Raw genomic sequence first — 72,089 nt, 5'->3', positions numbered from 1 at the left:
TTATGTCAGCATGGCCATTAGTAACTGGCACACACCGTCTATTAATGATGTAGGAGAAATGGACAAATAGAAAATTAATGACTTTAGGAAGAGGACGCTGTACATATATAAAATTAACATTTCATACTCACCAAAACTTTCTGTATTTGCAGGTGACAGTTGTAGCAGGGCAGCTCCATTTTGCAAATATACTATGGTGCTTCTATGCAAATAATACATCAACATGACCTGACCACTCAACATTGCCCCGTGCTACATTCTATTACATAAACGTCAAAGTATTCATCCTCCATTACATTAATAAGGTCCTGCCAAACACCTGAGGCTATCATCCCTATCCAGTAACATAGAAAAGCTGACAATTCATGACTCAATGGTAAGTAATGAACAAGTCATTAGCAGCAGCACCATCAATGGTTGTAGAAGTGATTTTGATGCCAGGGCACTGGACACACAAGAAGCTGTTCAGTAACGCTGCTTCCTGAGGAGTTTTGGGAGGCTTAGGCTGGTTTCACATTAGCGTATCTGTGCGCAGCATATGATCTGCATACGTCATGCGTACATATCTTTAACATGGCGTACACGGGGGCATGCGTTCGCATGCGGATGCGTACACATGCATGATTTCGCGGTGTGCGGCGAACTCAACATGTTGCATTTTTTGAGGCTTCAGATTTTGCACAATGATGCGCATGTGGATGATTGCGGATGAATGCGTCAAAACAACGCATTACTGTCTATGGGAATGCATTAGTATGCAAGGACATGCGTACGCATGAGTTCGATACGCATGCTTACTTCAAGATGAGCAGGTCCTGCTGTGCTGATGGACTACTGTCTGTAACGTAGGTATTGGTGTCCATTGTGTTTTTAATTAAAAAAAAAAAAAATTTGTTTGGCTCTTAAACAAGTTTAAATGTTTTTCTCTGTTCTTTTCTGTAGTGTTTCACTTGACTACTGCCTGCTATTCCAACATGTCCTCCAGTGAAGCTTCCCAGAGTGGACATGACACTGATTATGTTATTTATGTTAAATTAAACATTTTTTTATTTTTGTTAATAAAAATTATTTTTTCCACAATCCCTGTTTCCCTGTGTTTTCTTTATCTCTTTATTTAAACATGTGTGTATTGTTGAGTGAAGTATTAATGGGTGTTGCAGTCAAGGTGTTTAGTAATTAAAGTCAGCAAACATTTCAGGTACATTTTACTTATTAGGGCTCATCTCCACTTGTGTGAGAAAAAAACGGTCCGATTTACGGACCGAAAAAACTGATGTAACGTCTGCGAGTGCCATGCGAGTGCCATGCGAGTGTCATGCGATTTTTTTATCGCAACATCCGTATGACATCCGTATTGCTGTCCGATTTTTACGCACGGGTCTCCTTTGAAAAGCCAGTAATTCAGCGCAGAGTACAGTAAAATCACAGTGACAGGTTAGATTAGAGTAGATATATACACATAGAATAGGTATATATACATATATATATATGTCAGGGAGACACCTATATATATATATTTATATTTAATGCAGCGCTAGATAGCTTTAAAGCTGGTAATTCAATTACCGGCTTTTGCTTTCTCCTTCACAAACCCGACATGATATGAGACCTGGTTTACATACAGTAAACCATCTCATATCACCATATTTATTGCATATTTCAAGGAAAGTTCCCACGATCTATGAACAGCCAGCAGAGGGCGCCTCACCGCAAATGAAGCTAAATATAGCTCATTGATCTATATTTAGACTCATTCCCCGGGGTTTTGCAGCGAGGAGTAGCATTGCATTAGCAAAGCTCCTGGCTGCAAAATGTTTTAACCCCTTCAGAAGGATTTACATCGTTGGACTTTACAGATCTGTGGAAGGTAAGTATATTGTTGGTTTATTATTTTTTTTTTGTCACAGAACGAGGGTCTTCACTGAGTGGATTGGGCGTTAAATAAAAAATTACAACAACCTTTGTTTTTATTTCATTAAAATAATTTTTAATAAGGTGTGTGTGTATTTTTTTAACCCTTTCTTTCAATTGGATTAATAATGGATAGGTGTCATAATTGACGCCTCTCCATTATTAATTAGGCTTAATGTCACCTTACAATTGCAAGGTGGCATTAACCCTTCATTACCCCATATCCCACCGCTACACGGGAATGGGAAGAGAGTGGCCAAGTGCCAGAATAGGCGCATCTTCCAGATGTGCCTTTTCTGGGGTGGCTGGGGGCAGGTGTTTTTAGCCAGGGGGGGGCCAATAACCGTGGACCCTCTCCAGGCTATTAATATCTGCCCTCAGTCACTGGCTTTACTACTCTGGCGGAGAAAATTATGCGGGAGCCCACGCCAATTTTTTCCGCCATTTAACCCTTAAATATAATAGCTAGAACGGCCAAATTTTGCATATACACACTACTAACATTAGTAGTGTGGAATATGCAAAAAAAATGGTGATATGAGATGGTTTACTGTATGTAAACCAGGTCTCATATCATGTCGGGTTTGTGAAGGAGAAAGCAAAAGCCGGTAATTGAATTACCAGCTTTAAAGCTATCTCGCGCTGCATTAAATATAAATATATATATATAGGTGTCTCCCTGACATATATATATGTATATATACCTATTCTATGTGTATATATCTACTCTCATCTAACCTGTCAGTGTGATTTTACTGTACTCTGCGCTGAATTGCCGGCTTTTCTAAGGACACGGGTGCGTAAAAATCGGACAGCACTCGCATGGTGCGAGTGCTGTGCGTTTTTTTTCTCGCACCCATTGACTTGCATTGGCGAGTCTCGTCCGAGAATCTCAGCAATACGCAGCATGCTGCAATTTTTTTCTCAGCCGACACAGATTTTTCTCAGTCCGATTTCGGCTGGGAAAAAAAATCGCAAATAGAGTGTCACATATTGATTAACATTGGTCCGAGTGCAATCCGATTTTTTTATCGGATTGCACTCGTCCGTTTTCCTCACAAGTGGAGATGAGCCCTTAGCGGCTTAAATCATTTTGTCTTGCCATGCCACACATCCAATATCTGAAACAAAGTAGGCAGCAAATTTATCCCTCATTTGGGCAACTTCCACTGTTGTCCTCAGAGGGTGATCTTGGTAATCCTGCAATGTGGTAGTAACAGGTTCCTCAAGTTCTAAGTGTTGGGTCACCAACAGACGTTCCTCAGCAGGAATTGCTCGACGTAGCTGTGTGTCCTTCCTGGTGATGGATCCTTGGACACATAACAGCAATTCATCGAAGCTCTGTTCCAACATTCTTGTGTACTTGAAAAACTTCTCAGGGTTTTTACGCAGCTATGTGTACAATGAGTGGTAGGCTCCATGGCTCTCTCAGACGTCAATAATAATAATAATAATTTTTATTTATATAGCGCCAACATATTCCGCAGCGCTTTACAAATTATAGACGGGAATTGTACAGACAATAGACATTACAGCATAACAGAAATATAGTTCAATACAGATACCAGGAGGAGTGAGGGCCCTGCTCGCAAGCTTACAAACTATGAGGAAAAGTGGAGACACGAGAGGTGGATGATAACAATTGCTTTAGTTATTCGGACCAGCCATAGTGTAAGGCTCAGGTGTTCATGTAAAGCTGCATGAACCAGTTATCTGCCTAAGTATGTAGCATGTTAAATGTAGATCTCAAGGCAGGGTATACATAATAAATAGATCAAAAAAATGAAACAGAATATCCAACTGTATGCACTATGTAATTGTGCCTGATCTGTATCCCATATGGACAAGAATTGTGGACAATTCGGAGATATATATACAAAAAGAAAAGAAGAAACAAACCGAACTCAAGCCCAAATCAATAGATAAATATTTATTTAAGGGGTAGAGTACACCATGTGGTAGGGGGGAAGAAACCAAATGAAAAGCACTAAAACCAGGAGACGAAACATATTTAGACAAAGAATGTATAATAATGGCTACACAAAATAAGAAAGTAGGTAAGTAATGGGATATTGCTACATGTATATAAATAAATAACTAAATAAATATATACATATATATATGTACATACACGCGGTACAAAAATTATTATATATGTAAAAAATGGCCTAATGAGTAAAAGTGCATGTGCAAAGATAGTATATACTACTGAAAAATACTAGAAGACCACTTATAAAATAAAGTGCATATAGTACTAATTGTTATAACATGGGCGTGTATGTATAAGTGCAATACAAAAAAGTGCAGGTGAGCAGCCACTAAGAGAAAAGAAATAACCAGATCTAGGTAGATGCGCTGAAGTATTGGTAAGTATACAAATCAATTCAGGAAATATTCCAACAGTGTGGTAATAACACAATAACCAGAGCTGCAACTACCTGAATAAATGAGGGATCGTCTCCTGGATGTGCCTATCCCCGACGCGCGTTTCGGCGTCAGCCTTCGTCAGGGGGTCTTCTTTTCTCTAAGTATGTAGCAGTACAGACACAGAGGGCTAATACTGCATAAAGTGTATGAGAACATGATGCGAGGAACCTTATTTTTTTTTTTATAAATAGGCCACACAGGGATCGTTAGGTTAGTGTATTGAGGCGGTAGACCAGTCTGAACAAATGAGTTTTTAGGGCACGCTTAAAACTGTGGGGATTGGGGATTAATCGTATTAACCTAGGTAGTGAATTCCAAAGAATCGGCGCAGCACGTGTAAAGTCTTGGAGACGGGAGTGGGAGGTTCTGATTATTGAGGATGCTAACCTGAGGTCATTAGCGGAGCGGAGGGCACGGGTAGGGTGGTAGACTGAGACCGGGGAGGAGGTGTAGGGTGGTGCTGAGCCATGGAGTGCTTTGTGGATAAGGGTAGTAGTTTTGTACTGGATTCTGGAGTGGATGGGTAGCCAGTGTAATGACTGGCACAGGGTAGAGGCATCGGTGTAACGGTTGGTGAGGAATATGATCCTGGCTGCAGCATTCAGGACAGATTGGAGCGGGGAGAGTTTTGCAAGAGGGAGGCCGATTAGTAGAGAGTTACAATAGTCCAGACGAGAATGAATAAGTGAAACAGTAAGAGTTTTTGCAGAGTCGAAAGTAAGAAAAGGGCGAATTCTAGAAATTTTTTTGAGATGCAGGTAAGAAGAGCGAGCCAAAGATCGGATGTAGGGGGTGAATGAAAGGTCAGAATCAAGGATGACCCCAAGGCAGCGGGCATGTTGCTTTGGAGTAATGGTGGAACCGCACACGGAGAAGGCAATGTCAGGCAAAGGTAGGTTAGTAGAGGGAGAGAACACGAGGAGTTCAGTTTTTGACAGGTTTAGTTTCAGATAGAGGGAGGACATGATGTTAGAGACAGCGGTAAGACAATCACTGGTGTTTTCTAAAAAGGTCGGTGTGATATCAGGAGAAGAAGTGTATAATTGGGTGTCGTCAGCATAGAGATGGTACTGGAAACCAAATCTACTGATTGTTTGTCCAATAGGGGCAGTATACAACGAGAAGAGGAGGGGGCCTAGGACTGATCCTTGAGGAACCCCAACAGTAAGGGGAAGGTGAGAGGAGGAGGAACCAGCAAAACATACAGTGAAGGATCGGTCAGAGAGATAGGAGGAGAACCAGGAGAGAACGGTGTCCTTGAGGCCGATGGAGCGGAGCATAGTGAGGAGGAGCTGATGATCCACAGTATCGAATGCTGCAGAGAGATCCAAGAGAATTACCATGGAGTAGTGACCATTAGATTTAGCTGTTAGTAGGTCATTAGAGACTTTAGTGAGGGCAGTTTCAGTAGAGTGTAAAGAGCGGAAGCCAGATTGAAGAGGGTCAAGAAGAGAGTTATCTGAGAGATAGCGGGTAAGACGGGAGTGGACCAGGCGTTCGAGGAGTTTAGAGATGAAGGGAAGATTAGAGACAGGTCTATAATTTGCGGCACAGTTTTGATCGAGGGATGGTTTTTTAAGTAATGGATGTATGATGGCATGCTTAAATGAGGAGGGAAAAATACAGGAAGTGAGGGAAAGGTTGAATATTTTTGTTAGGTGAGAGGTGACAGCCGGGGAAAGGGACTGGAGGAGATGTGACGGAATGGGGTCACTGATGTCAATGATGGGGTGTTGCCAATAGCGATGATGACGTCTTCTCCGTCTTGCTCTTCTTTCTTCTTCACAAGCCACAGCAAAGGCAACAGCCAATCTCAATGACAAATCAAGATTAAGAATGAAGCTCTCCATGATAAGATCCCTCTTGCAGCTGGATACAGCAACAAAAGACGATGATTTCATCAGTGCAGTGTATCTTTATGTAGAAATCACATGAGACACGCCTATTGGGTGTCTGGTGTCAAGGAAATTCTACTGGAAAAGCATTGGAAATATCGAACGCATGCGCATAAACAACGCAAACGCATGCAAAAACGCATGCACACGCAGCATTTTTTTGCATCATGCGCAATACAATGTGGATAAAAAACACTGCGTAAACATGCATTTGCATGCGTTTGTGCATGCAGATGATACGCTGCGCACAGAAGCGTTAATGTTAACCTAGCCTTAGGCATGCATCCAGTAGATTTGCCTACTCTTTTCAGGTGCGCATGTCATCAGTAAACATCTATGGGATCATTTCCTGTTATTCGGCACCCTAGATGTTTTGCAGGAGTGGACGTAGAGCCGGATCAAAAATCTTTTCATACAGTAGTTTTTTTTGTTGGGTACAGCTATGGGTGCCCTACCAATACGCAAAGTGTATAACTTGCATAACTTTAGCATTAGTTGTGTCCTTCTTTTTCGCTATATAAGAGTAACTTTACATAAGACACACAGTATATTAAGAAAAAGTTTGGTATTTGGTTTTAAAAAAGTCTGGGGCCTCGCAAATGTTTGTATGGTTACATTTAGGCTGGTGCAGCGCTTTATCCAAAACAAATGGTTGCCTTCAGCAGGCAGAGAACTCTATTGATGAAAGATTTTCCCTTGAATTTGCAAGTAGGACACATCTTGCAGAAAGAGAAGGATGCTATAACAAGTGCCGATAAATATGTACGGAGAAAACAACGTGTGAATGAAAACACATCGCAGTAGGGCAATAACTCTCCAAGACATTTTTTTTGTGTTGTGTGTAGAGAATGACACTGTTCTATAAGTACCATAAGATATAGGTAAACATGCCAGGTTATGGGAAAATCAGCATAACATGCATAGACCTGTAACACAAATACACCTGGGTAGTATTAGCTAATATGACACCTTCACATTGTATTAGCGGCAGGTTAACCCCTACAACTTTACAGCTTTTCTCTGTCTTACACAAAGATATACTTGCATAGATTTACCTACGTATCAGGAAACTATTTTTAGAAAATTCATATTATGCATATACTAAGCAGATTGCTCTCATAGAGATATGAGATGTTCAAATACCCCATGGCTGTACCCTTGAAGTCACCAGCAGAATGTATAAATGCTGATTACATTACTATGATAAGAAATGCAGTAAAGCATCCACCTCTACCTTCCTTAAAAAAATTCATTCACCAATTAAACCCATGTTGCATTTAGAAAAAAGAGAGAAAGCTCTCTATTAGTTAATTTTTCTCATATTTTTATAGGTGTTTGAGCTCTGTTTTTCCAATACAATGCCCCAAATCCTTCAGAAATAAGTGGTAAACTACTGGCCACCACTAGAGGGAGCTTAGATTCTTATTGCATACTGGCTGTACATTAAAGTCAGTAATTAAATAGTATGCAGTAAGCTTCCCCTGGTGGTGGATACTGGATATTAGATTTTATTTATGCAGCCAATTTAGGTGATGTGGAATTCTTAGTATCTCTGAGAAACTAGAAAGTGAATGAGCACAGACAGTTGGACATACTTCGAAAAACAATATTTTATGGTTGAAAATTCCTTTAAGAGAGAAGGGAGGTATATGTGCTTTTTTATAGCTTATGAAATTCTGTATAAAGTCAGTATATCTTATTTTGGGAAAACTGGGGACAGTCAAGTGGTTGTCATTACAGGGGTGGTCCATTACTTTTTTAGGGTCCAGAATAGCAAACCTTACAAGTTATACAGCAACGTGACCAGAGTTTATATATCACAAAAATATCATTAAAAAAAAGTTGGACGGGAACTTTAATGGCGTCCATAATGCTTTTCACTCAACTTTTCAAGAAAGAGAGATAATTTAAAGAAATTTTAGCAATTTGACAGAAGAGGACGACTCAAGGAATGAAGATTTTCTAACTTTAGGAGGAAATTTCTTCGAGCACCTGCTAAGGGAAGGTTCATTTACCTGGTTCACATGCATGCCCTTTGCATTTATAATCCAGGTGCTTGTCACAGAAGTGCACCTGCGGCTCTTTGTCCGTACAAGGGGCAAGACCTTGAGCCTTCACAAGCAAGAGGCTTATGGCAGGCGGGAAATCTCAGGCCTTGTCGGAGAGAATGGAGAGTGCAGGTAAGTGTGTTTGTTTTTACATGAATCAAAACACGTGTAAAAGGATTTCAGCACCTGTGTTCTCCCAGGGCTCTTGTTTGGGGCTGCTGCTTGTCAAACCTAAGATCCCTGTGTCCTGTTTAAGCAGATCTTCAGGGTGGGGTCACTTTGACTTATAATAACAAACCAGTGGAGATCGGCCAGGTACATGATGGGAGTTATGGAATGTTTGGGTTACAATCGCTTTGCAACAATGTAGACACTGGAGGAAATGCCTGCACCAATCATATGGGTCGGTATTGAGCAAATAATATTTTTAAGGCAAGAAGTTCTGATCTTTACCTCTGTTAACGGCATTAAAATGTTCACCAGTAAAAAAAAAAAAATGTTCGTCATTCACTCACATTGCAAATTCAGTTTCTTTCCAAATTCGACAAACTTTCTGCTATTTGTGATAAACCATAGAATCAAGAGCATTGCAAATATCTCAACACAACAAATATAACAAGTAGTTTCTCCAAACTCAGCGCAAAATGTCACTGACTCCTGCATTCTCAGAATTATCCAGCCTTCTTCATGACAAGCATCTTTAGTATTTAGAGCACCTCTGGCTGTTATAATATGCTGTAAGTGTAATGCACCAGCTTGTGACAGTGTTACTGGGGAATCTTAGCCCATTCGTCATGGTCCATAGCCTCCAGTCCACTAATAGTATTGGGTTGTCGAAAGTATGGTCCAAAAAGCTAGGAGAAGAGATAATTTTCTTGCGCAAACAATGGAAAGGATACAAAGTAATACAAAGGCATTGAATGTTCCTAGACATAAAGTTGGAAGAAAAGTTCACAAGGTCAAAGATAAAGGAACACTTGCTACATATAAATAAGCCACAGAAGTTTTGGCATTCTGTTCTGAGGAATGATGAAGAAAAAACTGGAACTTTCGGGACTGAGGTATGGTATGATATATCTGGAGGTGAAAAGTAAGCAGTTGTTGAAAACATCACGCTGCTGATAGTGAAGCATGGTGGTGGCTTTCTGATGCCTACAATGAAGCATGATGGTGATTTGGTGATGTCTACAGTAAAGCATGGGGGTGACTAAGTGATGCCTACCATGAAGCATGGCAGTACCTCGGTGATGCCTTCAGTAAAGCATGGCGGTGGCTTGGCTATGCCTACAGACAGAGTGAAGCATGGCAATGGATCGGCGATGCATACAGTGATCCATGAGGGTAGCTCAGTGATGCTTCCAGTAAAGCATGGCGGTGGCTTGGTGATAGCTACTGTGAATCATGGCAGTAACTCGGTGATGCCTACTGTGAATCATGGCAGTGGCTCGGTGATGCCTACTGTGAATCGTGGTAGTGTCTTGGTGATGCCTACTGTGAATTATGTCGGTGGCTCGGTGATGCTTCCAGTAAAGCATGGTGGTGGCTTGGTGATAGCTACTGTGAATCATGGCAGTGACTCGGTGATGCCTGTGAATCATGGCAGTGGCTCGGTGATGCCTACTGTGAATCGTGGTAGTGTCTTGGTGATGCCTACTGTGAATCGTGGTTGTGTCTTGGTGATGCCTACTGTGAATCATGTCGGTGGTTCGGTGATGCTTCCAGTAAAGCATGGCGGTGGCTTGGTGATAGCTACTGTGAATCATGGCAGTGGCTCGGTGATGCCTACTGTGAATCATGGCGGTGGCTCGGTGACGCCTACTGTGAATCATGGCAGTGGCTCGGTGATGCCTACTGTGAATCGTGGTAGTGTCTTGGTGATGCCTACTGTGAATCATGGCGGTGGCTCGGTGATGCCTACTGTGAAACATGGTGTAGGCTTGCTGATGCTCTGAGGAAGCTTTGCTTCTTCTTGCACTTGAAATCTGCAGCATGGGGGGGATATATTTAATGAACTATCAGAAAATCCTAGGAAATAAAAATGCCTTTTGTGAGGAAGATGAAGATTGAACGTCATTGCACCTTCTAACAGGACAATAATACCAAGCAAAGTCCATCAAGGCTTGGTGTAAAAAATACTGGAGGATTCTAAAATGGCGTTCACAGTCGCCTGACTTAAACCTCCTAGAAAATCTTTCGAGTGATGTGAAGAAGGTAGTTGCAGAACAAAAATCCAAGAATATTAGTGACTGGAAGCCGTAGCCCATGAGGAATGGGCTAAGATTCCACAAGAACACTGATGTCTGACTGTGCATCATGTCTGCCGCAGGTTATAACAACAATTTTTTTGCTTTATCATTTGGTTGATACATTTCAGCATTCCTCATGCTTTCCATCTTACCCAGTGTAGGACATATCTTTCAGAAAGTGACGGATGCTATAACAAGTGGCGATAAATATGTACGGAGAAAACAATGTAAGTGATATTTCAACATTCTGTAACCCGGACTAAGCATTTGACATTTTCTTTTTTCCTTTTTTTGTGTTTGTACTTTAAAACTATTAAAAACCAAATAAAAAGATTTTAGAAAAGAGAGAAAAAAAAAGTGACATTTTGTGTTGAAGTCGGAGAAACCACTTGATCAGTTAGTCGTCTGGAGCTACTTATATTGTTCTTGTATCATTAATTCATTATAACGATGAGCGTAAGGCTCCGTTCCCACAATGAGTTTTTGGTAAGTTTTTTTTATCCTGCTTATTTTTGAAGAATTGCAGGTAACCTATTTTACTGAATGGGTGCAGAAAATGCACAATATAAAAAACTCACCAAAACCTCATGGTGGGAACGTAGCTTTATGGCTTGAGGAACTGGAAAATCAAGAAAATGTGGCCAAACTGCAAAACCAGACACAGCTCCTGGGCAAAAAAAAAAATCAGACATCTTCCAATTTAGGAAGTATGTCAGTGGGATATCAGGAAGTCGTCCGGTGTCACATTATGTTACACATTTGTTACTTTGATTTTTATGATACACCAATGACCTCCATGGTGATCGAGTTAAAAGGAGTCTAATAAAATGAATGATCACGTAAGATGTGACTGGGGGGTTCTTTATCACCTGAGCCCTCGAGAGGTCCATAGACCCTGGTGAAAAAGTTCTAACCATGGCATGGGACCAAGAAAGTATCCATATAGCTGTAGCATTGGCTTACTGTGGGATTTAATGCAGCTTTCCACCTTTGAGGAAATGTTCCTTTAAATTGAATATAAATATTTTTGGCTAAAAATCATTTTTGCTATTTACTTACATTAAAAAAATGAGTCTTTTATAGCCTCCGTGTTGCACCGTCTATTTCTGTCTGCAGAAGGAGTTAACTGAAAATCTGTCAGCGAGCTTGTTTAGATTAGAACCTTTGCATGAGAACCAACTGCGAAAACGATTTTTAGTCTAAAAACAAACAAACATGGATTTAAGTAAAATACAAAAAAATCCCCACAGAGGTGACCCAAGTCATCAGACACCATCTCATAGTTCACTCCTAGTCTATATTAGTCGAGGGCTCACCCATCTCACAACACTGCCATCAATATTCATGCTCTTGTGTGTTGGCTATAGCTTACAGTTGGCAAATATTTAGGCTGTCACTATAGTCTTCGAAGATGTGAATAAATCTCTCAACAACTGAAATAAAAAAATAAAGAACAAGAATAAAGATGATGGGGGATGATTTTCATTTCTCATGGTCGGCGATGGCGGCACAATACGGAGCGTGTTTGCTCCATGAGGCCATTACTCATTTCTTGCACAATGCACTTTTCAGCGCGTCATAAAGGGACAAATAATAATATTGCTGATGACTTGGTCAGTGCATGTATCAAGCAAACATGAAACCGCCATGATGCCTTATTCCAAGTGCTTGTGAATAACTTACTGCCTTAAAAAATAGTAATAGTAAAAAAAAAAAACCTGGAAACCCCCTGTAAGGCCCCTTCACCTGTCACTGTCTCCAGTAGATGTGGTGACAGTTTTCACACGTACTTTAGACACTTGCACACATAGACCCATTAAAATGTATGGGTCTGTGCACATGTCCGTGTACGTAAGACCCAACTGTGGGCATGCCCGTTTTTTTCCATCAGGGCTGCCACTAGGAATTCAGGGCCCCATGCTGGCAAAAATTTTGGGCCCCCTTGAGACTCTGCCCAGGCTCCGCCTCCACCCCTCAAACCTTCCACAGTCCCACCACCCAAATGGAAAAACTCCGCTTCTGCACCACATCCTCACCAATCACACATTAACAGTTCCCATCGAACACTAGATCACATGCATGGTTATCAGCTTTTGTTTTGACCAAAAGATTTTTAAGCCGCCGCCACCACGACAAGGTAGACTCTTTTGGCTGGGCTTTACTCTACTGTAACTCATTAAACATTTGTTAAAATATCTGAAGCGCCCCAGAGTCCTGGTTGCTGCAGTGATGTCGCTCTCCCACCGGGGGGAGTGATGTTACGTCTGATGGCACCGAAGGAGTCCACCCTGCCAGGTATCACAAGACCCACAGCACACTTCACACTCCAGTCAACAGGGGGAGCTAAGGGTTCTATCTACTAGGCCACTCCTCACATTGGGGTAAAACTGGTGGGTTGGATAGGAAGTGAGTCAGAAGCTGGGAGCAGGAGGACGAGGCAGAAGCTGGGAGCAGGAGGGAGAGAGAGGAAGCGAGAAGGAGCGAGAGGGAAGGAGCTGCCTGGGCTCGGCCCAGGAGACACCTGTCAAGCAGACAGAGGAGAAGGAAAGGATATTGGAGGCTCAGCAAGATAGAAAGACACGGAGCTGCGCCTGCACTACATTGCGGCAGTATCCCTAGAAAGGACACGAAGCGAAGTGTGTTCGTAGGGAGTGAGACACGAAGTCACGGCAAAGGAGTAAAGAAAACCAGAAGGAGTTCTGTCCTGTGAGAGGCTGCCTCTTTCTGGAGCGCGGACCGGTAGCCGGAGCACCGAGGGAGTAATAGACTCTATGCTTTACTTCAGAGACCGGCAGGGCAGTCAATTCCAAGTTGGCTGTCCGACCTAAGAACCTAAGCAGACAAGGTGGCAACGTGGAGGAGGGGCGACACTAGGGTCCCTATAAAATAGCCTCAGGCCACCACCGTCATGCGGGTTTGTCCTATCCATCTGGGGGACAGAGAGAAGAGAAACATCTACAAAAGTTGTGAGGACCTCACCGAGTTGCTCAGCAGGGGGGTACTACAATGCCCGAGTGCTAGTAGGTAGGCTACTGACTTCCACCTGGACAAGGGGGGGACTCTGGAAGTGTCATTGGACCGGCTGGACCCTGCCTACCCTGTACTCTGGACTGCAGATGCAAAAGCCTTCAGTAAAGGTAAAGAGACTGCACCCTTTGTGTCCTTGTTATTAACTGTGCCTCACATCATCACCATCTACACTACTGGGAAGCCCTGGGGAAACACTTCACCTCTGGGAAGGTATTCCATCTAGCTGCCATAACATCACCCCAGTGGACCCCCAAGCAGCGTCGGTCACCCTGACCGAATACCACAGGTGGCGTCACGAACACTTGACAAACTTACATCACCTTTAATTGGGCGCCCCTTAGCAGGGCCACAGACCGGGTCGGGCCACCGTGACATCCCCAGAAGGAAGGGACTGAAGGACCCGGTACCGAGTACCCCATTGCCCTGCGCCTGGGGGCGATTCATAGCCAATACTATTTTTAGGTATATTTTTCTTTAAGGGAATGAGTCACATACAATTTTATAAATTACCAATAATACCACATACAAATGACAAATACCTGTCCACTGTGACAGACCACATATTCATATTAGCAAGACTTAGTGACTGAATAATACCACATACAAGGGAAATATTACCACCACATAGTGAACGAATACTACCATGTACAAGGAACAAATACCATCACACCATGTACAACCAACACATAGTTACCAAATAATACCACATACAAGGAACAAATATAGCCACACCATGGCCGGACCACATAGTACCATTACATAGTGACCGAATAATACCACATACAAGGCACAAATACCTCCACACCTTGATCAGACCTTACATTAAAATCACAGTGAACAAATAATACTACATACAAGGAACAAACACCCCCACACCATGAAAAAAACACATATTACCACCACATAGTGACTGAATAATAATACATACAAAAAACAAATACTGCCACACCATGAACAGATCATATATTACCATAACATAGTTACCTAATAATACCACATACAAGGAACAAATACCACCACACCATGACCAGGCCACATATTACCACCACATAGTGACTGAATAATACAATACTGACCATTGTGACAGTCACTGGCAAGGTGATAGAGGAGATATGTGTCACTGCGTTTAACGGCATCAGTGATATGAAACCAGAGCATTTTTCTCCAGCACACTATGTGTTGTGAGGGTTAAGTTGTGTAAAAAGGGCTGGTTTTATGTGGACCTTCATAGAGCGGGTGGGAGAAGGTCCACTTTATCTCCCCTGGCAGACCTGCCAGGGCCTGCGTGAGGTCATGATCATGTGATCAATCACATGATGGGAAAATCACAGGCTTGGGTTTAAATAACTGAGCTCTACAGGCAGTCTGGGTTTAGCTAGCCTGGAGAGAGGAGTCTCCAGAGGCTTTGTGGCTCGTCAAGCACAGACTGAACCTGTGCTGCTCCAGAGCGGGGTGCCGCCCGCAACATACAGTGTTGCAGCATGTTATTTTCCTTTTGTTGTTTTGTTCCTGTTTTAGGCAGAAATACTAAGTTTTTGTTTCCCCATTAATTGTTTTATACTGCCTGACAATAAATCAACAAGGATTTAAAGAGACCATGTTCCCATTTTTCCTACCTCTCTGTGCCGCTCCGTGAACTACTACACCATTAATAAAAAAAACAACACAATACTAAACATTATTATACACAGGAGCTCTGTATATAGTGTCAGTGTATAGGTAATACAGTGATCACCAGTAGTGATGAGCGAATATACTCATTACTCGAGATTTCTCGAGCATGCTCGGGTGTCCTCCGAGTATTTTTTAGTGCTCGGAGATTTAGTTTTTATTGCCGCAGTTGAATGATTTACATCTGTTAGCCAGCATAAGTACATGTGGGGATTCCCTAGCAACCAGGCAACCCCCACTAATCACCAGTGATATTATACACAGGAGCTTTGCATATAGTGTCAGTGTACAGGTAATACAGTGATCACCCGTGACATTATACACATGAGCTCTGTATATAGTGTCAGTGTACAGGTAATACAGGGTTCACCAGTGACATTATACAAAGGAGCTCTGTATATAGTGTCATTGTATAGGTAATACAGTGATCACCAGTGATATTATACACAGGAGCTCTGCATATAATGTTAGAGTACAGGTAATACAGTGATCACCAGTGACATTATACACAGGTGCTCTGTATATAGTATTAGTGTACTGGTAATACAGTGATCACCAGAGACATTATACAGAGGAGCTCTGTATATAGTGTCAGTGTACAGGTAATACAGTGATCACCAGTGACATTACACACAGGAGTTCAGTATATAGTGTCATTGTATAGGTAATACAGTGATCACCACTGACATTATACACAGGAGCTCTGTATATTATGTATAGTGCACAGGTAGTACATTGATCACCAATGACATTATACAAAGGAGCTCTGTATATAGTAAACAGTATATGTCAGTGTACAGGGAACACATTGGCTTGCTAGTGTAGTCTCTAATTGAAGCCCTTCATCTTTCTTCATCCAGCACAGACCGCCATCACTTCTTCCAGCCAGGACTCGTTTCTACATAAAATACCATAGTTATCTAGAGCCCCAATTCCAGAGTACATTCGCCACTTTTTCCCTTTCTTCTACACTACTCAGCTGAATACAGACTTGCATCCACAATTAATACATAATTAGTTATTATGCCACCCACCATTCCAAATATATATTGTAATCCACCACTGTGCCCCCAACAAGTATAGATAGCCACTTCCCCACCCAATAAATATATAAATTAATACGCCCCTGTACTCTTTCCCCCAATTCAATACCAGTCACTGCATCCTCAACGGCCCCCACTATCTACCTCCAGCTCCCCCGATTCATTATATTTACATTCATTATATCATGTCTTCTATCTCTCCCACCCTCTATGCATAATCAACTTCTCTTCTGCACATTCAATACATCATTTACTCTCCCCCACCCCAATTCATCATTTCTTGTCCACCACCCTCAATTCATCATTTACTGTCCCCATCCGCCAGTCTCAATAAATCATCGTTTACTCCCCACACTCTCAATATTCATCATTATTTGCTCTTCCCCAAGTCATCATTTGCTCTCCCGACTCCCCCACCCTCACTTCATCATTTGCAGTGTCCCCCCCCCACACTCACTTCATCATTTGAAGTCCCCTTCCCCTACTCTTGTCATCATTTGTAGACCCCTCCCATCACTTGCAGTCTCACTTCACCTCCCTCCTCACCCATTTAATTCATTAAAAAAAAACGTTTTTCATACTTACCTCACTGACGATCCCCTGCTGGCGCAGCTCTGCTTCTGGTGTACTCATAGAGGACGGCGTGTATGCGATGATGTCATCGTGTACGCGCCGTCACCTGACCGGGAGTCCAGGGGGCCAAGGAAATGGGAGCTGCGCAGCCGTTCAAATTAGATGACTGAGAAGCTGCAAGAAAAACTCCCACTGCCGAGGAGTGTGCCATGCACAGAATTTCATTGCATGATGAGGCCCAGTGAGCAGAAGCACAATGGGGGGCAGGTCCCCCTCTGTACTGCTGCTAACCAGGCCCCATACAGCAGTAAGGGCAGTAATGCCCTGATAGCACATCCCGCACACGGATGACAAAAAGTATGCCATCCATATGCCGCGTACAATAGAATGCAAAATAGAAATGACAGATATTTAGATATGCAGATAGATAATAGATAGATAATAGATGGATAGATAGAATCAGTGCTTTGCGTGTGTATCTTTCTGCACTCTTATTTAGCAAAAAAATTAACTCAATGGAAAAAATAGCGTGTAGTCCCCCTTATTTTTAATAACCAGCTAAAGGAAAGCAGACAGCTGTGAGCTGTTAATAACAACAGCTGTCTGCTTTCCTTTAGCTGGTTATTAAAAAATGCGGGGACTAAACGCCATTTTTTCCATTGAGTTAATTTTTTTAACCTGGGAAGGGGCCAGTAAACATGGAGCTTCCAAGCCTATTAATTACAGCTCACAGCTGTCCGCTTAGCCTTTGCTAGTTATTAAAAAGGTTGGACCCCTAAAAAAGAGACATGGGGTTCCCCCTATTTTTAAGGCTAACCAGACAGCTATGGGATGATTTTAAAAGGCTATGAAGGGCATATTTAACATATGGTAGTCATGGTATGGCTGTATGGATGAAAATTAAACTTTTTTTTTGCAGAGATCCGATGTGCCAGTCATGATAAATCAAGTAAAATATGAAAATGTAAAGCTGCTGTGGAAAGCATGGTGGAAAGACAAATCATCCTGGACAGCTTTTGATGACTTCGTATGGAAGGTTACAGATTCCTATTCCAGATCCCAATGTACAATGAGCAGATATGCCATTCGGGAACCTGGAAAAGCTGGATGACAGAGTTGAGAAGATGAGTCAAGGACTCATTTTTTTTTTTTTTTAGAGAGGGCTCAGAGGAAATGCTCTGTAATTTTCACAGGCTGGTACATGATCAGAGTTATGTATATTATAGTGGAGGGCAGTAAATATAAAAACACACTCCGCACAGTAGTCGGCTATCTCACAAGCGCTTACTAAGAGCTGAAAAAATCCCAGTGTTTAGTCTGTAATACTTGTTCCATTTCTCGCTGACACATTGGAGGATGATAAAGAGCAGCAGTACGGTACCAGCTGTGGGGATAACTCCTGCCATGTGAAATCCCCATTATCAGCGCCACTCTGCTCCCGCAATCTGCAGCCTCATCTCCGAGCTCAGTAACATCCCTGCAGTGAAGAGGAATGTTACCTACTGCAGATTCTGACTATTATAGCTATACACATGCGCTTCTTACAGTAGGACTGCAAGGAAAAATATATGTCTGCCCACTGATTTGTGTGGGGAAAAAAAATTATTTGGGCTTTCATTTTCTATTTAATTTTTTTTACCTAAATTCATGTATTTTGGGCGCGTTTGCATCGGGTGCTCTCGTACGCACCGAGTATCGTGGGCCCTTGAGCGACATTCTCGAGTCCTCACCCCGCATGTTTCGCGGCTGTTAGATTCTTGTTGCCTGTTTAGCCAAACCCCGGCAATCTTTTCTAGACAATTATTTTAACACTTTTGAATAACGCATTTCTCTGAATACATTTGCGCAAAAAATATGTATTTTATTTAATACATTTTGGTGTAAAACCAATGGTAAAATTAAACAAATAAGATGTTCGGGTTGTAACAAAGTTTCCATTATAACTAAAAAGTACTAAGTGTGAACCAGAACCTAAAGACAGAACGAGAGATGAGCGGATATATTCAACTGGATTTGAATATTACAAAAATTAGCGTTCTCCAAAAATGTGGATTATTTTATAATTTGCCTCCATATGGATTCAGCCAAATGTTCAGCCAACAGCTGCCATATTGCTGACCTGTATAAAGGGTTAGCAAAAGGAATAATATTAAAGAAAAAAACACTTAGACTCACCGCTCAGGCTTCTCTTCTTACCGTCACCCTCCGATCTTTGGCGCATCTTATCACCAGTAGTTGCACTGACATCTTAGGCATTTCCGCTCATGTACGGTCCATCAGCGCACGCCATGGCGTCTTGACGCCCCCTGACTGGTGTGAAGAGGCGCGGGAAGTCAGCATGAGCAACAGTGATGGAAAGAAATGACGAGGACCGGACGGGGAATGGCGAAGAGCATAGGGTCGAAGTGGTGAGCGGTAAGGCGAGTTTAAGTATTTATTTTTTTACACCCTACATCTATTACGTTTTGGGGTCTGGAGAGACCCCCAGAGCATAATAAGGGACATTCATTTCCCAGAGAATAACTTGTCTGCGAATCGAATTTCCCAGAATTTTGGTGAATTTGGATTTTGTCTGAATCGCTCAACTCTGGTCAGAAGCAATGATAGCACATGATACAAATATACATAATTAATATTGATGTTCGAGTCCTCGCGGCTGCATGTCGACAGTCGCATTACATGCAGGGATTGCCTTTTTGTTCAACAGACGTGAGACATGCTACCGCGAGAACTCAAACATATTGTTCGAGCACGCCGAAGCCACTCGGTTAGCAACCGAGAATGGTCAGATAACGCCTTATCCAAGCACGTTCGCTCATCACTAGTGTCGAACAGTCACGAGACATGCAACCGCGGGGACTCGAACATATTATTCGAGCACGCCGAAGCCACTCGGTTAGCACCCGAGCATGGTCAGATAACGCCTTATCCAAGCACGTTCGCTCATCACTAGTGTCGAACAGTCACGAGACATGCAACTGCGGGGACTCGAACATATTTTTCAAGCATGTCAAAGACACCTGAACATGCTCCGATAACGCCTTATCCAAGCACGTTCGCTCATCACTAATAATAAAGTCTAATAGTATAATACAGTAACATGAACCAAAGGCTCAATCATCATCTTGAAAGTGTTCGGCGCTCCAGTTACTTATTTAGAGTTCTGCCTACAGCAACTGAGCTCAGCAGCAGATACTGATCCCGCCACTTGCTCCACTATCGCCATCAAGTTCACTCGCAGCTGTCAAAGGTGTAACTTAATTCCTTAACTTGTCAAAGCTGGAATGATATTTTGCCAATAGGAAGGTAGAGATGACACGGGATTAGAGATGTTTGCTCAGATGTTGATCTTTCAGCTGGAGGCTATCCTTTCCCTGGGACCATGAATGAGGATCACATGCACCTAACCCTCAGCCGTATCAGATGCCCACAATGGCCCAAGGGGCGGCCATTTACCTGCATTTTATTGTTTAATATTTGACCTGTATAGTGATTTTTCTTTTACTACTTTCTATGAGATTGAGGGTATATTCAGCCATTTTTTACTCATGGTAAAGTTGGATGACAGTCAGTTTTCTCGCCATTATAGCACCAGCTTTATCGTGGTTGTCATTGACATATCTGCCAAGTATTGAAGTGATATCGTAATTTTGAATGCTTTAGTGGGTAAACAAATGACAAACTTTGCTTAAATCAATATTATAAGCAAATTGAAGAAACTCTGCATCTGAGAAATCAGATTTCTCCACTTATGAACCACTTCTTTCCCCTTTCCTCCTGACTTCACTCACTCTCAAAAACTCGGTGATGCTCAAGACAAGATAATCTACCATCATACTGAGGGATAAGATTACAGCTTCGTATTGAAATCTATGGGGAGATGTGAAGGAAGGAGGAGACTAGTGCTGCTGATTTCTGATAATTGTTTATTTCAAGGCAGAGTTGGATTCACAGCTACACTGCTCAGTACAGCTGTATAATGTCTTTCATGCTGCTGCTGCTGCATCTGGACATGTGCTACATAGAGACAGGAGAGCAGGCACCCCTCATGTTTCTATGTGCTGTTTATGGGAATATTATTTTCCACCCACTAGCTTGGAGACAACTGAGTATTAGAGATAGAGCCCATTGGTTATCCAACAGTAGGCGAGGTAGCTTCCTTACTAGATGGAGTCTGAGTCACCGATGGCATCATTCTTACATCCCCTGCTATGAGCACTACTCACATAGTCAGAATGGTGGCGCTAGACATCCAAAGTGATAGGGTAAAAAAAAACCCCTTAGTTCTTGACAGCCCCTTTAAAACATGAAGACTCAGTTTATGAAGTTTACAACATTCATATACCTCTATTCATACCTGCCTGGATACATAATGGGCACCACCCCCTATTATATTATTTCATTTCTAGACAGCTTTGTCTACATTATCACCCAAAGAGACGACAATTGGGATTGCAAGAAGTGACACAATGTAGTTATAAACACAGTAACAAATGAGATACTTTGTGTCAAGTCGGAAATACAATGAATTTGTATAGGATTTTCGTAAGCTAGCGTGTCCTAACTACGATGGTTTCCCGGCCCAGCCTTTTACTGCTAAAATTGTACAATAGCCTTAAAAAAATAAACACGTGACGGTTTCACACCAGGTGGCTGCGGCAGCTGTGGTTTAAAAGAGGTTAAAAGCTAGTACATTCTCTCCCAAGCTCTTTTCTTCTTTGTTTCGAGGCTTCGACGGGGGAGGGTCCCATATGAAAAGGGTTATTGGTTATAAATGTTCCGTATATTTCCTCGCTGATGGGGAAAGAGGCCTCAGCTGATGGCTTTGTTAACAGACTCATCGCTGGTTCCTTGAGTGAAAGATGGAGAAGTAATGAGGCAGGTAACAGGTGTGGGAGGGGAACCATAATACAAACACTCCTGGCCGAGGACGAGATTCCAATCCAGTGACTGCAGCGAGCGTCGGGTCTCAGGATCTGTACGTAGGTTCCTCCTTCACGTTGCCATTGACCCAGCGCTGCGTTTCGTACACAAAGAGAGGACGCCATTGTCAGTCAATATCAGACGTTTACTCTGCAGAGATCGAGAAGGTCAGTGACATCGTCACAGATTTAAAAAACTGACTACTCCATTTTCTTTTTTTGTTCATGAGTTAATTGATGCGAATGGGCAAGAGGTGAAGCACCGATCAAGAAGGTGATGATATAGGAGAAGATGCTGGAAAATAAGTGCAGGTGGTTATGTAACATTGTGTGTGTGTTCGTTTCGCCTTTTTTGTTGGATGTGTGATAGATCTTGCATTGGAAAACCTCGAAACGCATTTCAAAGTGAAAACTTACACACTTCCTCCAATAGGTGGCACTAGAATTATAGCTTTCTTCTTGAGGAGTGCTAATTTGCTTTTTTTTCACATGGCTTAAAAGATTCCTTTTGCCAGCTGGCCCTACGCTACCCCTATAGTTCCAAATCAAAAGATTCTTACCAAGCAAACCAGTACCTTGCTTGTATAATGCAGGACCCCAAAGCTGTGCCCTACAAATGAGTGCCCCTTTCCTTGGAGAAGATTCTGGTTTGGCCAATATCTTTAGTTGTGTTGCAATACTCATGACTTACTTCAAAGTGAAAACTTACAAACTTCCTCTGATAGGTGGCACTAAAAAAACTGCTTTCTTTGTTCTTGAGAGGAGCTAATTTGCATTTTTTTTCTCAGGGGGCATTGTGTGGCTTTAAAGATTCCTTTTGCCAGCTGGCCATATGCTACCCCTCCTGATCCACATCAAAAGCTTCTTGCCAAGCAAACTAGTACCTTGCTTGCATCATGAAGGACCCCAAAGCGGTACCCTGCACTAGAATGCCCCTTTCTTTTGTAGAAGTCTCTGGCTTGACTAATATACTAAGTCTGTTGCAAATTTCAATAAAATAGAGAAGGATATTGACTTATAGGATAACTACCCCCATAAAGTGTCAGTAGAGACACAGCTTCCTTTCTTCTGGAAGAAAGCCAATTTGTATATTTTTCCCCCCCAGGGGCTTTCCTTGGTCTTATTCTCCACCAGCAAAAACAATACCTCCCCTTGCACTATAGTAAATGTCAAACTTTGTAATATAGTTCTTTATATTTGATCATCGAGTTCTGAACAAGGTCACGTGAGCCATATGTCCTCTTCTGGGCTTCGTCTATTGCTGTTTTTAACAGCACAATGCAAGATGGATTGCGCATGCGCTGTCAGAAACCTGCAACAAATGATGTTAGGTGCAGACAATGTTACCCACGTTGCACCATTTGTTCTGGTGGGAGGACATAGTAAATGAGATGGATGAGAATTTTGCGGTGACGGGGATGGACGGTACTGTTAATGTGCCCAAAACCAGAATTCCTCTAGGAAAAATGGTGAAAAGAAGGCAAAACCAACAAAAATCCCTGTAATTTCAATTCACGTTAAATGTAGATTTTGCTGTGAATTTGTCACAGTTTCCACCCTATATATTACTTATGCATTGGCAGTCTAGGTATACGGCAATCTGTTACCTTTAGTGCACCGTCCATTACATGCCATAGCATGGCTGAGACAAGACAAGGTGGAAACTTCGTTTCAGATAGTCCATTTACCTGAATACACAGAATTTTAGTCAATCTACCATCAATCCCGGCACTTTCACAATTTATTTTTTAGTTCAGGCTGCAAAATTTTTTAGACTTTCCAGCACCGAGGCGATGCAATTCAGGACATAAATGGTTGAAGCCATAAGGGTCATCATCAATGGCCGTAGTCCTTACTAGCTATGTAACCAGAGGCTAGAAACTAGAAAAAAAAAGGCAAAATAGTTCAGTGAAGCACTTGCAAAAGTATCAGACAACTTTATCTCATTTGATCTGCAAACCACTTTATTTAAAGTTTATGCTGTCCTACCTCCCCCCCCCAAAAAAAAAAGAAACCAAAAACTCCAAAAATGCAGGACAGTCAGCTCTTCCATTCTTTCTAATTTGCAGTGTAATCCATCTCTAGCAGCAGAGACCCCAAAATGAATTAGCAGAAGTGTGGGCAGGGCTTTGTATCGCTACTGGATGCGGGGGCAGGGCTTTATGTTTTCTACAGGAAGTGGGGCGAGTCTGTGTTTTCCTACAGGAAGATGGGGTGGGCTTTTTTTTTCTCAAAAGAAAGAGGGGGGCTTTGCTTCTATACAGGAAGTGGGTGGTTCTGTGTCTCTCTACAGGAAGAGGTGGCAGGTCTTCGTCCTTCTGTTTCGCCACCCTTGTTTGTCACACTACATACAGTCATATCTTGCTGTGCAATCCATCTCAAGCAGCAGAGACCCCAAGATGGATTATGAGAAGTGGGGGAAGGCTTTGTCTCTCTACGGAAAGTGGGTGTGGGGCTTTATTTTTTTCTACAGGAAGTGGGGATGGGACTTGGCCTCCCTATAGGAAGTGGTGGCGGGTCTGTTTATCTACAGGAAGTGGGGTATGTGGCTTTAGTTTGTCAGCAAAGAGGGGCGAGTCCTTGTTTCCCTACAGGAAGTGGAGGAGCATGGTTTCCCTACAGGAAGTGGAGGAACATGGTTTCCCTACAGGAAGTGGAGGAGCATGGTTTCCCTACAGGAAGTGGAGGAGCATGGTTTCCCTACAGGAAGTGGAGGATCATTGTTTCCCTACAGGAAGTGGAGGAGCATGGTTTCCCTACAGGAAGTGGAGGAGCATGGTTTCCCTACAGGAAGTGGAGGAGCATGGTTTCCCTACAGGAAGTGGAGGAGCATGGTTTCCCTACAGGAAGTGGAGAGCATGGTTTCCCTACAGGAAGTGGAGGAACATGGTTTCCCTACAGGAAGTGGAGGAGCATGGTTTCCCTTCAGGAAGTGGAGGATCATGGTTTCCCTACAGGAAGTGGAGGATCATGGTTTCCCTACAGGAAGTGGAGGATCATTGTTTCCCTACAGGAAGTGGAGGATCATTGTTTCCCTACAGGAAGTGGAGGAGCATGGTTTCCCTACAGGAAGTGGGGGTGAGGCTTTTTTTCTCTACAGAAAGAGGGGGGTTCTGTCTCTACAAGAGGTGGTAGGTCTTTGTCTCTCTGATTCGGCACACTTGTTTGACACAGAACTTGCCGTGCAATCCATCTCAAGCAGCTGAGACCCCAAGATTACGAGGAGTAGTGGGTAAGCTTTGTCTTTCTACAGAAAATAGGGTCTAGACTTTGTCTTTGTACAGGAAAAGGGGCAGGTTTTGTCTACAGGAAGTGGAGACATGTAGTTCCCCTGCAGGAAGTGTGGGTGGGGCTTTTCTGCTCTACAGAAGGAGGTGCTTGGCTTCTCTACAGGAAGTGGGGTGGGTCTTTGTCTACAGGAAGTGGGGTGGGTCTTTGTCTACAGGAAGTGGAGACATGTAGTTCCCCTACAGGAAGAGGGGCGGGTCTTTGTCTACAGGAAGTGGAAGCGTGTGGTTTCCCTACAGGAAGTGGGGTGGGGCTTTTCCGCTCTACAGAAGGAGGTGCTTGACTTCTTTACAGGAAATGGGGGGAGGATTTTTGTTGCTATGTTTCTGCACTCTTGTCTGTCACAATATATACAGTTATAAATGAAAGTCAATCTTTCATTTGTATAAACAAAAATTGGCGCGCACTCGGTTTAATAGGGGAGCGAGGTGCTGGTGTAGTGGGCTGTGCAAGCCCTACGTATATGATAAAATATAGTACACCGCACACTCTATGTGTATATTTGCAAGGTGATGGAAAGTTTATTAACAAGTATAATTATAGTACAAGGAAAGCGACCAGAAGTAACTATGACGTTTCGGCCCAACCAGGGCCTTAATCATATAATCGCTAAAGAAAAATAAAACAAAAAAAACAAAATAAACATAAGATATATACAATAAATCATATTGCAAAACAAAACAAAAAAACCAATAATGTTCCCAGCCTGGAAAAAAGAGACATTGGAATGCATAAATAGGAGAATGGGTAAACTCCAAATGGAGAAAATTACAATAGCAGTGACATAGCATGTTACATGCATATATAGAAACACCACATATGTTCCCCAAACAGAAAGGGGAAGAGAAAGCTCTTTCACAGGGCTAGACTAAGGTATCCGGAAACCAGACCTTATGACAATCAATATCGAGGGTACAGAGTAAAAAAACATTACCTTTACTATGTTTATAGTAGGGGAGGAGAAGGTCCTTGTGGACGAAGCTACACACTGCAGGAAAAAGGATATAGACACATGAGATAGGGGAGGTACATAGAGGATAAGGTGTGTGAGAGGATATGAGATGTACCTGGAATGCCAGATAGTGGTGCGTGTAATAACGCAATATCAGCCCTGGGGTGGATGCTATGGAGACACAGGAGATGGGTATGTGTAAGGGACATAAATCTATTATAGTTGAAGTAATATAGCAGTGCCGGTTGGCAATGTATAGGGGTGTAGGTTACCTGGTGTATAGTGGTATTAAGCGGCGCTCCCGCGCCCTGCTGCCGGTATGTAGCGTGGCCGGCGCTGTAATGATTTATAAGCGCAAACCGGAAGTAGGACCTGCGGCACCGGCAGTGACGCGGGCGGTCCGGGAGTGCAACTGCGCATGCGCAGCCGGCGATTCAGTGAGAATCCGGTTGCTAAGAGACCAGAGCGCCTTACATGTCAGCGGCTGCTGCGGGGTATCTGTGTCCATGTGGGCAACCAGGGGTGGGGGTAAATACTGTCTAAAGTGCCAGAAAAAAGCCAGGGGGGGCATGTTGGCGAATATAATATGGAAGATAACAGGGTAATATGTTATAGGTGTATAACGTCATATTAAAGATGTTAGGGTGCTAATTTAATGCGTGTCAGTGGCTGTTGACAAAATAAGGCGGCGTATATTAATAAAAAGAATACTGAGGCTGTCTGAGAAGGCATGGGAAGTACGGGTGGGGAAAGGGCTAATGTAGGGAAACCTTGAAATGTAGCCTAGAGGGAGCTAGGTGGTAGACTGACTCTGGTTAAAGTAGCCATAGGAGAAAAGAAGGGGCTGGGGAGAGGATACCACTGTAGGTGATGTGTGTGGTGTAGGTATTAAGAAATTAATGGGTAGTGTACCTCTAAGGAACTCGCCTGGAGACTCAACGGATCTGTAAGGAAAAGGAAGAAATTAGAGAACTAGATTAAACCGACCAATCTATTTCCCTATTTAAGCCCCTAGGTGCAAGGGTGTCCAACGTGTATATCCACCAGGTTTCCCTGGATTTTAGACATTTGATGTGGTTACCGCCTCGTCTAGGACGGGGTACATGTTCAAGAACCTGAAATTTAAGTTGAGCCACTGTGTGTCTGGCTTTCATAAAGTGGTCAGGCAGGGGGAGCCAGATTTTATTGCACCTGATGGTAGACTTGTGGCTTGCGATTCTATCCCGTATGTGCTGTGTGGTCTCGCCGACGTAAAGTAGTCCGCAGGGGCACTTAATGACATAGATAACAAAATTAGAGCTGCACGTAAAAAAGCCACGAATGGGGTAGGATTTCCCTGTCCTTGGGTGTGTTACATTATCCGATTTTATCACATTGGAGCAGGCGGCACAATTCAAGCATGGGAAAGTTCCATTGCGGCGTGAGCTTAAAAATTGCTGAGTTGGTACACGAAGTGTGCTACCCATATCTGCCCTGACTATTTGGTCACGAATATTGGGAGGTCTCCTCATGCTCATGAGTGCTGGTGCTCTGAAGGATGGGATTTCTGGATGGGCTCTGCCAAGGAGGGGCCAGTGCTTTTTTATTACAGAGTACACCTTGGTCATGAAAGGATGATGAGTGTGTACAAACGGTATCCTTTCCAGGGATTGACGTGGTGTAGGACTCGTGGGCGGACTGGAGGACCTATTAAGCTCTTGTGTTAAGAGGGTCGAGGGGTAGTTCCTGTCGCTGAACTTTTGTGCCATGGTTTTGAGTCGAATTTGTCGCGTCCCTGGGTCCGTGACGATGCGGGAGACTCTTTTGAATTGAGACCTCGGCAAACTGTTTTTGGTAGTGGTTGGGTGGCAGCTAGAATATAGTAACAAACTGTTGCAGTCTGTTGGTTTAGTGTAGAGATCCGTTTTAAGGAATCCACTAGCATCCTTCAGTATTAGTGTATCCAAGAAGGCTATTTGGGCTTCGTGGGTGTGAATGGTAAACTTAAGCTCTTGGAAAGTGGAGTTAAGGGTGGAGTAGAATATATTGAGGGTGCTGGATGGCCCTCTCCATATCAAAAAAATATCGTCTATGTACCTACAATAGTCAAGGACATGTTGGGTAAAAAACTCATGTGTATAGACGTGCTGGGTTTCAAAGTAATCCATGTATGCATTGGCGTAGGCCGGAGCCACGTTCGAGCCCATAGCGGTCCCGCAAACTTGGGCATAGTAAGTATCCTCAAAGAGGAAATAATTTTCAAAGAGAACCATACGTAAGAGTTCAAGACAAAAGGTTATGGCATTCTGAGACATGTTCGTTTGTTGCAAAAGTTCTCTGGTGGCGTGTATGCCCTTCTCATGGGTTATGGAAGTATATAGGCTGTTGACGTCCATGGTGACAAGAATACTATGGGGAGGTACCTGGTGTAGCTGTTTAATTTTTTCAAGGAATTGGTTAGTGTCCAATATGAAGGATTTAGTGGTTTTGGTCAGGGGTGTCAGAATTTTTTCGAGAAATATTGAAAGTGGTGAAAGAACCGAGTCGGTGGATGCCACAATAGGTCTACCTGGGGGATTTTGTAAGGATTTATGTATTTTTGGTAGGACGTAAAAAACCGGAATGATAGGATGAGGGTTCTGAAGAAAAGTGGCTGTCTTGCTATCAATCGTGTTGTTCTCCTGGTACATTTTGACGATTTCCCTAATTTTTGTGCTGATCGCAGTGGTGGGATCCCTGGGTATGATCTTGTAAGTATTGGTGTCTGCTAGCTGTCTGAGGATCTCTCCCCGGTACTGTGTCCGATCCATGACCACTGTGGCCCCTCCCTTGTCCGCAGGTTTTATAGTAATGGTATTGTTGGACCGTAAGGAGGAAAGTGCCTGTTTCTCTTCCAGTGTCATGTTGGTATGCGTGGGAAAGAACCCTAGTCTTTGTTCATGTGATAGGGATTTAATGTCACGATCTACCAGAGAGATGAATGTTTCAATAGCGTGGTACGAATGAGGAGGAGAGAAAGTGCTAGTATTGCGAAGCCCCAGAGAAGAGATAGACAGTGCTGGGGTAGTTTCAGTGGATCCGGGAGGTCTCCCAACCGGAACAGATGTTGGTAAATTGCCAAAGTGAGTCTTAAGTCTAATGGATCTGTAGAAACGATGTAAGTCCTTCTCGAGTTGGAATGAGTCCCAATGAGGTGTTGGACAGAAAGATAATCCTTTCTGTAGGACGGTCAGTTCCGCTGGTGACAGGGAATAGCTGGAGATGTTAACCACTTGATTGGCTGGCTTACCTGGCTTCGGGTCAACATTCTTTCTACGCCGCTTATAAATCATTACAGCGCCGGCCACGCTACATACCGGCAGCATGGCGCGGGAGCGCCGCTTAATACCACTATACACCAGGTAACCTACACCCCTATACATTGCCAACCGGCACTGCTATATTACTTCAACTATAATAGATTTATGTCCCTTACACATGCCCATCTCCTGTGTCTCCATAGCATCCACCCCAGGGCTGATATTGCGTTATTACACGCACCACTATCTGGCATTCCAGGTACATCTCATATCCTCTCACACACCTTATCCTCTATGTACCTCCCCTATCTCATGTGTCTATATCCTTTTTCCTGCAGTGTGTAGCTTCGTCCACAAGGACCTTCTCCTCCCCTACTGTAAACATAGTAAAGGTAATGTTTTTTTACTCTGTACCCTCGATATTGATTGTCAAAAGGTCTGGTTTCCGGATACCTTAGTCTAGCCCTGTGAAAGAGCTTTCTCTTCCCCTTTCTGTTTGGGGAACATATGTGGTGTTTCTATATATGCATGTAACATGCTATGTCACTGCTATTGTAATTTTCTCCATTTGGAGTTTACCCATTCTCCTATTTATGCATTCCAATGTCTCTTTTTTCCAGGCTGGGAACATTATTGGTTTTTTTGTTTTGTTTTGCAATATGATTTATTGTATATATCTTATGTTTATTTTGTTTTTTTGTTTTATTTTTCTTTAGCGATTATATGATTAAGGCCCTGGTTGGGCCGAAACGTCATAGTTACTTCTGGTCGCTTTCCTTGTACTATAATTATACTTGTTAATAAACTTTCCATCACCTTGCAAATATACACATAGAGTGTGCGGTGTACTATATTTTATCATATACGTAGGGCTTGCACAGCCCACTACACCAGCACCTCGCTCCCCTATTAAACCGAGTGCGCGCCAATTTTTGTTTATACTCTGCCATAAGTCTTGGCCGCTGCACCAGTTCGCCCTAATGTCCATCACAACTTTTGCCTATGATACAGCCACTTGCGCTAATATTGTGTCATCAGTGACTGGTTCCACTGAATTTCTTAAAACACCCGCAACCGATTTGAGAACCAGGGATTATGAAAAGACTAAGCGGAAGCTAGTCTCTTATGACTTACACTGCACTACCCTGGCCGAATACTTTCGCCAGAGCAAAATTCCTAGAGGATTGAGGTGTAATCTGCGACCCACACTATTCGCAGACAATCCTGAATTTTGCGAAAGGTACAAGCAGATCCTGAATAAATGCTCACTAGACATCATCATCCTAACAATAGAATACCTCCAGAAGGAAATTATTGACGTTCAAAAAAGTATCCAGGCCATCGAGACCCAGTTGACGACCACCCTCTCATCCACCGACTGGACCGCACTTAAAACTAAAACGGATAAAGCCATCTTGGAATTCGAGAGAAACCTGCAGGAACGTAAGAGACTCAAGTTCCAGAGGGATAGCGAGGATTACGCTACCGATAAGGTGTACCGATGGAGCGACTCGTCCAACACCACAAACTGGCGTCGTCGCAACTACTCCAGAAGACCAGGATCCTACAGCTCCGGCAGCGACTCCTCCACCAGTTCCAACAGGCAACATTTTTTAGCTACAGGCCGCAGAGGGGGACGACACCAAACAGACCAACCCGAAGATCGCGGCGTAGAAAGAATGTTGACCCGAAGCCAGGTAAGCCAGCCAATCAAGTGGTTAACATCTCCAGCTATTCCCTGTCACCAGCGGAACTGACCGTCCTACAGAAAGGATTATCTTTCTGTCCAACACCTCATTGGGACTCATTCCAACTCGAGAAGGACTTACATCGTTTCTACAGATCCATTAGACTTAAGACTCACTTTGGCAATTTACCAACATCTGTTCCGGTTGGGAGACCTCCCGGATCCACTGAAACTACTCCAGCACTGTCTATCTCTTCTCTGGGGCTTCGCAATACTAGCACTTTCTCTCCTCCTCATTCGTACCACGCTATTGAAACATTCATCTCTCTGGTAGATCGTGACATTAAATCCCTATCACATGAACAAAGACTAGGGTTCTTTCCCACGCATACCAACATGACACTGGAAGAGAAACAGGCACTTTCCTCCTTACGGTCCAACAATACCATTACTATAAAACCTGCGGACAAGGGAGGGGCCACAGTGGTCATGGATCGGACACAGTACCGGGGAGAGATCCTCAGACAGCTAGCAGACACCAATACTTACAAGATCATACCCAGGGATCCCACCACTGCGATCAGCACAAAAATTAGGGAAATCGTCAAAATGTACCAGGAGAACAACACGATTGATAGCAAGACAGCCACTTTTCTTCAGAACCCTCATCCTATCATTCCGGTTTTTTACGTCCTACCAAAAATACATAAATCCTTACAAAATCCCCCAGGTAGACCTATTGTGGCATCCACCGACTCGGTTCTTTCACCACTTTCAATATTTCTCGAAAAAATTCTGACACCCCTGACCAAAACCACTAAATCCTTCATATTGGACACTAACCAATTCCTTGAAAAAATTAAACAGCTACACCAGGTACCTCCCCAAAGTATTCTTGTCACCATGGACGTCAACAGCCTATATACTTCCATAACCCATGAGAAGGGCATACACGCCACCAGAGAACTTTTGCAACAAACGAACATGTCTCAGAATGCCATAACCTTTTGTCTTGAACTCTTACGTATGGTTCTCTTTGAAAATTATTTCCTCTTTGAGGATACTTACTATGCCCAAGTTTGCGGGACCGCTATGGGCTCGAACGTGGCTCCGGCCTACGCCAATGCATACATGGATTACTTTGAAACCCAGCACGTCTATACACATGAGTTTTTTACCCAACATGTCCTTGACTATTGTAGGTACATAGACGATATTTTTTTGATATGGAGAGGGCCATCCAGCACCCTCAATATATTCTACTCCACCCTTAACTCCACTTTCCAAGAGCTTAAGTTTACCATTCACACCCACGAAGCCCAAATAGCCTTCTTGGATACACTAATACTGAAGGATGCTAGTGGATTCCTTAAAACGGATCTCTACACTAAACCAACAGACTGCAACAGTTTGTTACTATATTCTAGCTGCCACCCAACCACTACCAAAAACAGTTTGCCGAGGTCTCAATTCAAAAGAGTCTCCCGCATCGTCACGGACCCAGGGACGCGACAAATTCGACTCAAAACCATGGCACAAAAGTTCAGCGACAGGAACTACCCCTCGACCCTCTTAACACAAGAGCTTAATAGGTCCTCCAGTCCGCCCACGAGTCCTACACCACGTCAATCCCTGGAAAGGATACCGTTTGTACACACTCATCATCCTTTCATGACCAAGGTGTACTCTGTAATAAAAAAGCACTGGCCCCTCCTTGGCAGAGCCCATCCAGAAATCCCATCCTTCAGAGCACCAGCACTCATGAGCATGAGGAGACCTCCCAATATTCGTGACCAAATAGTCAGGGCAGATATGGGTAGCACACTTCGTGTACCAACTCAGCAATTTTTAAGCTCACGCCGCAATGGAACTTTCCCATGCTTGAATTGTGCCGCCTGCTCCAATGTGATAAAATCGGATAATGTAACACACCCAAGGACAGGGAAATCCTACCCCATTCGTGGCTTTTTTACGTGCAGCTCTAATTTTGTTATCTATGTCATTAAGTGCCCCTGCGGACTACTTTACGTCGGCGAGACCACACAGCACATATGGGATAGAATCGCAAGCCACAAGTCTACCATCAGGTGCAATAAAATCTGGCTCCCCCTGCCTGACCACTTTATGAAAGCCAGACACACAGTGGCTCAACTTAAATTTCAGGTTCTTGAACATGTACCCCGTCCTAGACGAGGCGGTAACCACATCAAATGTCTAAAATCCAGGGAAACCTGGTGGATATACACGTTGGACACCCTTGCACCTAGGGGCTTAAATAGGGAAATAGATTGGTCGGTTTAATCTAGTTCTCTAATTTCTTCCTTTTCCTTACAGATCCGTTGAGTCTCCAGGCGAGTTCCTTAGAGGTACACTACCCATTAATTTCTTAATACCTACACCACACACATCACCTACAGTGGTATCCTCTCCCCAGCCCCTTCTTTTCCCCTATGGCTACTTTAACCAGAGTCAGTCTACCACCTAGCTCCCTCTAGGCTACATTTCAAGGTTTCCCTACATTAGCCCTTTCCCCACCCGTACTTCCCATGCCTTCTCAGACAGCCTCAGTATTCTTTTTATTAATATACGCCGCCTTATTTTGTCAACAGCCACTGACACGCATTAAATTAGCACCCCAACATCTTTAATATGACGTTATACACCTATAACATATTACCCTGTTATCTTCCATATTATATTCGCCAACATGCCCCCCCTGGCTTTTTTCTGGCACTTTAGACAGTATTTACCCCCACCCCTGGTTGCCCACATGGACACAGATACCCCGCAGCAGCCGCTGACATGTAAGGCGCTCTGGTCTCTTAGCAACCGGATTCTCACTGAATCGCCGGCTGCGCATGCGCAGTTGCACTCCCGGACCGCCCGCGTCACTGCCGGTGCCGCAGGTCCTACTTCCGGTTTGCGCTTATAAATCATTACAGCGCCGGCCACGCTACATACCGGCAGCAGGGCGCGGGAGCGCCGCTTAATACCACTATACACCAGGTAACCTACACCCCTATACATTGCCAACCGGCACTGCTATATTACTTCAACTATAATAGATTTATGTCCCTTACACATGCCCATCTCCTGTGTCTCCATAGCATCCACCCCAGGGCTGATATTGCGTTATTACACGCACCACTATCTGGCATTCCAGGTACATCTCATATCCTCTCACACACCTTATCCTCTATGTACCTCCCCTATCTCATGTGTCTATATCCTTTTTCCTGCAGTGTGTAGCTTCGTCCACAAGGACCTTCTCCTCCCCTACTATAAACATAGTAAAGGTAATGTTTTTTTACTCTGTACCCTCGATATTGATTGTCATAAGGTCTGGTTTCCGGATACCTTAGTCTAGCCCTGTGAAAGAGCTTTCTCTTCCCCTTTCTGTTTGGGGAACATATGTGGTGTTTCTATATATGCATGTAACATGCTATGTCACTGCTATTGTAATTTTCTCCATTTGGAGTTTACCCATTCTCCTATTTATGCATTCCAATGTCTCTTTTTTCCAGGCTGGGAACATTATTGGTTTTTTTGTTTTGTTTTGCAATATGATTTATTGTATATATCTTATGTTTATTTTGTTTTTTTGTTTTATTTTTCTTTAGCGATTATATGATTAAGGCCCTGGTTGGGCCGAAACGTCATAGTTACTTCTGGTCGCTTTCCTTGTACTATAATTATACTTGTTAATAAACTTTCCATCACCTTGCAAATATACACATAGAGTGTGCGGTGTACTATATTTTATCATAATCTTTCATTTGTGGCAGGCAACAAATCAGCAGGAGCAATGCATAACAAAGTGAAAGAATAGATGTCCCAGCACCTATAATACTGGCAAAATGCTGATGAAAAGGAACCGTGCACGTAAAACGAGTAAATGACAAGTTACAGAGTATGACAATCAGGACAGTTCTGGACGTATTACATTAGTCTGTGTATATTAGTGTTAACTTGCTGTGCTGGGTGATGGCAGCAAGACCATGCTTTACTACAGGTTTTATGTGTAAGAACAGGTACACTTTAAATCATTAAAAACCATTATAGGGGGGGGGAACGGGGAGAGGGGAGAGAATGTAAGCCTCCAGTACACACTCACGATAGTATGGGTAGCACAGCTATATATTATGGACATTATGATCAATTTTCCTCGAAATCTCCTGCTTAAACCTAGAGTTTCATAAGCTTCCAAACTTGTTTTTTTTTTTTTAAGAATTCTGCAAATATAAAATTGTGCATCATAGATAACCCACCGCGGTTTTATAAGATCTCGATCATTTCGGCCGCGCACTTCTCGATTTACAAATACCTTCAACATCCCTGAAGATTCAGGCTTTGACTCTCACTCCTCCGTGATGGGGCTTGTCTTAAAAAACAGGATTATGTTTTCTTTAGGCAGCATAAACACTCAACCGAGAGAAGAAAAATACACCATTCAGACGAAAAGAAGTGAAATTCTAAAGCTCTGGAGATTCCTAAGAGATAAAAAAAAAAAGAAAATGAAAAGACTCTTAAAGTGAAGTTCACCGTGTGATGTTTTTATAAGGGAAAGGAGAAGAATCCGAGACAGTCAAGGTGGGAGAAGACATTGACTTGTTATTTCAAGCCTTTGGCTGATGATGATGATCTTGGTGTTAATGTAGTGGACAGCAGAAGTTTCCCATTCATGTTCTTACAAGGTCTGGCTCAGCCCCGGCTTGTCTTAAGATCACAGGAGGTTAAAAGGCCCAGGTGCACCTGTACTCTAGACCAAACATACAACCCCCGAGAGGCTCAGTCACAGCACAAAAAGGAACCGCTGACAACTCGGTCAAGGTCCTTCTGCAAATACCTCAGATGTCACGGAGTCCTGCTCCGGAAAACAACATGTCCTACAGCCCAGCCACCTGCTGGACACTTATCGCTCTCATATCTTCATTTTCTTTTGCATGGAGTTGTTTTTACTTTACTCCGGAGTGAAGGATATGATCACACGGGAGAAGCAATCACTGTTTTCAAAACAGTAAGAAATGAAAAGCTTCTAGTCCAGGCCACTTATCCACCTGTTGGGTCTTCTGCACTGCTGCCAGGATGAGGAGACTGGGTAGCGGCCCAGTAGGCCGGTGGCGGCGGTGGTATTTTGCCATTGGGGGAGGAAAAGAGAAGAAGCAAACCCCTTTTGGGAATTAAGGAAATTATTCAATTTCGTAAAAGGTGAAGACATTGATGAAAATTGTCAAGGAACTTCATCCGCGAGACAACTTGTCTGGATTTTTGGATGAGTCCATCTGTCAACTGTGTCCACAAAACCTGGACACATCCACAAAACCTTTTCTATAATCAGGCATCTCAATCTTCTGACCACCAGCTCGGGCTGTGCCAAACTGACTGTTGGCTACAGGAGGGCCACATATTGGTTATTGATAAAGGATCATTGTGGACCTCTGGAGGTCCTTGTGGCCACTCAACACCTTTCACAATTCTTCAACTTCCACAGTCTTCCGGCATATAACCTGTGTCCGGCGCACAAGAATGGTCTTCAGCCCAATGGGGCAGTCACACGTCCACCTAATTCAGGATACCGACTGTTCAAGGACACGAAGACGTGTTTATGAATAAGGATTGTGGCAGGGGGGCCAACACCGTGCCTCAGGGTAGGTGCAGACCACCGTAGATTCTCTCATCTAAGAGAATCAGGTCGGATAAGGAGAAGATGGAGAAGAAAAAAAAATGTCTCCCTTAGTTCAGTGTTTCCAAGGACTCATTCACTTGCATGGTCGAGTACGACCCAAAAAAATCAGATACGAATCGGGCTTGCAATTATTTTTCTTAGACTGTTTCTATTTCCTCTATCCAAGGAAAAAATTTGGATATGTGCACGGCCCCATAGAATAACATTCGTACGAGCACGATCCAATGTTTTGTTGGACCGATAATAGTTGTTGGCACTTGTCAGTTCCAGGACAGAAGTCATTCCTCAGCTGTCCAGAAAAAAAAAAAAACTCTGCTAGTTTTGGTTAAGGTTGATTCTCGCTCATGCCCTCCGAAGTCTCGTAGAGCTGATATTACGGCCATCATATCAGATCCCTGCCGGCACCCGCGGTTAGAGACGCACTCACCCACCTGCCACTGCCCCACTGTCCGTGCCCGGCTCTGACTGGGTGTAATTCTGTATAAGGGGATATTTTTCTCCATTATTCAGACATAAAGTGGTCAGCAGATCCCATCCCAAGGAGCCATCAGACCCACAGCACGGCTTTATGCACTGAAGTATTAGAGATAGATAACACCAGATCTGGTAGCAGCAGCTCGCTGATAGTTTCCAGCATCAAGTTTGTTTTTTTAGTTGGACAAAGCTTCATGCTCATCAATAATGAAGGATGGGGTGACATTAATCCATAACCTCTACACCCCTTGCGCCATCACTTCCTGCCATGTAACATCATAATTAAGAGTATTTGCTCGAAACACATCCCGATGTCTGGACATCCACTCTCAGGATTTTATACTTTCACAGTTTTAATGCAATAAAGAATAATTGTTAAAACCTTTTTTATTGATAAAGTGTTTGGTGGACTAAAATCTTATTGTTCTGCATATCCACCAGAGAAATCTGCCTGGAGCTCTCCATGCACCGTGCCATATTATTCAGCATTCCTCCTACTCTGCTGAGTTTTGTTTTTTTATTGCAATTTTCAAACTGACCACTGAGGCTTTTTTAGACTCGTACATCCTGTACTTTCAAGAAGAGTTTTCAACAGGCTCCTCATCAAAGGCAGTATTACAATTACATAACACCTCTATACACAGCTGGTAACACAGGATCCATCATAGGTGATGTCACAGCTCACCTCCTCCTCCTGTACACTGACTGATAACACCTCTATATACAGTAGATAACACAGGATCCACCATTCACAATAGGTGATGTCACAGCTCACCTCCTCCTCCTCCTGTACAATGACTGATAACACCTCTATATACAGTAGATAACACAGGATCCACCATTCCCAATAGGTGATGTCACAGCTCCCCTCCTCCTCCTGTACAATGACTGATAACTCCTCTATATACAGTAGATAACACAGGATCCACCATTCACAATAGGTGATGTCACAGCTCACCTCCTCTTCCTGTACAATGACTGATAACTCCTCTATATACAGTAGATAACACAGGATCCACCATTCCCAGTAGGTGATGGCACAGCTCACCTCCTCCACAATGACCTTTGCACACGCTCATCAGTTGCTTCTATACCAAAGTTAGGGTCAGAGCCTGTTCATTGCTGCTAATGTACATGTGTTATTTCCTGAAACAACCAGAAGTCAGAGTCTGAAAAAGCCCCAGTTGCCAGTGTGAAAATTGCAAGATTTCTATTTTTTATTTGTAACGCAGATTGTTTGTGAGAAGAAAAAACAAAACAAAAAAAACATTGCCAAACATGCTAACAGGTTTTCATTGACAGGAGCACGTCAAACAATATAATGGGGCAGAGGTCACTTTTGGAGAGGGTGGTGATCCAATGAGCAATAAGGTTCCAAATAGCCAAAGTAGCATTTTGGAACATTCGTAGGTGTATCTACTATATAATTGTCTAAGGGTCACTTCCGTCTGTCTGTCCTTCTGTCACGGTTATTCATTCGCTGATTGGTCCCGGCAGCTGCCTGTCATGGCTGCCGTGACCAATCAGCGACGGGCACAGTCCGGAAGAAAATGGCCGCTCCTTACTCCCCGCAGTCAGTGCCTGTCGCCCGCATAGTCCCCTCCAGTCACCGCTAACACAGGGTTAATGCCGCAGACCGCGTTATGCCGCGGGTAACGCACTCCGTTACCGCCGCTATTAACCCTGTGTGTCCCCAACTATTTACTATTGATGCTGCGTATGCAGCATCAATAGTAAAACGATCTAATGTTAAAAATAATAATAAAAAAAACAAACCTTATTCTCACCTTCCGCCGTTGCGTCCTCTCCTCGGCACTGCAAGCGGCAGGTTCCGCTTCCAAAGATGCTATGTGAGAAGGACCTTCCATGACGTCACGGTCATGTGACCGCAACGTTATCACAGGTCCTGCGCTCATACCAACCCTGGGACCGGACACCGCACACAAGCGCCGGAACTACAACGGGCTCTTCGGATGGTATGTTTCTTTTTTTTTTTTTAACCTGTTACATATGTGACTGGGCAACATACTACGTGGCTGGGCAACATACTACGTGGCTGGGCAATATACTACGTGGCTGGGCAATATACTACGTGGCTGGGCAATATACTACGTGGCTGGGCAATATACTGCGTGGACATGCATATTCTAGAATACCCGATGTGTTAGAATCAGGCCACCACCTAGTACTAAATATAATGGCCGCAGAAATGAAGCTTTGAAGGTCACATACATCCCCTTTATGACATCACATGGATCAGTGAGGAGCCCATGCTCTCACCGCAGCGCCTCCTGATGTCATCTGCAAGGCTTAATTCACCCGTTGGTCAGACACGTGCGCCAACTGTCCCAAACTTCACAAGACCTTCCTCAATCACATTCTGCAGCGCGATTAATGACGACCCAGTTTAATAGATAAGTAATTGCAGGGCCTCTTTTAGTAGGTTATATAATGGCTGATATTCCAGTAGGGAGTAATCGGAGCAGATCATTTATGAAGCTGCCGAGTCTATTTGTTGGCAATGACAGAGGTCAAACGTTTTCTGTAAGTCTTCACAAGGTTGCCACACACTGTTGTTGGTATGTTGGCCCATTCCTCCATGCAGATCTCCTCTAGAGCAGTGATGTTTTTGGCTTTTCGCTTGGCAACACGGACTTTCAACTCCCTCCAAAGGTTTTCTATAGGGTTGAGATCTGGAGACTGGATAGGCCACTCCAGGACCTTGAAATGCTTCTTATGAAGCCACTCCTTCGTTGCCCTGGCGGTGTGCTTTGGATCATTGTCATGTTGAAAGACCCAGCCACGTTTCATCTTCAATGCCCTTGCAGTAGGTATGGTGTTTGATGGATGCAACTCAGTATTCTTTTTCCTCCAAACACGACAAGTTGTGTTTCTACCAAACAGTTCCAGTTTGGTTTCCTCAGACCATAGGACATTCTCCCAAAACTCCTCTGGATCATCCAAATGCTCTCTAGCAAACTTCAGACGGGCCCGGACATGTACTGGCTTAAGCAGTGGGACACGTCTGGCACTGCAGGATCTGAGTCCATGGTGGCGTAGTGTGTTACTTATGGTAGGCCTTGTTACATTGGTCCCAGCTCTCTGCAGTTCATTCACTAGGTCCCCCCGCGTGGTTCTGGGATTTTTGCTCACCGTTCTTGTGATCATTCTGACCCCACGGGGTGGGATTTTGCGTGGAGCCCCAGATCGAGGGAGATTATCAGTGGTCTTGTATGTCTTCCATTTTCTAATTATTGCTCCCACTGTTGATTTCTTCACTCCAAGCTGGTTGGCTATTGCAGATTCAGTCTTCCCAGCCTGGTGCAGGGCTACAATTTTGTTTCTGGTGTCCTTTGACAGCTCTTTGGTCTTCACCATAGTGGAGTTTGGAGTCAGACTGTTTGAGGGTGTGCACAGGTGTCTTTTTATACTGATAACAAGTTTAAACAGGTGCCATTACTACAGGTAATGAGTGGAGGAAAGAGGAGCCTCTTAAAGAGGAAGTTACAGGTCTGTGCGAGCCAGAAATCTTGATTGTTTTTTTTATCATTTTTTTTTGCATATTATGGTGGAAAATAAGTATTTGGTCAGAAACAAACAGACTGATTTTCTGGATTTTTTTTTCACAGTTTGTCTCCCATAGTTGAGGTCTACCTATGATGTAAATTACAAACGCCTCTCATCTTTTTAAGTGATGGAACTTGCACTATTGCTGACTGACTAAATACTTTTTTGCCCCACTGTATATATTTCCGACCGGATCAGGACAGTTTTCTATGATTAATCCTTTAGGACTCGGCGGCAGCACAGACATAAGTGGGACTAGCGCAGACTCCAAAAGACTGCACCACAGCACCCCCTGCTGCTCTGTAGGCGGAATCCTCTTCACTCTCCATTTACTCGTGCCCGCGACTGTGAAAATACCGACCCCACGGGGCTTTCTATGTGGCTAGGAAAAGTGCAACAATTGTGCTACAAACATTTTAAACGGCATACATTATTTGGGGCTAAGAATTATTTTTGCAATTGGGTTTCATTAAAATATTTACACCATTGGGATATTACAGGCTCTTTTGCATGTTGCTGGCAGCAGAATGAGGTAACTGAGAATCCGGTAGCCAGCTCGTTTAGAAGGGAAAGTTTAGAAATTGTGTCACTGTCACAGCACATGCATGGAGAGCCCAGCACACAGGCTGTCCATGCATGTGCTGTCACTATGGCACAGCCGCAACACATGCAGCACCGGACAGCTGACCAGCCGGAGCGCTCCAGGTATCCAGGTTCCCGCTGCGGCTTATTCGGCAAGGGCTATAGCTTGACGAATAAGCCCTGACCAGATCAAATTCAACTCTAGTTGTGACATCATAACACCTATGACATCATCAGATCCCACCAGCCTCCTTATATTCTGGCTCCATCTTCATCTGGCCATTCCCAAAGCTGAAGTCAGCCTACAGGTGTTGGAACAGGGTGTCAGACCCACAACAACCTGAAATTGATGACCTATGCCAAGGATTGATCCGATATGTGAGGAGTCTGATCAATCCTTTTAAGTGTGCAATATGTATTTAAAAAAAAAAAAAAGTGGTCACACCAGGTAGACTTTGGCCAAAAAGGCACCTATAGAAATGAAAAAAGAAATCCAGCTCACCATAGTGACGATCCCAAAAAGAACTCGGAGCACGGAAACGCTGTGTCAAGTCGTGAAGAAACCAGAGAACAAAAGAAGAATTCCAGCTCGACGAGGTAGTGAAAAGTAAAAACTTGGTACTTTATTCACTTCATGTTAGAAGCAGATAAAACATCAGCACAATATAGATAAAAGCACTATCTACGCGTTTCAGGTGGCACAGCACCCTTAGTCATGATATTTTATCCTCTGCTTCTAACATGAAGTGAATAAAGTACCAAGTTTTTACTTTTCACTACCTCGTCGAGCTGGAATTCTTCTTTTGTTCTCCACCTATAGAAATGCATGGAGCGCTCGCTGTACATCTGTAGGCTTTGGCTCAACTTAGCTCACTTGGGGGTCTTCACCACATACTTGGGGGTCTGGTAGTAAACACGTTACTCTCATCTGATGCCCAGTCCGAAGTGATTAGCGGAAGCCACCAAAGCTCTTCCTCGCCGCTTACCATGTCCTACGGATGTACACACGTGGTCAAAATTGTTGGTACCCCTCGTTTAATGACGGAAAAACCCACAATGGTCACAGAAATAACTTGAATCTGACAAAAGTAATAATACATAAAAGATCTATGAAAATGAACAAATGAAAGTCAGACATTGCATTTCACCCATCCTTCCACAGAATTAAAAAAAATAAAACTCATGAAATAGGCCTGGACAGAAATGATGGGACCCCTGAAAATAATGTAACACAAGGGACAAATCGGAGTGTGTCCACTAACTATCATCACAGGTGTCTACAATCCTGGAATCAGTGAGTGGCCTGTATATTGGGCTGCAGATCCTCACTGTGCTGTTTGGTGACATGGTGTGTATCACACTCAACATGGACCAGAGGAAGCGAAGGAAAGACTTGTCTCAGGAGATTAGAAAGAAAATTACAGACAAATATGTTAAAGGTAAAAATTATAAGACCATCTCCAAGCAGTTTGATGTTCCTGTGACTACAGCTGCACATATTATTCAGAAATGTCAGATCCATGGGACTGTAGCCAACCTCCCTGGACGTGGCCACAGGAGGAAAATTGATGACAAATCAAAGAGACGGATAATACGAATGGTAACACAAGAGACCAGAAAAACTTCTAAACAGATTAAAGGTGAACTTCAAGCTCAAGGAACATCAGTGTCAGATCGCAGCATCCGTCGTTGTATGAGCCAAAGTGGACTTCATGGGAGACGACTAAGGAGGACACCATTGTTGAAAAAAAATCATAAAAAAGCCAGACTGGAATTTGCCAAACTGCATGCCACAAAGCTTCTGGGAGAATGTCCTATGGACAAATGAGACAAAAATGTAACTTTTTGGCAAGGCACATCAGTTCTATGCTCACAGACGGAAAAATGAAGCATATCAAGAAAAGAACACTGTCCCTACTGTGAAACATGGAGGAGGCTGTTATGTTCTGGGGCTGCTTTGCTGCATATAGCACAGGGTGTCTAGAATCTGTGCAGGGTGCAATGACATCTTAAGACTATCAAGGGATTCTAGAGAGAAACGTGCAGCCCAGTGTCAGAAAGCTTGGTCTCAGGTACAGGTCATGGGTCTTGCAACAGGATAATGACCCAAAACACACAGGTAAAAACACCCAAGAATGGTTAAGAGGACAACATTGGACTATTCTGAAGTGGCCTTCTATGAGCCCTGACCTAAATCCTATTGAGCATCTTTGGAAAGAGCTGAAACCTGCCGTCTGGAGAAGGCAACCTTCAAACACGAGACAACTGGAGCAGTTTGCTCTTGAGGAGTGGGCAAAAATACCTTTCGAGAGGTGCAGAAGTCTCATTGACAGTTACAGGAACTGTTTGATTGCAGTGATTGCCTCCAAAGGTCATGCAACAAAATATTAAGTTAAGGGAACAATCATTTCTGTCCAGGCCTATTGCATGAGTTTTATTTTCTTTGTTTTAATTCTGTGGAAGCATGGATGAAAAGCAATGTCTGACTTTCATTTGTTCATTTTCATAGATCTTTTATTTATAACTTGAATCTGATAAAAGTTATTTCTGTGACCATTGTGGGTTTTTTCGGACATCAAAACGAGGGGTACCAACAATATTGACCACGTGTGTATGTAGAAACCACCCCCCAGAGAACCAACTACGTGGCTGGGAATAACGCAGTTTCCTGCTATGAATAATTTCAGATATTTAATAAAAAAACAAAACAAACAAAAAAAAAAAAAAACAGCCAAAATAGTTATTTATGGTCTCAATTTTTTTAATGTGCATTTGGACCAGGATAGTCAGAGAGCAGGTTTGGATGAGATCATAAAGAGCAGCAGTCCCAGAATCCAAAAGTACACGTCCGTCCGCAGCCCCTAATGCTGTTATATACTGCTAGAGAAAACGCGAGGCGGGAAACGATAAATGAAACAGACACCAAAATAAATAAAAAACCCAGACTGCAAAATAATAAAGGTCCGGAGGAGACTAAAACATTCCCCAGGTTACGTGGAGATGACTACAGCAGATGACGTCGCGCATCCATGGTCAATCAGATGGGCAAATGACGGAGGGGGACAACTGTGTGCGCATCGATTAAGGAGTCATTAGAAGTCAAATAGGCATATTTACTGTAAGCAAAATACAAAACAAGGCATCTCTTCCAGGAAACAGACGTGTCTACCCTCCCTGCGATACTACGATATGTGCAGGAACAAGGCCTGGTCCGTACGCTCCCAGGAGACACGCTACTGCCAAGGTGCGCATTATAGCAGCACGTAGTGGAGCCTCTGGTCATCTTGTTGGGTCGTCTTTAAACTTGGAACAGAGAAGACATTATCTTATTTAAAAAAAAAAAAAAAAAAAAAAAAAATGGCTGCAGGAGGTAAGTTAGCCAAAAAAATTAATCTCCTAACGAAAAAAAAAAAAAAAGTCTCTAGTCACCAAAGTGGAATAAGTGCTTTATCATGTGCGTGATGACAACGGCCTTGGTGACTCTGTTAAGGACACTGCAATTGGAAAACTTTAGTAAAAAATTACTGAGCTCAAGGATTACGGGAAGATTTCAATGCGCCTCGTTGGGTTGCTGCTGTAACAGACATTTCTAGATATTTATGCACGCGGTTCGGTGCAGAGATGATGGTGCTAACTCCAGTTAACATCAAAAAGGGCCATTTCCAGCCTGGCACATGTATAGGAGAGGTCCAAACAGCATTTTTCTCTGGACCTAGACACTACAGTAGTAAGTGAAGCCAATGAGGTGATGGTGTACGGTGGTCACTGGAGCCATGGTGTACGGTGGTCACTGGAGCCATGGTGTACGGTGGTCACTGGAGCCATGGTGTACGGTGGTCACTCGAACCGTGGTGTACAGTGATCACTGGAGCCGGAGCCATGGTGTACGGTGGTCACTGGAGCCATGGTGTACGGTGGTCACTCGAGCCATAGTGTACGGTGGTCACTGGAGCCATGGTGATGCTCGGTGCTGACATTCATGTTGACGCAAATCGAGAGATCGATGGTCAAAACTGGTTAAGAATGAGACATTCTATTGGTTTGTTCTGCGCGTTGTATTAGGTGGAGGACAGAGGGGGTCTCCTCATGCTAAGAACAGGTAAGATAAAACATTAAAAAGTCTGAGGACATCTCAATAACAGTGCCCGGAGCTTGTCTGAATGGTGTGCTTTGGTAGTGCTGCTCGTTAGCGGCTCGCCCTCCTTTCCTCCTGGCGCTTGGTGATGATGTACTTGAAGAACTCGTACACAGACCACGCGATGGCCGTGGAAGGCATCTGATAGATGACCCTGGCCTGAACCCCTCGGAAGTAAGCAGTCACGCCGCCTATTTGGTAAACCGTCCTGAAGGCATTAGCCATGCCTGTGATGTGTCCGCTCGGGGAGTTCAAGGCCAGAGATTCCTGCGTGTTCAGCAAGGTCTTACAAACGTCCAGTGGTGTGGTGGCGGCGGCGGCCACCGCTCCCGCACAGGCCCCGGAGACCATGTGAGAGGTCGGGTTGTACTGTCTGTGAGGATTAAGTTTCTCCTGCAGGACCTCGTACGCCATGAAGTGTATGGCCTGGAAGGGGATGTTCATAGTCAGTTGGGTTGTGTAGCTTCGGTAAAAGGCACCAGCGCCCTCGTTCCGCCACACCGCCCTCATACAGTCAGTGACTCGCCGGTACGGGGAATTGTACATCTGCATCCTCTGCTTGATCACTTTGGAGAACAGAATGAGGATTCCGAGGGCGAGGCAAACACCAAATCCGGACAGGGCCCAAGTGAAGAAGAAAAAAAAAAAAAGTTAGAAAACAATCACGGGTTGCACCATGCATGGAAGAAAAATCTCAGAAATGAAATTTTCCATCTTAAACAAACATTCCCATAAAAAAAGGGTTTTCCAGGAATATATATAATTCATTTTGTACTACGGACCTAAGGACTATCAGTCAGGTAGTTGCCACACACCTTCCTGTTGTGTCCGGCGCTGATCTCTCCCGCTGAGTCTGCTGACGTTATGTTGACAGAGCAGCGGCTTCTCACCCTCTCTAGATGGAGCGTGACTGCCACAGTCAGGCTGATTGAGTCGCCTACCCATTGCTTAACTGCTGGCAGTCACGCCCGTCAACAGGGCAGCTCAGAAGAGAAAGAGCTGCTCTGTTCATATAAAGCAGCTGAATCGCCCGCAGGAACAGCCTCAACTTTCCCCTTAAGTCTGTGTACAGGGGAAGACAGACAGCCGTATTTCTTGTGCGAGGATTATATTACAGTCCTTGAACGGAGGTAAATCCGCATGTGTCCACTGAACCGGGCAGATTCACCACATCCAATACATTCTATGGGTGAAATTTCTATTGCGAGATGATAGTCTCCACAAGATAGACATGCTGCTGTCTGGAGAGATGTGCCGCATGTCCGTCCCCGTGGGCGTCTGTGGACGCATAGTGGACATTGGATTTCAAGAAATCCCATCCACTATGCTGTAACATCTGGACGCTGATCAAATATGCAGCGTCCAACCCACAGCGTTTACTGATGGTCTGCACCTACCCTTATAGGTTTTAAGTAGTTTTTTTGTATTTCTAATAATATGAAACAAAAATCTTGCAATTTACACACTCACCACTAGACCAAATACTAAATACTTCCTGCTCTCCATACTGTCATTATGCACAATAGTCTCAGATCCTATTTGTTTGTATAGAAGTCTTATGTAACCATGTGCTAATCTGGCCAAATGTCATTATGAAGGGAGAGGTGAGCTGTGACATCACCTATTGTGAATGGTGGATCCTGTGTTATCTACTGTATATAGAGGTGAACAAACTATCCATACAAACCCACCAGTGTGCTTTCACGTTGATTGGTATGAATATTTTGTACATCTGCCTTATTTGCTGATACTTGCTACTGCCATTATGTATAAATGATGGTACCGACCTATTGATGAGGACTCTGTATGGGTATTATTTATGTTGATACCATTGACATAATTCTCTTGCACCCACCCGTTCCTTTTTAGTACGTGCTGAGGTTAGCACGGGGACCATTCCTATCTGCTGTCTTTTAGCCTGTTGTGATTAATAAAGATTTTTGTATTTTGCACATATTTGGACTTATAACTGCGTTTGTATGGATAGTTTGTTCGTAATGAATAGGCAGTTTGTCCATTATGATCCGATTCAGTCCCATTACTTTTTGATACTTAATCCCTTATTGGGAAAATAATTACTGGTGACTGGTATGTATTCCATAAAGTGTTTATGTATATAGAGGTGTTATCAGTCATTGTATGGAAGGAGGAGGTGAGCTGTGACATTGTCTATTGTGAATGGTGGATCCTGTGTGATCTACTGTATATAGAGGTGTTATCAGTCATTGTACAGGAGGAGGTGAGCAGTGACATCACCTATTGTGAATGGTGGATCCTGTGTGATCTACTGTATATAGAGGTGTTATCAGTCATTGTACAGGAGGAGGAGGTGAGCTGTGACATCTACTGTAAATGGTGGATCCTGTGTTATGTACTGTATATAGAGGTATTCTCATTGTAATTTTGTCTAATGACAGACTGCTAAAAACTCTTCTGTACAGGACAAGAAGCATAAGTCTAGAAGTAGCACTAGAGGGCAGTGTGGCAAATTGCAAAATTTCTGTGTTTTCCCTTTAGTCTAGACAGCGCTCTGGATTGAAAAAAAATAAAAACCCTTTAAAAACATTTACGGTAACCTAAAAACCTGATTTATCAATAGTTTATTTTCTGATGACACATTCCCTTTAACGAAGTGAGGCCTGTGGAAGAATCTACCAGCAGCACAGAGAATGGACATTCCTGCTATTATGATGCTGGGATCTGTGTAGCTCCGAGATCATGTTATGGAGGAGGGAGTCATTAATAAGACTACGATCAATAAAAATAGGTAAATCGAGTCTTTGAGTAGAAGGAAAACTCCCCCAGCAGAACAGAGGGTTTCCAGGAGAAATGTGGGGTGAAGATGAGAGCTGTTCACACGTGATGTCAGTGAAGACAGGTCTGCATGCAACCGGGGCGATGTCATTACGGAAAAGGACACAATCACACTGTAGGAGATTCCTGCATGGCTCTATATCAGGGGAGGGTGGACCGGACCTTGGGCTATATGGTCCCATGGTGCTTATAGAGGTGCTCATACACATAGTAAAAATAATCGGGGGCCAGTAGCCCCTTGCCTGTGGCATATACCGTGATTGTATACGCTACACTCAGCGCTGCAGCCGCCGGGTGCACTAACTTCTCACCTTCTGCTGGATTCATAGCTGCGTCGTGCAACAGTGTCGCTACACATCCTGCGGCCCCTGGAAGACAAAAACTGCATCAAGTGAGGGAGAGCGGCGTCACAGCAAAGGGTTAAACTCATCAGGGGAACGGCTAGCTGTGATCACCCTAATCTGTCGACCAATCACACAAGAGCAATGCACTCCAAGCCCAACCCTCGAGGATCTACGGAGGAGTTGGAAGCAAATACCCTTAAAGCATGGCATCCCTCAACTGACGAATAACACACATTTATACATGGCTGCCAGGGGCACTCTCCATACGGAAGGGACCTACAGAACAACGCCTGGTACCATATTAGTTTCCAGCAAGGAACCATCTCCAGCCACATAAAAGCCACAGGTCAGAGGTATCCGGTGGGGTCAGTAGTCTTTAGTGGACTCTCCCAGCATCTCTCTGTCAGTGTGATACCACATATAGAAAAAACACGGAAATGCAAGACTTTCATTCTCAAAGGTAGTGATGGTGGTGGGGGTCTCACTGTACAGACCCCGCCAGCCAAACATTTCATGGAACTGGAGACGTCCTATCCTGGTGGTAAGCTGGTACAAGGCATTGGTCATCACTAGGTTTAATGGCCAACAGCAGGCATTAAGGGCTTTCACTTATGTTATACCATTTATTATAAGACGTGCATTTCTTAAGTGGGGGTCAGTCCGAGTGTGAATTCACCTTTGATCACCATTTCAGAATTTCCCTGAATCTAAAGGGGGGGGGGGGGGGTTACCCAGCACCACTTGCTTCCACATTGGAAATGATCGATGCCCAATAACGTTATAACCCCTCATATATTGTGCACACGGTCATAACTTTATTTGGCACCGCAGACCTAGAACGTGATGTGAGCAGCGCCCAGAAAGCTCCAACGTTGCCTTACTTGTCTCGCACTGATGGGGAGTGCCATCATGTCCTGTTCTCTATACAATTACAGAATTCGACGATAAGACATTTACGGACAGCACTGTTTTCTTCCTGCATTAAGACTAAATATTACATCTTCCAGAACATGCATGCAGTAAAATAGTGCGGCACTGCTAGAACACGGCAGCTGAGTGGAACGATATGAGGGATCTATAGGCCCTATAGCCGCCATATAGTGCATGCAATGTAGCATGCAACAACAGCAGAGTGTACAAAGATCTCTGCGGCAGACCCCCTAAATGGCAGAAAATCTAAGGCAGCAAATCACTCTGTAGATTTAGTTTCAGAAATGCAGAGGCTCAAATACCCTCCAATATTTCCACAATCCTCATTAATGGGCCATGCACCCCTAAATATCAATAATAGGAATACATATCCCCCTGACATTCCCACTTACCCCTGCACTCACACCCAGATACTCCAGCATTTCCTTAGTACTGGTTGATCGAAAATGGTCAGTTATTCAGATTCTTACTACCAATTATACTAATCATTTATCCAGCAATGATCATAGCTGGGGGTCCGACAGATCACTAAGCCGGAGGCCAATGGCCCTATACATGCTGAAGTGGAACATAGAGGTGCGTGCTTGCTGATCCTCCATTCACAATGATAAAGGCTATCCCCATAAAGGGATCTGTGGGTTCCCAGCAACCAAACATTTATCACCTTTCCAATAGATAGGATTTCATCACCTATGGTGGGAAAAAAAAAACCCTTGACCGGACACCAGCTCTGATGTGGTCTGCCCCTGCCTGCATAGACATTTCTGCTGCTGGAGGAGAAACTTAGCAATCAAAGATACAGCCGAAGAGAGGGTCCTGTAAGGTGGACCCCCGCCATAGTACAGCACTAGGATAACTATCACATTATTGGTTGTAATTGACCGCTAGAACCACATAACCTGAAAATAAAGACGCTGTGACACTTTCTTTCTTGCACAGTAACTGCATGAACAGGGTTGGCTGCAGTACCCCAAACAGAAGCCATTACTCCATACAGCAGCCACCCTGCCAGGAGCAGCCAAAATTAGTGCTATCATACGCCATCACTTTACAACAGGAGCCCCCCTGTAAGACATGATGTCACTACCAGTCAGTACAGGTTAAGTAAGAAAAGCAGTGTTTAAAAAAGGAAACTAACATTTGGGGTCAAGCAGGAGTGCCCTTATACCCCACTGAATCAAGAACAGATTCACAACGCATACTATCTAGTGATGAGCGAGTATACTCGCTGCTCGGGTTTTCCCCAGCACGCTCGGGAGATCTCCGAGTATTTGTTAGTGTTCAGAAATTTAGTTTTCATCACTGCAGCTGAATGATTTACAGCTACTAGCCAGGCTGAGTACATGTGGGGGTTGCCTGGTTGCTAGGGAATCCCCACATGTAATCAAAATGTCTAACAGTCGCAAATCATCTAGCTGCTGGGAGGAAAACTAAATCTCCACACAGTCAAATACTCGGAGATCACCCGAGCGTGCTCGGGAAAACCCGAGCAACGAGTACACTCGCTCATCACTATTACTATCCACTCAGAACCCCTGGGATAGAGCATAGAAAATTCTAACTTGATATCAAGTCCATGATGAATCTCAAAGGTGAACATACACTAAAGAGTTTTCCAAGAAAATGCGTTTTTATATTCCAGATGAAAAAAAAAGAAAAAAAAAAAAGAAACTCCGTTACACTCACCCCACGCCGCTCCGACACACGGCAGGCCAATGACTGGGAGCAGCAGAGGGTGAGTATGTCAGAGTGGGTTTTTTTTAACAGACGATGGGGACAAAAAACACTTTTCTTGCAAAACTCCTTTTGCAATAAAACAAATTCAAGTCTCCCAAATCCCTACTATAAAACGCTACATTTCCTGGTTAATTATTTTTTAACTTTTTCCTGAAACCTGGGACCCTTATGTGACACAGAAAGAAGATGCACTCCGGCATGGACTCGTGCGCCATTACAACGAGCAGGGTGACCGATGACCAGCGCCCACACACGTCCATGTCTCATGCCACAGCACCGCTCTGCAGAACACAGTCAGAGCAGCTATGCGGAGCCGTGTATGTGAGCGCCCTCCGCCTGGTGCCGCTGACGGATCCTGTGCAGCAGCAAAGTCACATCAGCGTGAGCGTCGAAGGAACAATATCGTCATTGATCGACCTCTGAGCTCGCTGCAGCTCCTTACAACACGACAGTCTTGTGATTACACCACCCGGGGGGGTTAATGTTCATAAGACACTTGGCCACGTGAACTTTGGACACACTCAAGAAGAAAAATTAACCGGTGTTCCACTTCCACGGCTCAACTACATAACGGACAACTCCTACTACGACTAATAGGGCAGGATAGGCTACGTGGCACGGATTACGGAAAGTTGCAGAGAGTTTTATCTTTTTAGGGTCTTACTCCCTGAGAGTGCACCGTGAGATCCTCTGTACAAAGTCTCCAGTTACAGGGATACAAATTTTAGGAAAAAAAAAAAAAATGGGAAAAAAAAAAAAAGCACAACCGCTGAGCATTATGTTGGACAGGAATCATCAATACCATTAGCTATATGGCTATTCCCCCCGGGGCGGATAACATCACTCAAAGTCTTTTTTAGTTTTTCGTAGCAGGCAAAATAGAGAGCGTGGGCCGGGCCGGCGCCTGTGGCTGTAACATTCATTCCTCGCATCGGCCTCCAGAATCCTTCGGTGCGGATGATTTTGGATAAGGCCTCCATGACGTTGCGGTAGCGTGCGGCGGGATCAGGCTGTAGGCTCTGCATGCGGGTCTGCAACAAGAGGAGAGAAAGTTATAATAACCAATCCCCAGCTACACGCTTCCTGCAATATCCTGTCTATTAGATATATATCAAAGTGAATGTCGAAATTTCAGCTCTAACATCGGCACCCACCCAGCTCCTGCCCAACACCACCCTGCCACCTGGTTGGCTCTGCCATTCACTGTTGCCTGCCAAAACTACAGCAGTGACTCTCCGCTTACAAAAATGTTCAGGGCACAGGATAAAGCAAGTTTTGTTTGTTTTATACAAAACAAAAACAAAAAAACAAAAAAAGAGGGCTCTACAATTGTCCAGTTCCTCATTGTTTTTAAGATCTAGCCGCTATTAAATTTAAAAAACAAAAACCCTTCACCATTTTCTTTGTGTGTAAACTATTCTGTCCCAGTCATGTGAGACAGCTCTGATATCTGCCCCGTAACGCCACATACAGCTGTGTGCCCATCACACGCCAGCTGATATCTGCCCCGTAACGCCCCATACAGCTGTGTGCCCATCACACGCCAGCTGATATCTGCCCCGTAACGCCCCATACAGCTGTGTGCCCATCACACGCCAGCTGATATCTGCACCGTAACGCCCCATACAGCTGTGTGCCCATCACACGCCAGCTGATATCTGCCCCGTAACGCCCCATACAGCTGTGTGCCCATCACACGCCAGCTGATATCTGCACCGTAACGCCCCATACAGCTGTGTGCCCATCACACGCCAGCTGATATCTGCACCGTAACGCCCCAAACAGCTGTGTGCCCATCACACGCCAGCTGATATCTGCCCCGTAACGCCCCATACAGCTGTGTGCCCATCACACGCCAGCTGATATCTGCCCCGTAACGCCCCATACAGCTGTGTGCCCATCACACGCCAGCTGATATCTGCACCGTAACGCCCCATACAGCTGTGTGCCCATCACACGCCAGCTGATATCTGCACCGTAACGCCCCAAACAGCTGTGTGCCCATCACACGCCAGCTGATATCTGCACCGTAACACCCCATACAGCTGTGTGCCCATCACACGCCAGCTCTGATATCTGCCCCGTAACGCCCCATACAGCTGTGTGCCCATCACACGCCAGCTGATATCTGCCCCGTAACGCCCCATACAGCTGTGTGCCCATCACACGCCAGCTGATATCTGCACCGTAACGCCCCATACAGCTGTGTGCCCATCACACGCCAGCTGATATCTGCCCCGTAACGCCCCATACAGCTGTGTGCCCATCACACGCCAGCTGATATCTGCACCGTAACGCCCCATACAGCTGTGTGCCCATCACACGCCAGCTGATATCTGCACCGTAACGCCCCAAACAGCTGTGTGCCCATCACACGCCAGCTGATATCTGCACCGTAACACCCCATACAGCTGTGTGCCCATCACACGCCAGCTCTGATATCTGCCCCGTAACGCCCCATACAGCTGTGTGCCCATCACACGCCAGCTGATATCTGCACCGTAACACCCCATACAGCTGTGTGCCCATCACACGCCAGCTGATATCTGCCCCGTAACGCCCCATACAGCTGTGTGCCCATCACACGCCAGCTCTGATATCTGCCCCGTAACACCCCATACAGCTGTGTGCCCATCACACGCCAGCTGATATCTGCACCGTAACACCCCATACAGCTGTGTGCCCATCACACGCCAGCTGATATCTGCACCGTAATGCCCCATACAGCTGTGTGCCCATCACACGCCAGCTCTGATATCTGCACCGTAACACCCCATACAGCTGTGTGCCCATCACACGCCAGCTCTGATATCTGCCCCGTAACACCCCATACAGCTGTGTGCCCATCACACGCCAGCTGATATCTGCCCCGTAACGCCCCATACAGCTGTGTGCCCATCACACGCCAGCTCTGATATCTGCACCGTAACGCCCCATACAGCTGTGTGCCCATCACACGCCAGCTCTGATATCTGCCCCGTAACACCCCATACAGCTGTGTGCCCATCACACGCCAGCTCTGATATCTGCACCGTAACGCCCCATACAGCTGTGTGCCCATCACACGCCAGCTCTGATATCTGCCCCGTAACACCCCATACAGCTGTGTGCCCATCATACGCCAGCTCTGATATCTGCCCCGTAACACCCCATACAGCTGTGTGCCCATCACACGCCAGTTCGGATAGCTGCACCGTAACACCCCATACAGCTGTGTGCCCATCACAAGCCAGCTAATATCTGCACCATAACGCCCCATACAGCTGTGTGCCCATCACACGCCAGTTCTGATAGCTGCATGGTGCGTTACAGTGCTGATGTAATCGAGACTGAGCAGTTACGGCCACCACTGACACTGGGAAGAGATGATCGGCCGGTGTGACGGGCGTTGCACCCCCAACGATCATTGATGACCTATCCTAAGAATAAGTCATCAATGTTAAAGTCCCAGACAACCCCTTTAATTTGGTCTGTGGTCAAATCAGTGGTGAGGAGCTTAGAAAAAGATATATTAAAGTTACAAATTCTCCCATCAGTCCGATCTCACCGACGTATTCTTGGTTATCCCTTACTGAAGCCAGCAATAGACAGTAACAGAGGTTATAGAAAACAAAAGCTGCAAAATTTGTAATTAAAATTATTTCTACCTCAAAATAAATGCATTCACGAGAAAAAAAAAAAAAAAAGGTCCCCAAAAAGGTAGACAACCCCTCTAAGAGGTCTGACCCCACCACCACATGCTGGAGGTAGCAGACAAGGGCGAGCAGCGTTGGTCACCTTCAGTTCTTCCTATGGGGACACCTGTTGCTGAATGTATAGGGCCTGCTGCAGCTCCTGGCAATGCTGTGAAGATAACAGGTCGTCCTCTTCGTTCTCAGGATCGGGGGTCCCAGAGAACGGACCCCCAGCAGTCAGTAAGTGAGGTCACATCCTAGTCACATGCCATCGGACAGTAATCCAATGTAACACGCCATGGAACAGATCACACCGATAAACATCAGGGGGCAAAACCTTCCACAGATGTCCCGTTACGATGCAGAGGATGCACAGCGCCATGTGAGAGGCAAATAATGAGCCCCTTTAAGAGCAGCGGTACCCAGAGTCACAGGCATAACCCCCCTGCGTGGCAGTCACATTGGTGATCACCCAGCTTTCCCGGATGCAGGCATGCCCATTTCTGCACAGGGATGGCAGATCTTTACGCCTGACTTGCTCACACTTGCCGCTTCTCTTCTGCCCGCGGTTGGCACCGGCTGCAGCTTCACTATAATCGCCCTCATTGTGTGCAGCTTTCCCAGTATCGTTTCCCAGTAAAGCTCACACATTTGTTCAGATTAGTGCTGGGATCCGGTTACCCGCTGCTTTTAATCTGCGTGCAAACGCCAAACCGGTTTATCATGAAAATTAACAGTGATCGCGCCCGCGGACTAATTACTTAACGCTATAATGATGGCACAAACGCAGAGTCTCCTGCTGGCAGCACCCAGAGAGCTTTACAAGATGGCGACGGGCGTGCCGCACACCCACATGGGTGCCAGCCAGAGGTGCAGCACACAAACATGGCAGTGCCAGCAGGATCTACACACCCTGCCAACCCATGCAGGATGTGACCGGAGACCTGGAGGCCACCGCCTCGTACTGACACTATGTGCACACTGTCACTTGTAGCTGCCTGGGAAAGATGGCCGACAAGCAATATGGGGGGTGCGTCTTTATAACCAGTCTAAGGGTGCAGTCAGCCATATAAATCAGAGCGCGGTGCACGGACGGGCCGGCGGCTCTCCCCACCCGAGCGCAACAGCTGCATGGAGATACATGAAGCGGTCACACTCGGGTTCAGAGAGCCGCCGGCCCGTCCGGGACTTGGATTTGGCAGGACTTGTGCGGTCCCCTCCTCTGATTAAAGGGGTCTAAAAGGGAAAGTTACGGCCACATCCATAACTCTCCTCTGGGAAAAATGTAGCCTTAGTGACAAGGCAAAAAGGTGGGCACCAGATCACACAAGGTGGTGACTACAGAGATAGCAGCTGCCCCCAGGCCCTGGCGCTTCTGGAGGCGACTTCTTCCTATAATTCCAGTAGTGAATTGATAGCCGCGGCACCTGGTTACACGCTTTGCATTGGTGCCCAGAATATTCGCCTCTAAAGAAATGCAGACGTCTCCCCTGCAGCCATCAGCAGCTCCCCCTACATAAGCAGACGCAGCCTCATACAATGCGCATTTGTTAATTTGCCATTGCTGCAGGGGCAGAGGCGGTTGTTGTATTTGGTGCCGATCTACAATACAACCTGTCAGATCTCTGACTTTCCAGCAACAGGAAATCCGGACCCCGAAAGGTATAAAATGTACCGTCCGAGTGACCGACGCATTTCACAGTTCTGAGACTCACAAACACTCTGCATTTCCACCTCTGACCAAGATCTCCGCCTGCGGTCACTGAATAGTGACATCCACTCATCACCGGCCACAATGGTACCTGCCGGCCCGGGCGATCCTCACTGATACGTTGTATTAAACCATTCAGAGCTTCACATTAAAATAAAAGTATGGGTTTTGAGGAGCGTTCCCATTCACTGAGGGCATGTACACACGATCCGGAGTTGCTGAGGAGGTTGGACGCTGCGCACTTATGCATCAAACCAGCAACATCCAGACGTTACAGCACAGTGAAGGGGATTTCAAGAAACCACATGCCCACTATGCGCCCACAGACGCCTATGGATCACTCGCGGAAACGGACATGCGGCGCGTCTTCCCAGACAGCAGAATGTCAATTTCTCGTGCAATACCGGAATGACCGAGGGTGCTGTGATACCAGGATGTATTGTAATAGCTGTAATACCAGGATGGCGAGGGTGTAATACCGTGATGATGAAAGTGCTGTACAGGGATGACAGGGGTTGTAATACCGTGATGATGGGAGCGCTGTACGGGGATGACAGGGGTTGTAATACCGGGATGATGGGAGCGCTGTACAGGGATGGTGGGGGTGTAATACCGTGATGATGAAAGTGCTGTATCGGGATGACAGGGGTTGTAATACCGGGATGATGGGAGTGCTGTACGGGGATGACAGGGGTTGTAATACCGGGATGATGGGAGCGCTGTACGGGGATGACAGGGGTTGTAATACCGGGATGATGGGAGCGCTGTACCGGGATGGCGGGGGTGCAATACCGGGATGGCGGGGGTGTAAGGGTATGTGCCCACGCTGCGGAACCGCAGCGGTTTCCCATGAGTTTACAGTACCATGTTAACCTATGGGAAACGAAATCCGCAGTGCGCATCCTGCGGAAAAAAACACGCAAAAACGCAGCGGTTTATTTTCCGCAGCATGTCACTTTTTTTGTGCGGATTCAACTGCGGTTTTACACCTGCTCCAATAGAAAACTGCAGGTGTAAAACCGCAGTAGAATCCGCGATAAATCCGCAGGAAAAACCACAGCGGTTTTGCACTGCGGTTTTTCCAAATCCGCTGCGAAAAATCCGCAGCCCTCCAGAATACGTGTGCACATACCCTAATACCGGGATGATGGGAGTGCTGTACCGGGATGGCGGGGGTGCTGTGACACCACGATGCGCCGTGACACCACGATGCGCCGTGACACCACGATGTGCTGTGCCTGTGATACCACGATGCGCTGCAATACCTGGAGCATGGTAGACCCCCAGCTCAGGCAGGAGGAGGGTCCGCTGAGCTGCAGGAAGTGATCGCGGCGGGCAGGCAGGGATGGTCGCGGCAGGCAGGCAGGGATGGTCGCGGCAGGCAGGCAGGGATGGTCGCGGCAGGCAGGCAGGGATGGTCGCGGCAGGCAGGCAGGGATGGTCGCGGCAGGCAGGCAGGGATGGTCGCGGCAGGCAGGCAGTGATGGTCGCGGCAGGCAGGCAGGGATGGTCGCGGCAGGCAGGCAGGGATGGTCGCGGCAGGCAGGCAGTGATGGTCGCGGCAGGCAGGCAGTGATGGTCGCGGCAGGCAGGCAGTGATGGTCGCGGCAGGCAGGCAGTGATGGTCGCGGCAGGCAGGCAGTGATGGTCGCGGCAGGCAGGCAGTGATGGTCGCGGCAGGCAGGCAGTGATGGTCGCGGCAGGCAGGCAGTGATGGTCGCGGCAGGCAGGCAGTGATGGTCGCGGCAGGCAGGCAGGCAGTGATGGTCGCGGCAGGCAGGCAGGCAGTGATGGTCGCGGCAGGCAGGCAGTGATGGTCGCGGCAGGCAGGCAGTGATGGTCGCGGCAGGCAGGCAGTGATGGTCGCGGCAGGCAGGCAGTGATGGTCGCGGCAGGCAGGCAGTGATGGTCGCGGCAGGCAGGCAGTGATGGTCGCGGCAGGCAGGCAGTGGTGATCGCGGCAGGCAGGCAGTGGTGATCGCGGCAGGCAGGCAGTGGTGATCGCGGCAGGCAGGCAGTGATGATCGCGGCAGGCAGGCAGTGGTCGCGGCAGGCAGGCAGTGGTCGCGGCAGGCAGGCAGTGATGATCGCGGCAGGCAGGCAGTGATGATCGCGGCAGGCAGGCAGTGATGATCGCGGCAGGCAGGCAGTGATGATCGCGGCAGGCAGGCAGTGATGATCGCGGCAGGCAGGCAGTGGTCGCGGCAGGCAGGCAGTGATGGCAGCGGCAGGCAGTGGTCGCGGCAGGCAGGCAGTGGTCGCGGCAGGCAGTGGTCGCGGCAGGCAGGCAGTGGTCGCGCCGGCGGGCAGTGATGATCGCGGCAGGCAGGCAGGGGTCGCGGCAGGCAGGCAGGGGTCGCGGCAGGCAGGCAGTGATGGCGGCGGCAGGCAGTGGTCGCGGCAGGCAGTGATGGCAGCGGCAGGCAGTGGTCGCGGCAGGCAGGCAGTGGTCGCGGCGGCAGGCAGTGGTCGCGGCAGGCAGGCAGTGGTCGCGGCAGGCAGGCAGTGGTCGCGGCAGGCAGGCAGTGGTCGCGGCAGGCAGGCAGTGGTCGCGGCAGGCAGGCAGTGGTCGCGGCAGGCAGGCAGTGGTCGCGGCGGCAGGCAGGCAGTGGTCGCGGCAGGCAGGCAGTGGTCGCGGCAGGCAGGCAGTGGTCGCGGCAGGCAGGCAGTGGTCGCGGCGGCAGGCAGTGATGATCGCGGCAGGCAGGCAGTGGTCGCGGCAGGCAGGCAGTGATGATCGCGGCAGGCAGGCAGGCAGTGGTCGCGGCAGGCAGGCAGTGGTCGCGGCAGGCAGGCAGTGGTCGCGCCGGCGGGCAGTGATGATCGCGGCAGGCAGGCAGGGGTCGCGGCAGGCAGGCAGGGGTCGCGGCAGGCAGGCAGTGATGGCGGCGGCAGGCAGTGGTCGCGGCAGGCAGTGATGGCAGCGGCAGGCAGTGGTCGCGGCAGGCAGGCAGTGGTCGCGGCGGCAGGCAGTGGTCGCGGCAGGCAGGCAGTGGTCGCGGCAGGCAGGCAGTGGTCGCGGCAGGCAGGCAGTGGTCGCGGCAGGCAGGCAGTGGTCGCGGCGGCAGGCAGGCAGTGGTCGCGGCAGGCAGGCAGTGGTCGCGGCAGGCAGGTAGTGGTCGCGGCAGGCAGGCAGTGGTCGCGGCAGGCAGTGATGGCCGCCCCCTGCTGCGGACACGTGGGCCCGTCCCCTCGCGGCTCTCACCTTCACGCAGTCCACAGGGTACATGAGGCAGTGCTCCATGATCCCGGCCACGGCCCCGGCCAGCATGTGCGTGCTGACTGTGGAGCCCTCCGGCAGCGCCTCGTACTCCAGCTCGTCGCCCTTGGCGCTCAGCTCCCGGGGCCGGCCCATGCTCGGAGACTCCGCAGCGATGAGTTCGGTGTCTGCGCCACCAGCCGGCCATCCACGCTTCACCCAAGCTTCCAGCACCCGGGCGGGATCCCCGGCGGTCGCGCCCCCTCGTTCTTTCAGCACGGCCTCCAGCTCCATGTTACAGTCTACGGGCTGCTCCCGCCGGCCGCCGCCGCTGAGGGCCCCCGAGCGCCGCTGCTGACCCGACACCGCCGTGGTGGCGCCACCGAAACGCCCGCAAACTCGGGGAGGCCCCCCTCAAAGCGCGCGCACACCCACTCTGCGCCCATTGGTTGGCCACAGCACGGAAGGCGGGCACTGTTGCATAATCTGCGCACCGATTTGTCAAAGCTGACGCTAATCATCACTAGTCAATCATTCATTGGCTGGGCGCGTCGCCCTTTAGCGCCCTATTTGTTTACTGCTTGTTGATTGGTTAAAAAGGTAAAAGTGGCGGGGACAAATGTGATTGGCTGAGATGGCTGTCAGTTTTAAACAATTTTTTTCTTGTTTCTCTGCCCGTGTGGTTGTCAGTGGTCACATGTCTGGTAGTCTGTCACTGGGAGGGGGCGGGACCGAGTGCTGGGAGTACTGGTACTGTAGAATGGACCAAGGTCAGGGCTGCAAGGGCATGGTGGGAAAGACGCATGCTGATTGGCTGGAAATCAGAACCCCTTCAGGATGCAGTTTTCATTTTTTGCACTTTTGTTTTTTTCTCTCGCCTTTTTCCAAGAACCAGAACTTTTTTTTTTATTTTTCAGAACGACACTATACCCTTCCTGCTATAATCCCCCCATCCTGGTATAATGCCCTCCATTATGGACCCTTCCTGCTATAATGTCCACCTTCCTATAATAATGCCTCCCATCCTGAGCCCCTTCCTGGTATAATGCCCTCCATTATGGGCCCCTTCCTGGTATAATGCCCTCCATTATGGGCCCCTTCCTGGTATAATACCCTCCATTATGGGCCCCTTCCTGGTATAATGCCCTCCATTATGAGCCCCTTCCTGCTATAATGCCCTCCTTTATGGGCCCCTTTCTGGTATAATGCCCTCCATTATTGGCTTGTTCCTGGTATAATGCCCTCCATTATGGGCCCCTTCCTGGGATAATGCCCTCCATCAATGGCCCCATCCTGGTATAATGCCCTCCATCATTGGCTCCTTTCTGGTATAATGCCCTCCATTATGGGCCCCTTCCTGGTCCACCTTCCTATTATAATGCCTCCCAGCTGTGAAGTCCAACCTGATCATCAAACCTTCTTTGACCAGGACCATCAGACTGAGGGGGGAGAGCAGATGCTGAAACCCATCAAGGGTATAACAAAAAAAGTGCACATAAAGGCGCATGAATAAGTGTGGAAAATATGTGCGCAGACTATGGATGCAGAAATGCTGGAGGTTTAAATTAAGAAATCTGAACCAACTGTGCAACAAGTGAACCTACACTAAGAGCCAGTTCACACTGCCTGTCCCTTGCGCAAAACATAAATACCTTGTAAAAAATCCCTGCTCCCTCCTGATTCTGCTGCTTTTATCAGTTTTGCGCTGCATCGTTCCATTGTAGAGATATTCACATTTTCTGCTTTTGGAGTGCAACATGTGATCTCCTGGGCCTTTCTTTAGACTCTCATCAGGGAGCATGGACTGCACCCTTCCCTCTTAGGGCTTGTTTTCACTTGCGAGGAACACGTCCGTGTCTCGCATGTGGAAACGAAGCTCTGGTGCCAGCATTCCGGAGCGGAGCGGAGCTGCATGTGTTGCTATGCGTCCGCACGCTCCGCTCCACAGTGCCGGCGCCAGAGCTTAGTTTCCACATGCGAGACACGGACGTGTTCCTCGCAAGTGAAAACAAGCCCTTAGGCTGGGTTCCCATTGCGTTATGGGACCGCGTTAAACGGACAGCGTTGCACGGCGAAATTAACGCCGTGCAACGCGTCCGTTAACGCGCCCATTCACGCTAATGGGAACGCGCTATACTAGCGCGTGCCATGTTCGGCACGCGCTAGCGACGCGCCGGAGATTCCTGGCGCGCCGCGGACGCTGCTTGGAGCGTCCGAGGCGCGCCCGCGGTCCGTTCCCCGCTCTCGCAGATCGGGGATCTGCGAGAGCGGGAACGTTACCGCGACCCCGAACGCGGCCCCATAAAAAACATTGCGTTAGCGCAATCCGCTAGCGCTAAACGGATTGCACTAACGCAATGTGACCCTAGCCTTAAGGTACCGTCACACTCAGCAATGAGAACGACAACGATCCGTGACGTTGCAGCGTCCTGGATAGCGATCTCGTTGTGTTTGACACGCAGCAGCGATCTGGATCCCACTGTGATATCGCTGGTCGGAGCTAGAAGTCCGGAACTTTATTTGGTCGTTAGGTCGGCGTGATTCGTCATGTTTGACAGCAAAAGCAACGATGCCAGCAACGTTTTACATGGAGCTAACAACCAGCTACAACGATAAGTGAGTCGCCATTACGTCACTGGATCGCTCCTGCATCGTTCTGGAGTTGCTGTGTTTGACATCTCTACAGCGACCTAAACAGCGACGCTCGAGCGATCAGCTCGTTGTCTATATCGCTGCAGCGTTGCTGAGTGTGACAGTACCTTTAGTGCAAATTGCAACTTGGCAGCTGATTTAGCTGTCTCAAATGCTGCCAAGCTGTGATTATCAGCATCTGGGAGGTAGGGATGAAAGCACCCACCCCCAGAAAAGACTCTGAATAAACGCCCAGTTGGTCTGCAAGCAGAGATTTCACATACTGCGCTCAAAAAGCAACAAATTTGAATATCTCTGCAATGGAGCAACACAGAGCAAGATGGAAACAATCAGGGGATCTCGGGGATTTTTGCAAGGTATTTAACTCCGTTTTTTTTAGGAAATGACAGGCCTTCTTTAAATGACAGCCGATCGGCGGTGATTTAGTACTGTTTATATAAGACGATTGCACTTCTGTTGGCACGGGACGATTGTTAACATGGTTGTTATCGGAACATAGATCATAATGTTCTCAGCAGCACATGTCCATTTGCAAGCCTTCTTAAAAATCTCAATACCCAATGAGCAAATGTTTTCCTCATTGGGCGGTTATGATACTCATAAAATCAGTTTTCCGAAGATTGCTCCTTCGGGCTACACAATGACTTTGGCCTTGACACAGGTCGTGCAGCCAAAGATCGCTCTGTGCCGCTGCGACATTGCAGCATAATTCAGGTGAATGGGGGCTCCTGGTGTACTACCAAGGGCGGACATATCATTGGTGCAACTTTTGCAGCCACGCAGGGGCTCCGGAGGTAAAGGGGCCACTACTACCTCCAAAGCAGGAAGAATTGTGCATTATGATGAGCTATTGGTCTGCAAAGGGCCCATATAATGTTACCGTGTCCGTCAGTGGATGCTGCAACAGGCAAGTCACAAAAAATCCAACTGGTTCTGAAGTTTTGCGACTTGATGTATTTGCAATATACTCTGGGTCACAATGCAGCAACTGCACAGGGCGATATTGGCGAAGTGACCTACATCGCTGTCACCTTGTAGCCCCAGCCTACGGGCGCAGTCAGACGGCCGTATAACACGGACGAAGATCACATCTCAGTGCACGGACTGTCCGGCGGCTCTCCTGACAGCTGCATAGAAATATACAGGCTATCATGCTCAGGTCAGGAGAGCCGCCGGTCAGTCCGTGCACTGCGACATTCGTTTTCCGTGTTATATGGTCGTCTGACTGTGCCCTAAATCTAACATCGAGATGCTGAAAACCTTCTCCAGTTCTCCTTCCGTTTGATATTTTTCTACAATCGTATCCAGCCTCCGCAATCCTCCGGGAGCTAAACAGTCCGGACTCCATGCTGATACATTGTACCTGTGCTGCTGATACATTGTGGCGAACTCTCAGGGGAGGGATTTGTGTTGCTGATGTATTGTCTTACAGAGGATTAGTATTTGTAGATGATACTAAGCTCCATAAACTAATCAACACAGAGGAGGATAATATAAAATTACCAAGGGATTTGGAGAAGCTGCTGGCAAATTACCGTAGGTTTAATGTGATAAATGTAAGTTACAGTGGGGCAAAAAAGTATTTAGTCAGTCAGCAATAGTGCAAGTTCCACCACTTAAAAAGATGAGAGGTGTCTGTAATTTACATCATAGGTAGACCTCAACTATGGGAGACAAACTGAGAAAAAAAAATCCAGAAAATCACATTGTCTGTTTTTTTAACATTTTATTTGCATATTATGGTGGAAAATAAGTAAATAAGTATTTGGTCAGAAACAAACAATCAAGATTTCTGGCTCTCACAGACCTGTAACTTCTTCTTTAAGAGTCTCCTCTTTCCTCCACTCATTACCTGTAGTAATGGCACCTGTTTAAACTTGTTATCAGTATAAAAAGACACCTGTGCACACCCTCAAACAGTCTGACTCCAAACTCCACTATGGTGAAGACCAAAGAGCTGTCAAAGGACACCAGAAACAAAATTGTAGCCCTGCACCAGGCTGGGAAGACTGAATCTGCAATAGCCAACCAGCTTGGAGTGAAGAAATCAACAGTGGGAGCAATAATTAGAAAATGGAAGACATACAAGACCACTGATAATCTCCCTCGATCTGGGGCTCCACGCAAAATCCCACCCCGTGGGGTCAGAATGATCACAAGAACAGTGAGCAAAAATCCCAGAACCACGCGGGGGAACCTAGTGAATGAACTGCAGAGAGCTGGGACCAATGTAACAAGGCCTACCATAAGTAACACACTACGCCACCATGGACTCAGATCCTGCAGTGCCAGACGTGTCCCACTGCTTAACCCCTTCCCGACCCATGACGCCACGTAGGCGTCATGAAAGTCGGTGCCAATCCGACCCATGACGCCTATGTGGCGTCATGGAAAGATCGCGTCCCTGCAGATCCGGTGAAAGGGTTAACTCCCATTTCACCCGATCTGCAGGGACAGGGGGAGTGGTAGTTTAGCCCGGGGGGGTGGCTTCACCCCCTCGTGGCTACGATCGCTCTGATTGGCTGTTGAAAGTGAAACTGCCAATCAGAGCGATTTGTAATATTTCACCTATTATAACGGGTGAAATATTACAATCCAGCCATGGCCGATGCTGAAATATCATCGGCCATGGCTGGAAATACTAATGTGCCCCCACCCCACCGATCGCCCCCCCAGCCCCCCAATCTGGCCGGTACACTGCTCCGGCTCCCCTCCATCCAGTGCTCCGCTCCCCCCCGTGCTCTTGTCCGCTCCCCCCGTGCTCCAATCACCCCCCTGTGCTCCAATCACCCCCCCTGCACTCCGATCCACCCCCCCCCGGTGCTCCGTTCCACCCCCCCGTGCTCCATTCCAGCCCCCCCGTGCTCCGTTCCACGCCCCCCGTGCTCCGTTCCACCCCTCCCGCGCTCCGATTCCCCACCCCCGTGCTCCGATCCCCCCCCCCCGTGCTCCGATCCCCCCCCGTGGTCCCCCCCCACCCCATCATACTTACCGATCCAGCCGGGGTCCCGTCCGTCTTCTCCCTGGGCGCCGCCATCTTCCAAAATGGCGGGCGCATGCGCAGTGCGCCCGCCGAATCTGCCTGCCGGCAGATTCGTTCCAAAGTGCATTTTGATCACTGAGATAGATTATATCTCAGTGATCAAAATAAAAAAAATAATAAATGACCCCCCCCCCCTTTGTCACCCCCATAGGTAGGGACAATAAAAAAATAAAGAAATTTTTTTTTTCCACTAATGTTAGAATAGGGTTAGGGTTAGGGGTAGGGTTAGGGGTAGGGTTAGGGGTAGGGTTAGGGGTAGGGTTAGGGGTAGGGTTAGGGTTAGGGGTAGGGTTAGGGGTAGGGGTAGGGTTAGGGTTAGGGCTAGGGTTAGGGTTTCGGTATGTGCACACGTATTCTGGTCCTCTGCGGATTTTTCCGCTGCGGATTTGATAAATCCGCAGTGCTAAACCGCTGCGGATTTATGGCGGATTTACCGCGTTTTTTTCTGCGCATTTCACTGCGGTTTAACAACTGCGATTTTCTATTGGAGCAGTTGTAAAACCGCTGCGGAATCCGCACAAAGAAGTGACATGCTGCGGAATGTAAACCGCTGCGTTTCCGTGCAGTTTTTCCGCAGCATGTGTATAGCGATTTTTGTTTCCCGTAGGTTTACATTGAACTGTAAACTCATGGGAAACTGCTGCGGATCCGCAGCGTTTTCCGCAGCGTGTGCACATACCTTTAGAATTAGGCTATGTGCACACTGTGCGGATTTGGCTGTGGATTGGCCGCTGCGGATTCGCAGCAGTGTTCCATCAGGTTTACAGTACCAAGTAAACCTATGGAAAACCAAATCCGCTGTGCCCATGGTGCGGAAAATACCGCGCGGAAACGCTGCGTTGTATTTTCCGCAGCATGTCAATTCTTTGTGCGGATTCCGCAGAGTTTTACACCTGTTCCTCAATAGGAATCCGCAGGTGAAATCCGCACAAAAAACACTGGAAATCCGCGGAAAATCCGCAGGTAAAACGCAGTGCCTGCAGTGGTGCGGAAATATCTCACACGAATCCGCAACGTGGGCACATAGCCTTAGGGTTAGGGTTGGAATTAGGGTTGTGGTTAGGGTTGTGATTAGGGTTATGGCTACAGTTGGGATTAGGGTTAGGGGTGTGTTGGGGTTAGTGTTGGAGTTAGAATTGAGGGGTTACCACTGTTTAGGCACATCAGGGGTCTCCAAACGCAACATGGCGCCACCATTGATTCCAGCCAATCTCGTATTCAAAAAGTCAAATGGTGCTCCCTCACTTCCGAGCCCTGACGTGTGCCCAAACAGTGGTTTACCCCCACATATGGGGTATCAGTGTACTCAGGATAAACTGCGCAACAATTACTGGGGTCCAATTTCTCCTGTTACCCTTGTGAATCTAAAAAAATGCTTGCTAAAACATAATTTTTGAGGAAAGAAAAATGATTTTTTATTTTCAAGGCTCTGCGTTGTAAACGTCTGTGAAGCACTTGGGGGTTCAAAGTGCTCACCACATATCTAGATAAGTTCCTTGGGGGGTCTAGTTTCTAAAATGGGGTCACTTGTGGGGGTTTCTACTGTTTAGGCACACCAGGGGCTCTGCAAACGCAACGTGACACCCGCAGACCATTCCATCAAAGTCTGCATTTCAAAAGTCACTACTTCCCTTCTGAGCCCCGACGTGTGCCCAAACAGTGGTTTACCCCCACTCATGGGGTATCAGCGTACTCAGGAGAAACTGGACAACAACTTTTGGGGTCCAATTTCTCCTGTAACCCTTGGGAAAATAAAAAATTCTGGGCTAAATAATTATTTTTGAGGAAAGAAAACGTATTTATTATTTTCACGGCTCTGCATTATAAACTTCTATGAAGCACTTGGGGGTTCAAAGTGCTCACCACACATCTAGATAAGTTCCTTTCGGGGTCTAGTTTCCAAAATGGGGTCACTTGTGGGGGGTTTCTACTGTTTAGGCACATCAGGGGCTCTGCAAACGCAACGTGACGCCCGCAGAGCATTCCATCAAAGTCTGCATTTCAAAACGTCACTACTTCAATTCCAAGCCCCGGCATGTGCCCAAACAGTAGTTTACCCCCACATATGGGGTATCACCGTACTCAGGAGAAACTGGACAACAAATATTGGGGTCAAATTTCTCCTGTTACCCTTGGGAAAATTAAAAAATTCTGGGCTAAATAATTATTTTTGAGGAAAGAAAACGTATTTATTATTTTCACGGCTCTGCATTATAAACTTCTATGAAGCGCTTGGGGGTTCAAAGTGCTCATCACACATCTAGATAAGTTCCTTTGGGGGTCTAGTTTCCAAAATGGGGTCACTTGTGGGGGGTTTCTACTGTTAAGCCACATCAGGGGCTCTGCAAACGCAACGTGACGCCCACAGAGCATTCCATCAAAGTCTGCATTTCAAAACGTCACTACTTCACTTCCGAGCCCCTGCATGTGCCCAAACAGTGATTTACCCCCACATATGGGGTATCAGCGTACTCAGGAGAAACTGGACAACAAATTTTGGGGTCAAATTTCTCCTGTTACCCTTGGGAAAATAAAAAATTGCAGGCTAAAAGATCATTTTTGAGAAAACAATTTTTTTTTTTTATTTTCATGGCTCTGCGTTATAAACTTCTGTGAAGCACTTGGGGGTTCAAAGTCCTCACCACACATCTAGATTAGTTCCTTTGGGGGTCTAGTTTCCAAAATGGTGTCATTTCTGGGGGATCTCCAATGTTTAGGCACACAGGGGCTCTCCAAACGTGACATGGTGTCCGCTAATGATTGGAGCTAATTTTCCATTTAAAAAGCCAAATGGCGTGCCATCCCTTCCGAGCCCTGCCGTGCGCCCAAACAGTGGTTTACCCCCACATATGGGGTATCAGCGTACTCAGGACAAACTGGACAACAATATTTGGGGTCCAATTTCTCCTATTATCCTTGGCAAAATAGGAAATTCCAGGCTAAAAAATCATTTTTGAGGAAAGAAAAATTATTTTTTATTTTCATGGCTCTGCGTTATAAACTTCTGTGAAGCACCTGGGGGTTTAAAGTGCTCAATATGCATCTAGATAAGTTCCTTGGGGGGTCTAGTTTCCAAAATGGGGTCACTTGTGGGGGAGCTCCAATGTTTAGGCACACAGGGGCTCTCCAAACGCGACATGGTGTCCGCTAACAATTGGAGCTAATTTTCCATTCAAAAAGTCAAATGGCGCGCCTTTCCTTCCGAGCCCTGCCGAGTGCCCAAACAGTGGTTTACCCCCACATATGAGGTATCGACGTACTCGGGAGAAATTGCCCAACAAATTTTATGATCCATTTTATCCTACTGCCCATGTGAAAATGAAAAAATTGAGGCGAAAAGAATTTTTTTGTGAAAAAAAAGTACTTTTTCATTTTTACAGATCAATTTGTGAAGCACCTGAGGGTTTAAAGTGCTCACTAGGCATCTAAATAAGTTCCTTGGGGGGTCTAGTTTCCAAAATGGGGTCACTTGTGGGGGAGCGCCAATGTTTAGGCACACAGGAGCTATCCAAACGCGACATGGTGTCCGCTAACGATGGAAATAATTTTTCATTCAAAAAGTCAAATGGCGCTCCTTCCCTTCCGAGCCTTACCATGTGCCCAAACAGTGGTTTACCCCCACATGTGAGGTATTGGTGTACTCAGGAGAAATTGCCCAACACATTTTAGGATCCATTTTATCCTGTTGCCCATGTGAAAATGAAAAAATTGAGGCTAAAAGAATTTTTTTGTGAAAAAAAAGTACTTTTTCATTTTTACGGATCAATTTGTGAAGCACCTGGGGGTTCAAAGTGCTCACTATGCATCTAGATAAGTTCCTTGGGGCGTCTAGTTTCCAAAATGGGGTCACTTGTGGGGGAGCTCCAATTTTTAGGCACACGGGGGCTCTCCAAACATGACATGGTGTCCGCTAAAGAGTGGAGCCAATTTTTGATTCAAAAAGTCAAATGGCGCTCCTTCCCTTCCAAGCCCTGCCGTGCGCCCAAACAGGGGTTTACCCCCACATATGAGGTATCAGCGTACTCAGGACAAATTGGACAACAACTTTCGTGGTTCAGTTTCTCCTTTTACCATTGGGAAAATAAAAAAATTGTTGCTAAAAGATAATTTTTGTGACTAAAAAGTTAAATGTTCATTTTTTCCTTCCATGTTGCTTCTGCTGCTGTGAAGCACCTGAAGGGTTAATAAACTTCTTGAATGTGGTTTTGAGTACCTTGAGGGGTGCAGTTTTTAGAATGGTGTCACTTTTGGGTATTTTCAGCCATATAGACCCCTCAAACTGACTTCAAATGTGAGGTGGTCCCTAAAAAAAAATGGTTTTGTAAATTTCGTTGTAAAAATGACAAATCGCTGGTCAAATTTTAACCCTTATAACTTCCTAACAAAAAAAAATTTTGTTTCCAAAATTGTGCTGATGTAAAGTAAACATGTGGAAAATGTTATTTATTAACTATTTTGTGTCACATATCTCTCTGGTTTAACAGAATAAAAAATTCAAAATGTGAAAATTGCGAAATTTTCAAAATTTTTGCCAAATTTCCGTTTTTATCACAAATAAACGCAGAATTTATTGACCTAAATTTACCACTAACATGAAGCCCAATATGTCACGAAAAAACAATCTCAGAACCGCTAGGATCCGTTGAAGCGTTCCTGAGTTATTACCTCATAAAGGGACACTGGTCAGAATTGCAAAAAACGGCAAGGTCTTTAAGGTCAAAATAGGCTGGGTCATGAAGGGGTTAAGCCAGTACATGTCCGGGCCCGTCTGAAGTTTGCTAGAGAGCATTTGGATGATCCAGAGGAGTTTTGGGAGAATGTCCTATGGTCTGATGAAACCAAACTGGAACTGTTTGGTAGAAACACAACTTGTCGTGTTTGGAGGAAAAAGAATACTGAGTTGCATCCATCAAACACCATACCTACTGTAAAGCATGGTGGTGGAAACATCATGCTTTGGGGCTGTTTCTCTGCAAAGGGGCCAGGACGACTGATCCGGGTACATGAAAGAATGAATGGGGCCATGTATCGTGAGATTTTGAGTGCAAACCTCCTTCCATCAGCAAGGGCATTGAAGATGAAACGTGGCTGGGTCTTTCAACATGACAATGATCCAAAGCACACCGCCAGGGCAACGAAGGAGTGGCTTCGTAAGAAGCATTTCAAGGTCCTGGAGTGGCCTAGCCAGTCTCCAGATCTCAACCCTATAGAAAACCTTTGGAGGGAGTTGAAAGTCCGTGTTGCCAAGCGAAAAGCCAAAAACATCACTGCTCTAGAGGAGATCTGCATGGAGGAATGGGCCAACATACCAACAACAGTGTGTGGCAACCTTGTGAAGACTTACAGAAAACGTTTGACCTCTGTCATTGCCAACAAAGGATATATTACAAAGTATTGAGATGAAATTTTGTTTCTGACCAAATACTTCTTTTCCACCATAATATGCAAATAAAATGTTAAAAAAACAGACAATGTGATTTTCTGGATTTTTTTTTCTCAGTTTGTCTCCCATAGTTGAGGTCTACCTATGATGTAAATTACAGACGCCTCTCATCTTTTTAAGTGGTGGAACTTGCACTATTGCTGACTGACTAAATACTTTTTTGCCCCACTGTATGTACCTGGGAGGAAAGAAGAGAAAAACTTCCAGTAAATAAGACTTTGGGTACGTGTACACAGCATTTCTAACGCCGGCGGTGATTTTTCTGATGCGCCTTTTGCAGTAGGAAAAAAAAACAGAATTTATGCACAGTAATCTATTGTTTTGTATTAATTCTTTTTTGGAGTTTCTTTAGCGCACTTGTCTGTAAAAGGCGTAATGTGCACATACCCTTAGGTTACAATCACGCATGGACCGATGGGGTTTAATAGAATCACTCACAATTCAGTTTTTTTTCAACAGACCCGCGTGTCGTATTCTCATCTGTTTTCGCAGCTCTGACTCGACTATTCAGATCCATGGGAATCCATCAAAACATAAGTGATCTGTTTTACATCAGTGTTCTATCACTTTTGAATTCATTTTTGGCTGATCCATAAGGTAATGGGGGGGGGGGGAGGGGGGGAAGAGGTCAGACTGTTTACTTCTTTCACTTTTTAAAAATGGATGATACATGAGCGAAAAATAGTCCAGGTTTGATAGATGTAAAAACTGAAACAGATGTGTGACTGTCGCCCAAGGCCACGTTCACACGTTGCGGGTATTTTTTTCTGCAGGTAAAACCTGCTCACTCACCAGTAAGGGTATGTTCACACGTTCAGGATTTCCATCCTTTTTTTTTCAGGACAGTTTTTTTTTAAAAACTGCAGCTCTTGGCAGAAAACGCAGGTCCTTTTTTTGGTCCTTTTTTTGTCCTTTTTTGATGCGTTTTTTGATGCGTTTTTTTATCCTTTTTTTATGCAGTTTTCTATGCAGAGACTGTGTGTTTCCTAGGAAGCTTTTTAGGGCTAAAATGGCTGAAAATACCCTAACCCTACCCCTAACCCTAACCCTACCCCTAACCCTACCCCTAACCCTAACCCTAACCCTACCCCTAACCCTAACCCTACCCCTAACCCTACCCCTACCCC

The 72,089-nt window shown here is 45.8% G+C and overlaps 1 protein-coding gene across 1 annotated transcript; it reads right to left on the bottom strand.

Annotated features, from left to right (window-relative positions):
- Nucleotides 1–44,020: 44,020 nt before the first annotated feature.
- Nucleotides 44,021–60,248, bottom strand: SLC25A28 (solute carrier family 25 member 28). Its single transcript, XM_069753988.1, has 4 exons — nt 59,831–60,248; nt 52,043–52,271; nt 48,541–48,597; nt 44,021–45,981 (listed from the first exon to the last, which is right to left on the bottom strand). Exons 1-4 carry the CDS (start codon nt 60,116–60,118, stop codon nt 45,467–45,469), a joined length of 1,089 nt encoding a protein of 362 aa, XP_069610089.1. The 5' UTR covers nt 60,119–60,248; the 3' UTR covers nt 44,021–45,466.
- Nucleotides 60,249–72,089: the final 11,841 nt, after the last annotated feature.

The sequence above is a fragment of the Ranitomeya imitator genome, chromosome 2 (genome assembly GCF_032444005.1).
Source record: "Ranitomeya imitator isolate aRanImi1 chromosome 2, aRanImi1.pri, whole genome shotgun sequence".
Lineage (NCBI taxonomy): Eukaryota > Metazoa > Chordata > Amphibia > Anura > Dendrobatidae > Ranitomeya > Ranitomeya imitator.
Note: the sequence above shows the minus strand (reverse complement) of the source record. Positions and strands in the feature narration are given on the sequence as shown.

What these genes read in the sequence shown, in the direction of transcription:
- SLC25A28 (XM_069753988.1), bottom strand. Translation starts at nt 60,118, where the DNA reads ATGGAGCTGGAGGCCGTGCTGAAAGAACGAGGGGGCGCGACCGCCGGG. An exon ending in GAATAGCCATATAGCTAATG is followed by an intron (nt 48,598 to 52,042) that starts GTATTGATGATT and finishes TTTGTCTTCCAG; the next exon opens with GGGCCGCAGGATGTGTAGCG. An exon ending in AGCTATGAATCCAGCAGAAG is followed by an intron (nt 45,982 to 48,540) that starts GTGAGAAGTTAG and finishes TGTTCTCCAAAG; the next exon opens with TGATCAAGCAGAGGATGCAG.